Source organism: Fundulus heteroclitus, chromosome 16 (assembly GCF_011125445.2).
Source record: "Fundulus heteroclitus isolate FHET01 chromosome 16, MU-UCD_Fhet_4.1, whole genome shotgun sequence".
Lineage (NCBI taxonomy): Eukaryota > Metazoa > Chordata > Actinopteri > Cyprinodontiformes > Fundulidae > Fundulus > Fundulus heteroclitus.
In genome coordinates this window covers 2382912-2451500 of record NC_046376.1, presented here as the reverse complement: position 1 = coordinate 2451500, position 68589 = coordinate 2382912, and the positions used below count along the sequence as shown (strand labels likewise).

Genomic DNA, 68589 nt, shown 5'->3' with positions numbered 1-68589 from the left:
CTCAGGCCAGGTTGTGCTGCTGGGTGGTGGCGAGGATCAGAGGCACCTCCTTGTCTCCGGTGCCGAGCAGAGGAAACATCCTCTCTGTGAACTCTGCGTTGGTGTGGTAGCTGTAGATCTCAGTGCCCGACTTCACGTTGTAGAAGGAGACCTGACCCTCGTCCACGTCCAGGAAGACGCCCACCTGCCGCAGCTTGGGATGGTGTCCTTTCACCTGCAGGGCGGCGACAGAGAGCAGCAGGCGTGAGATTCTGCCTTTTATTGGTTTATTGTGTTTTAGCCGCAATGGTTAAAAATAAACACAACACACAACGTATTTATACGTTCCTGAGACAGAAACGTGCCTGAAAACTCATTATTTCAACATTTAAGTCTTTATTTTATCAGCTAAAATTGTCATTTTTGATTGGAGGTGGACCTTGGTCAGAGGGGGGGGCGTCAGCGCCCTCAGCTGGCTGCCGCTCCACCAGATGCCGTAGTATCCGCTGGTGGGACTCATGTCAAACAGGCCTTTCCTCTGGGCCGACTCGCTGACCACGCCCAGCTTCCAGTCCTTGCTCTCGCCAACTGAAACCTGCAAGACAGAACCCAGGGTTCAGGAGCCTGCGTCAGGGGAACGGTTACAGACCCCCATCCTCATCCCTTCATCCAGAGAGCTACAGATTCCTGTCCTCGTTAAGATCCTGAATCACAGCAAGATGGAAACAAACGAAAAGATTTTGAACCTTAAGAAAGTTTTGAGCCTGATTCCAAAACCTGTAACGAAAGTCAGATCTCTAACCAGAACCAGATTCTGACTTTTAAACGGATCTTGACTCACTTCTGGACGCTTGTCTTCAACAAACGAACAAAACTGTAACTTTCATCTTAAATCAGAGCGAATCTTAATCTCCTACAGGGTCAGATGTCTCTCATCCTGAGGGATCAAAACAATTAGAGCCGACGTTCATGTTGCTCTGACTGAATCCTAAAGAAGAGACGGACCACACATTAACGTTCACCTCCGTCCCCCGTAAACCCGTCCAGCCTGACCACGATCTCCTACTAGGTAAGATCCATACGCCATGAGATCCTCACCCTGACGCTCCGTTAGACCTCGGCCCTCGACGATAATCGTTTTTAACGAGTTCCAAACCATGACAAAATCTCAGGCTTCAACTAATAGAGCTGGACCCACAACACCCAGAGTGTAACGCTGCCTCGTCCTCCTAAGATAACGTCCAGATACCCAACATGCCCTAAGAGCCGGGTCTTCACCGCCATCCTACGCCATGCGGTCCTGATCAGGTCCTCAGCACCTTGTCCGTATCTGCAGGAAGAATTTAGCTCTCCACTAGATTTATGTTCTCCTCTGGGGCCTAATGCGTCCGTTTGTTCCTCCCTGTCATCTCTAGCAGCTCTTAGTTACATTGAGTGTTTGACAAGAACCCAAACCACTGCATCTCATCAGTTATTATAAATCCTCAGAGAGGTTCTGGTGCCGGAATAAAGTCAGACAAGATCCCACCTCACAGCAGGAGCTGATGTTCATCTTCAGACATTTCTCTACTCATGAAAAGATCCCAATACCAGACAAGCCGTGCAGACCACTGAGCTATATAATACACTGGATTGCTGATTTTGCCGAAAAACTGAAGTCACTGGCCGCCATCTTGCTACTCCCTACTCTCCCAGAATCCCACAGGATTTGGTTGCAACAACAAGCAGTTTTCTGGCTGTGTGAAAACGTTTCACAGGTAATTCTACAGTCAGTGGATGTACTAACACTATCAACTACTAGGAATATAGGTGCTAAAATATTTTACATGTTATTCATATTATATATATATATATATATATATATATATATAAGTATGTGTATATGTATATATGTATATATATGTATACACATATGTAAATATATGTTTTTGTATATTGTTATTTATATATTTATAAATGTTAAACATATATATTTAAATAAATAAAATGCAAAATATTTCAGCACATGACTTTCTCAGTACTTGATATTTTTAGAACATAACATAAAACTATATGGAATTTGACATTTTAAAAGTTTTAAGCTCCCCCTGAACATGAGAAAATCCTCGTTATTCGATGCTGTAGCGCACATATTCCCTAGTTACTGGGGGAAATAGGGAGTACCAATATGGCGGCTGGTGGCTTCAAAGCGACTCGTTCTAACAGACGGTGATTAGCACTCCAGTGGATAATATAGCTCAGTGGTGCAGACCTGGACCTTCACTGCAAAAACGGACCTAAAAATAAGTAAAATGTTCTTAAAATTAAATTTTTTGTCCTTGATTTGAGCAGGTAGATTATATTATCTGCCAATGGAATGAGTATTTTGTCCCCTAAAATAAGATAATTAGACATCCTGCACTTGAAATGAGACGATGGAGATGAATTGTTCCTGTTTTAAGTGCAAAAATCTTTTTCCATTGGCAGATCATCTTATTTACCTGCTAAAATCAAGGACAGGTGCACTCATTTTAAGAAAAGTTTACCTATTTTTAGTTCCGTTTTTGCAGTGTTCTTGGACCCTCTCCAACGTCCTGACTGTCGAACAGTTGGCACAACAAGACCACCAAGGTCCTGAGCTGCTTTAGGAGCCTCTCTCTGGAGGGTCCCCTCAGATCCTGACCCGCTACCTAAACCTTCCCCTGACTCTGACCCCATCGGTCTGATCCTCGTCTCCTGGTGGTGTCCAGCCAGACGCCGTGGAGGTCTGCTCCTCACCTCCCAGTAGTGTCGTCCCGAGTTGAAGCCTTCCTTGGCGAGGACACAAGACCAGACGTCGAACCTCTGATTGCTGTTCCTGAAGAACTGCAGCTTCTCGCCTCTCTTCACCTGCTTGCGGTCTTCTGACAGGATGAGGAAAGGGTACGCCGTCACTGGGTTCAGCGTCACGTCCTCTGAAGAAACCACAGGGCAACGTTTAGCTGCTGCCTGGTCTCTGATAACAGAGAGATTATACGGCAACAACATCCAGAGGTCCAGCTTACCCATGTAGAGCCGGGCTTTCTTCAGTCCTAAAACAGAACACGGAAAAACATTCAGATCAGAATCCAGAAGTTAACTTCCTTTAGTCGTCAGAGTGAGAACCTGCAGCTCATTTTAAATCTAGTTGTTCTGGCAACCACTGATCAGTTCAATTAAACTCTTAAAGGCTGCTGGGCTGCAGTGTGCAGCAGCTGCTTGGAGGACCTGCAGCTGATTAAATACTTTCCCATATTTAATCTTTCACAATATTCTAGATTTCCGTGACACTGAATTTTGGGTTTCCATCCTCTGAGTCCTTATTATCAGAATTACAAAAGATAAAGGCTTGAAATATTTAACTCAGGGTTTAATTCATCCATTTACGGCTTTCACTCTCTGACGTGAGCCACAAAAATATTGAATTTATTCACCGTTTTCTAATTTTTGCGACAAACCCGTTTCCCAAAACTGCATTTCCTCCCCTGCACTGCAAAAACGGAACTAAAAATAAGTAAAATGTTCTTAAAATTAGTGTATTTTTCCTTGATTTGAGCAGGTAAAACAGATGATCTGCCAATAGAATAAGATTTTTGCTCTTAAAATAGGAACAACTCATCTCCATCATCTTATTTCAAGTGCAGTAGATCTAATTATCTTATTTTAGGGGTCAAAATACTCATTCCATTGGCAGGTAATCTTATTTACCTGCTCAAATCTAGGACAAAAAACACTAATTTTAAGAACATTTTACTTATTTTTAGACCTGTTTTTGCAGTGTGGTGGCCTAAACTCCAGCTCAGACCAGATGAAATGAAGTTCTGGGAAAAACGACTCACGTTTCAGAAAGCTCCAGTTTTGAATTTGCAGTGGCGGTTCTAGACCAAATTTACCAGGGGGGCCAAGGTGGGGCCAGTGTTTTTTCACAGGGGCACAGAACAAAAAACTTTAAAAAACAATAAATATAATAATAATATAATATATTAATATAATGTAATAATATTAAGTGAGCCACGTGTGGCTCTGGAACTGCAGGTTTAAGACCCCTGATCTAGCAGTTAAAAATTTGCCTCCAGCTCATAAGCCAAACGTGAAACATCTTAAGTTTTAAATTCTTTTTAGAGTAAAACTGTATAGGTAAAAAATAATATTGGTCAAAGTGACCAATCAGTTATGTTTTCTTTGCCATTGCAAATAATTATCAGAAGTGTATTTATTATCATGTCTTTAGTACAGGGGCCATAACAGGGGCCAGAACCATTTCTACAAGGGCATGGGCCCCTGTCTAGAACCGCCCCTGTGAATTTATGTGTGCAGGGGTCTCCAGCTGTGGTATTTAAACTCTAATCTTCTCGGTGGGACAATGATGATCAACTTGAACGTTTTTCTGAGTCAAGCTCAACTTAAAGGATAAAACTGTTGAATCTACGTACCTGAAACATGTTTGGTCTTCTTCATGTCTGTGGGGAATGGAAAGCAGTCAGAAAGCTGCGGTACAACAAGAACTTCATGAGTCAAAGGAACCTCCTGGACCTGGCTCACCTTTCAGAGACCACTGGCTCATCCTCAGAGACCCTTTGCTTCCTCTCAGACTCATCATGCTCTCCGCTGCCACCAGGTCGCCCGGCGAAACTGAAACAGAGCCGTCAAAGAAACCGTTCAGACTCTGACCTCTGACCCGGAAGCGATCCGTCCGGAAACGTTGGACTCACAGGAGTCTTTGGAGGTGGTGGAACCTCGAGAACCTCTGGGAGCTCTGGGACGGACCTCCCCCATCCAGATTTCGTCTATCTTGATCTTGACGTCGGACAGACTGCTCTTCACGTCGTCCAGCTGGAAGTGAAGGGAAAAGTCGCCCTGTTCGTACTCGTCCTCGTCCTGGTCGTCCTCCTGAAGAGCCGTGGCCTCGTCAAAGCTCTGAGACCAGAAGAAGAAGAAGAAGAAGAAGAAGAAGAAGAAAAAGAAAAGATGCGTTTTACTTCTCCTCCTCGGTTGAACACCTGAAACATCTGACGAGCCGCTCCCACCTGCAGGAAGCTGATGTGGTCCTGGCTGATGGCCTGGCCCTCCAGCGTGGCCCTCCTGTCCGTCAGCTGTTTAAGCTCCGCCTCCAGACGGCCCAGTAGCCCCTCCCCCTTCGACATCACCGCCTCCAGCTGGGTCTGGATCCCGCCCACCACCTGAGTCCGGATCCGGTCCAGTGAGCCGGTCACCTCGTCCAGAAGGTGCTCGACGTCGCCTCGTTCTCTGTCCGCGTAGTTCTGAGAGCCAAACAAACGGAGAACCGGTTAATTCCACTGAGCTATATTATACACTGGAGTGCTGATTTTGCCGACAAACTGAAGTCACTGGCCGCCATCTTGCTACTCCCTACTCTCACAGAATCCTACAGGATTTGGTTGCAACAACAAGCAGTTTTCTGGCTGTGTGAAAACGTTTCACAGGTAATTCTACAGTCAGTGGATGTACTAAGACTATCAACTACTAGGAAATTAGGTGCTGAAATATTAGACATTATTCATATTAAATATATATATGTATATATAAGTATGTGTGTATATATATATATATATATATATATATATATATATATATATATATATATATATATATATATATATATATATACGTATATATATGTATACATATATGTAAATATATGTTTTTGTATATTGTTATTTATGTATTTATAAATGTTATATATATATATATAATTAAATAAATAAAATGCTAAATATTTCAGCACATGACTTTCTCAGTACTTGATAGTTTTAGAACATAACATAAAGTATATGGCATTTGACATTTTAAAAGTTTTAAGCCCCCCCTGAACATGAGAAAATCCTCGTTATTCGATGCTGTAGCTCACATATTCCCTAGTTACTGGGGGGAAATAGGGAGTACCAATATGGCGGCTGGTGGCTTCAAAGCGACTCGTTCAAACAGACGGTGATTAGCACTCCAGTGTATTATATAGCTCAGTGGTTCATTCACAGGTCAGAACCGTTCTGACCCAGTCCTGAACAAACGGTCCTCCTCCTAAAGAAAGTCTCAAGACCAGCATGAAATATTCCAGGAAAGTCTGAGTGTTTTACAGAACCAGGACTGGATCAGAACCACTGGATCTAAGAACCCTGTCGGACCTGAACGCCCTCCAGCTTCCTCCTCAGGTCGCCCAGACGGATCTCCTTCTCCTTGATGCGGTTCAGGATCTCCTGCTCGGTCTTCGCCACCTGTTTCTGGACACACAGACGGAGAGCGGCGTGAGAACGGCGAGGAGGAACCGGCGGAGCGAACCGGGCCGGTCCGGTCCTCTCTACCTGCTTGGCCAGCCTCTCGGTCTGGACCGAGACGGTTTTGTGGGTGCGGTGCTCCTCCAGGAAGCAGATGGCGCAGATGCAGTGCTGACACGTCCTGCAGAAGACCTGCAGACACAGAGACGGAGTCAGACGACGCCTCCAACCTCAGAGTCAGAGAACCAGAACCAGGCGTAACATTATGACCACCCGCAGCACGGACTACAGATGATTATTACTTCAGCAAATGAAACCGGCTATTTTGTTGCCTTGCAGCAACAAGGTCCTGGGTTCCAATCCCAGCCTGAGGTTTGACAACGAGAACCAAACTGTGGTGGAGAACCGGGTCCAAAGCCGAAGCTCTACGCTGGCCGGTCCAACTGACAAGGTTCTGCAGCTGAAACTGCTGCGAAGGTTCATGCTGGTTCTTCCTATCAGATAATGTTATGCCTCATCACTGCATTATCTCTGGACCTTCATTTTGTTTGGGCTGAAATTGTCAGTTTCTGCATTTCAGGCTGGAACACATTCTCAGGAAACATCTGAGCGGTTTCAGGACGTTTGAAACGAGTTCCTCACAGAGCGGCTGGAATGTTTCTTCTTCTGCTCAGCGTGAAAAACCAACATGCATGGAGCAGTTCCTCCAGATGTTTGGTGAGAAGCAGCAGGTCGGATCTTCTCCTCGTCTCTGATGGCGGCAGCGACGCAGGAAGGTCCAGCAGCAGATGTTGGAGCAACATCTGCTGCCTCCAGGTCCACATCTTCTCCAGGGACCTCCATCGTTTTTCACCATGATGATGGAGAACCTCGATCCAGAGGTCTGCCTGAAGTCCTGACTCGTTGGACAGGAGTCCTTCCCAGCAGGGCGGCGTGGGTCCGTCATGAAGGAACGTCTGACCTGAACCGTGTTCCTGGAAGGTGTTGGAGGCTGAAATGCAGAAACTAGCGGACCAGATGGCACCTCGCAGTCACTACGCTCTAATCAGGGGTGTCAAACTCATTTTGGTTTAGGGGCCGCATTCAGCTTTATCTGATCTCAAGAGGGCCACACGAGTAAACTCATTGCAAGATTAAATAGAACTAATAAAAGTGTATTTTTATATTAAATTAATTTCACTTTTACACAATATATTATGAATAACCTCAGCGTTTTTAAGAAAAGTATGTGCAATTTCAACCATACTTTTACTCAGTTAAACATTTACTTGTGCATTATGCATAAGAACTGATCACAGTGATTGTACAATGTTGAAAAACATTTATTCACATTTTTTAGAAGTTAAAAAAACTGTCCTACATGACAAAATACATCAAACAGATAAAAATTAAGAAATAATTTAAATTTTTCCACACCTGAAGCTTAATCTGCTGATTAAAACACAGCGCCCCTCGTGGACAATATAGGAACTGCATATTTTCAATTAAACGAAGTACATGTTTTTTTCAATAATTGTTTTATCATTCTCTTCCTTTTATCTCCTCTTTCTTTCACCTTTTGTTTTTTCTCTTCTTGTTCTTCCTTTCCTCTCCTACTTTCCCATTGTAGTGTCAATATCATTTGAGATATTCCCCGCATGAATTATAATAAAACTATTCACATTCATAAATCAAGCGGAGCACTATACTGCTCCACTTGTGAAAGTCAAATCTGATGAGCTCTTTTTGGCATTAAGACAACAATTCTTATTGCCACATTGCCAGACAGGACACTAAAAAAAAAACAAAAAAAAAAACATTTTATAATGATAATGCATTTAGCCACAGGGCCGGACTAAATTGTTCGGTGGGCCGGATGCGGCCCGCGGGCCGTATATTTGACACCCCTGCTCTAAGTGGTTCTGGTGTGGTGTGTGTGTGCGCTTGCCTCCATCAGGCGGCGGTGCATGGAGCAGGTGCGGCCCCTGAGGGCCTCCTGGGGGTCCATGAGCGGGTGCTTGGCGTAGAAGGGGGTGTTGTAGTGAGGCTGCAGGTGCTCGCTGCAGTAGGAGGCGGTGCAGGTGAGGCAGGAGCTGACGGCAGGTTGTTTGACACCTGAGCAGACGTCGCACCACACCACGTCCTCCGGAGCCACGGCGGGGGGCGGCGGCGACAGGAACGGGTTGGTGCTCCTGCCGTCGTCCATGGCGTCCAGCGAGCCGTTCTGGACGGGCGGCGAGAATCCCGTGGCGCCGTAACGAGTCTGTTTGTATTTGTCCGCGATCAGAGCGAACACCTTGTTGATGCTGAGCTGGGGACGCTCGTCAAACTGCCGCTTGCAGAGAGGACAGGTGCAGACCGAGCTGGACGCCCAGTACCCCCCGATGCACGCCTGCAGGGACGCAGAGGTCAAAGGTGAGTCCAGCAGAAGCTCGGCGGTGACCCACCACCGCCTCAGGAGGAGCTTACCTGGCAGAAGTTGTGTCCACAGGGGGTAGAAACGGGATCAGTGAACAGGTCCAGACAGATGGAGCAGGTGAGCTCCTGCTCTGAGAAGATCTCTGCCTCCGCCATCGTCAAAGATCTAATGATGACAATAATAATAATACATTTAGTTTGTAATGCAAACACATAAAAACAACAAACATGAAACATAAAAACAACTAGGCAGAGTATTTCTTTCTAAAAGGGAAGTTTTCAGACACTGGTTTGATTTCTCGTTTTAACATAAATATCCGTAACAGTTTGAGTCCTGGAGAACGTTAATCTGAACCGGTTTATTGTCAGGCTGACTGATTGTGTAGCTCAGGATGTCCCTGTCAGCACATTTCCTTAAATGATCCATTAAAGAAAACAACTGCACCAGGTCTTCTATCTATCGATCGATAGATAGATAAATCTTTTTTTTTTAAACATACATAATTCCTAATGTATTTCACAGTACAAAAGGCTGTTAAAATATTATCAGCATTAAGGAATCTAAAGGGGTCCTTTATTTTACCGCTGCTAAAGGGTCCCTGGCCACCAAAGGTTTCAGAACCCCTGATTTAGAGTTTCTGGTTTGAATGGCTTCTGTTTGTGATCCATTCTGCTGCAGGAAGTTTTAATCTCCTCCAGGCTGGAGCTGAGACGGGTCAGGCTGGCAGAGGGGGAACATCTGGAGGTAGAGCTGAGTGTCGTCAGCATAGCGGTGGATATTAATTCCCTGGGCAGCATGCTGATGGTGGCGGACAGAAACCAGGTGAGCGTGAAGCCAACCTTCAGTCCAGGTCCGTCATCGTTAACGTCTCCTCGCTCTGCTGCAAACATCTTTAGACCAATAAAACTGGTGGTTTAGCCAAAATAAAGCATCTCTGCTCCCTACAGAGAACAGACTAAACGAGGAACATGACAGTTCACCTTATTTCCTCTTATTTAGATCAGAATCCAGAACGCATCACTGAGACTTCATTCTGGTTTCATCCTCCGGTCAAATCTACGGTTTCATGATGAACTCAGCAGACTTCTTGTTTCAGCCGAGAGGAAAATCCTGTCTGGGAAGCTCCCTGGTGTCAGACAGGAAGAACTCTGATTGGCTCTTTGCTGAGTGATGTCACAACTCCCAGGTGACCCAAACTCCGTTCCTGATTGGCTACCCTCAGCAGGTGAGTCAGCCCGATGGGTTCTGATGTAAAGTTCTGGTTCACAGCAGATTTCATCCATGAAAGCCATTTTATTTGTTGTAGTTAATAAAATTATGGAGATAAATGGTCATAAATTGTTCAAATCTCTCAGTTGTATATTATTATCTGACAATTTTATGTTCTAGTCCTTTATTCTAGTTCTGGTTCTGGTTTGGACCGCCTAACGCATGTAATCCGACCCAGATGTGGTCCAGACATCCTGCAGGCGACGGCATCATCAGCTGCAAACGATTTAAAGTCCAAACTATGCAGACTGGAGTAAAACGGACTCCAGATAACTTTGAGGTCTTTGTTCTCAGGGAACAATGAACAGAATCATCACCTTCAGGGAGACTGGGTCAAGCTGGACCCTTTCGGTTCTTCTCTAAAACCCGTCGCTTTTAAAGCCCACACCAGGTTCTAGCAGAATCTTCAGCTGAAGCCCAAACCGACCGAACAACTGGTGCAGAACTGTGAAGCTTAAGATTGTCTTTGTCAGATTTCTACAAATAAAAATCTGAAAAGTGTGGCATGCATTTGCATTCAGCCCCTCTGAGTCAGAACTCAGTAGAACCTCCTCAGGCTGCAGGTCTTCTGGGTTCATCTCCACCAGCTCAGCTCAGCTCGTCCTTTTCAAGCGTCGCTGCAGCATGATGCTGCCACCGCCGTGTTTCAGCGTGGGGACGCCGTCCTCCAGGTGATTTACACCACAGCGTTTCACATGTAGGCCAGAAAATGGACAGAGAACGTTCCTCCACATGAGTCTTTAAACTTCTGCAGAAAGTTCTCCCTGCTGCGCTCCTCGGTCCTCCCTCGGTTCTCTAACAAACCTCTGAGACGTCACAGAACATCTGCATCTATACTGAGGTTCTTTCACACAGCAGGACTCTGGTTACTAATTAGGAGGCTTGTGAAGTTAATTAGTTAATTGGAGTTTATTTTGAGCAAATCGGATTAATGATTCAGATCATTATTGTGAAAATGTTAAAAATTATTAATTATTTTGCGCGTTTCTACATAAAATCAGCTGAGCGTTTTAGTTTTGTCTCGTCTTGTATCTTGCTGCATTCTTTCCTTTCCCTCTCTGAGGTTCTGCTGTGGATTCAGGTTTGGTTCTGGATGTTTTTATAACTGCATGTTTGATGGGGGATTTATTCAGTTGAGAGTTATATAAAAATATTCAACTAAAGCCCAGAAATGTGTCACGTGATGATGTCAGATGCAGGCTTATTAATTTACATTTTAATAAAGCAGAAAAACCCAAAACCAGCAGTTGGAGGTCTTTTCCAGATTCTGTCATTTTATGGTTTATATTTATATAAAGATAATTTTTCCATCAGCAAGCTGGCCGGTCACCTTGGAGAACCGCACATGTTCAGCACATTAATGATTCTGTGGTATTAGTTTGGCCCGTGGCTCATCAGGAAGAAAACCCAAATCTGCGGTTCTGACCTCTGATCCTCAGAAATTAGGAAATGTTTCTGAAGTATAAAAAGATTCTGACTGCATCAGCATTTATGAACCCAGTCCTGTTTGGACCTCCATAGCTCAGCCAGCCTTTCCACCAGAACCATCATTAAACGTTTAAGCGTGTCTCCCACTGCTGGAGGACTTCCTGTTTTCTGTCCAATCAGAGCCCAGAGTGCAGACAGACACGCCCACTCTCTCATTCCCCCCCAGGAGATTTCACCTCTGGACGGTTCTGGAGAATCTGGAGGTTCTGTTTATCCTGCCGGACCTCCTACAGGAAGCACTACAGAAACAGATGGACCTGAGAGCTCAGCAGAAGGTTCTGATGCTCACGGGTCAGGAATGGTTCCCATTTAGCCTGAATTATAATTAACTAAAGTTAAAAGCTTGTTTTGAAACTGGAACTCTTCAAATTAAGAGCTCAGAAAATCACCAAACTGTGAGTGAAGTTGGTTCCAGAACAGTCTCACCTGCAGGCAGGTGATAACTTCCTCATGTCTGCAGGTACCTGCGCACGTTTTTCACAAGCATTTGCATGACATGAGCAGAACTTCCTGTTTGGTTCAGGGTGAAAAACTCAAACGGCTTTTATGGGAAGTTTGATTTGTGCTTCTCTTCCATCAACAACACGCGGTTATTGTTCATTTCTGTTTTATTTAATTTTCCTTTCCCGTCAGATTCCTCTGCAGGTCCTGTCTCTAGATGTTCTGTGGACTTTGGCTGCTATTTTCACTCGGTTCTGATCCAGTTCTTATTGCTGCTCTTTGTCCCATTTAAATGTTCCAGCCCATCAAAAATAAACGTTAATATGAGACAAAGACAACCTGAGAAAATCCAAAAAGCTGTTTTCAGATGGTTTGCTGGTTCCACTGGGTGTGAAACCGAGAGTTTCAGAACCAGAACATCACACCTGCAGCCAAACACGGTGGTGGTAGTGTGATGATCTGGGCTGATCTGCTGCTTCTGGACCTGAAGGAGAACCGGATCGTCGGATCATTTGGGTTCTGTGATCCAAAGAACATCTGAAAGTCCACCAGTGATTGGCCTAGTCAAAGTCTGGACTTCAGTCTGATGGAGATGCTGCTGCCTGACCTGTTGGTTTGGGGGGGGGGGGGGACTTTTTAAGGTAAAATCCGGTTGGGTCGGAAAGAAATTACTTAAAAACTGCTTTTTGTTTTTACTCAGGTTGTCTTCTTCTCATATCAAAAGGAACCTGATGACCCAAAACATTTACGACTGACAAATGAGTAGAAAGAGAATAAATCCGTGAAGGTGGTAAATGCTTCCCGACCGCTCTGTAGAACCAGAACCTGAAGGAGAACATCTGAGATCAGGAGCGCTGATCATCTCCTGCCCAATGGACAGAACCTGGGGGGAACCCTCTAAGGTCCAACCAGCATCTCCTGCAGTCCGTCAGAAAACCAGAACCAGAGATTCAGAACACACGTCTGGGTCACGGTGAGGAAAATTAGAAAAACTCTGTTGGATCAGCAGATTTTAACATTTCTGATAACATATTTGCTGCTAAGGGACCTGAGCAGAACCCGGTCCAACTAGTCTCCTGTTCCTCAGCAGGTCTCCGAGGGTCCAGGTCCTGTTCTGGTCAGAACCAACCAGAACAGGCGCACTGTGGCTTCCTTCAGCCCAGAGGGCTTTATTTCCAAAGACACCGACAGTAATCCTCCACAGATCAGCAGCTGTTTCCTCCCAGCAACACACCTGGGCCACAGGTGAGCTCCAGCTGGAAGCTTCTGGAGCTCATTCCAACCCCCGAACCCTTCAGAAAGCTCGTCTGGTTCCAGAACCGGACCGTTCTCCCCGAGAAAACACCCGCTTCACATTTCCACACCAATTAAAGGCGAACTCACCAGAAATCAGCTGAAAGGCTGCAGACATTTCTTACCTTCTCCTCCGCCAGTCGCTCAGTTTCTGCCCAAACCCTGAAAGTCCGGTCTGTGACGTCATCGGCAGGCGGGGCCAGAAAGTGGCCAGGTGAGTCTGTGGGTGGAGACACCTGCTCCACCTGTTTGGTGTTGTTTTAATGACCTGAAGCTGGTCTGAAGTTTCCAGGCTTTCAGCAGAGCGGTTTTACCTCAAAGCTCGGATTAAACACAGGATTTAAAAATACAGGAATTAAAAAGTATTTAAAACACAGGATTTAAAAAGTATTTAAAATACAGGAATTAAAAATTATTTCAAAATCCAGGATTTAACTCTATATATAGCTCTAGATTCTGTATTTATATTTGTGTTGTCTGCACCATCAGCACCAAGTCAAATTCCTGTAAGTGCAAACCTACTTGGCAATAAACTTGATTCTGATTAAAAATTAATTCAAAATACAGAATTTAAAAATACAGGATTTAAAAATACTTTCTGGGGTTTTCTTCCTCCTGGTTTTTCCAACCTTTGCTGGAGAAACCATTCAGCAAAGAAACGCTCAAAACTATATTTAGGACTTCCAGTTACTAAAAATATTTGAAGAATGTGTAAACTGAAAAATAAATAAAACTAAGGAAATATATCCGATTAAAACAGCTTTTTGTAAGAACGGCGTGATTGTAAAAAAAAATCCTTGAAATGAAACATGGTGTCTGAGAAGTAAAAAGTTAAACAAAATGTCAAATGTACAAAAATGCAACAACAAGGTAATGTTACTAATCATTTTCTGGTGACCTTTGACCCTGGCTGCTGCCTTGCTCGAGGGCAGCAGCGCGACGCTGAGCTGCAGGTTTGGGAGTGACGCGTGTTTGTCAGCTCTCAGCTGCAGACTGATGGAGGACGGACCGGACCGCCGGCATTCCTGCAGCGCTGTGTGAGCATGCTCAGTGGGGGTCAGAGCCGGATGGGGCGGGTTTCTCTGTGGTCACGGTTTGCTGGTTTGATTTCTAGTTTTAACGCAAATATCCGTAACAGTTTGAGTCCTGGAGGACGTTAATCTGAACCGGCTTATTGTCAGGCTGACTGATCGTGTAGCTCAAGATGTCCCTGTCAGCACATTTCCTTAAATGATCCATTAAAGAAAACAACTGCAAATATCCAAACCCCATTAGTTATCTAAAATTCTTGAGAAAGTAGTTGCTAATCAACTTTGTGAACATTTACAAAGTAATGACCTACTTGAGGAGTTTCAGTCAGGCTTTAGAGCTCATCATAGCACTGAAGCAGCTCTGGTGAAGGTCACTAATGATATTCTCATGGCCTTAGATAATGGACTTGTGTCTATACTTGTCCTGTTAGATCTCAGTGCTGCGTTTGATACAGTTGATCACAATATTCTCCTACAAAGACTTGAACATACTGTAGGGATTAAGGGGAAAGCATTAGGCTGGTTTAAATCTTATCTGTCAGACAGATTCCAGTTTGTTCATGTTAATAATAAATCTTCTTCAAACTCTAGGGTCACTTGTGGAGTACCACAGGGTTCAGTCCTTGGACCAATTCTCTTTACTATATATATGCTTCCAATTGGCAAAATTATCAGACAGCATGGGATTAATTTCCACTGTTATGCTGATGACACTCAGCTATATTTATCCATAAATCCTGATGAATCCAATCAATTACTTCGACTGCAGTCATGTCTTGATGACATCAAAAGCTGGATGACTTTAAATTTCCTGCATTTAAATTCTGACAAGACAGAAGTTATAATCTTTGGGCCAGAGTCTTCAAAAAATAAAGTTCTTAATCAATCACTTAATCTGGATGGCATTAACTTGGCCTCTGGTAATAAAGTTAAAAATCTTGGTGTTATTTTTGACCAAGACATATAATTTAAATCTCATATTAAACAGGTTTCCAGAGTTTATTTTTTTCACCTCAGGAATATCTCCAAAATTAGAAACATTCTGTCCAGGAGTGATGCTGAAAAACTGGTCCATGCATTTGTTACTTCAAGGCTGGACTATTGTAATTCTTTACTATCAGGAAGTCCACAAAATGCAGTTCAAAGCCTTCAGCTGATCCAAAATGCTGCGGCAAGAGTTCTGATGAAAATCAATCAGAGGGATCATATTTCTCCTGTTTTAGCTTCCCTTCATTGGCTTCCTGTTAAATCAAGAATAGAATTTAAAATTCTTCTTCTAACGTATAAAGCCCTTAATAATCAAGCTCCATCATATATCAGAGCTCTGATTACCCCGTATGTTCCTAACAGAGCACTTCGCTCTCAGACTGCAGGTCTGCTGGTGGTTCCTAGAGTCTCTAAAAGTAGAATGGGAGGCAGATCCTTTAGCTATCAGGCTCCTCTCCTGTGGAACCAACTCCCAGTTTTGGTCCGTGAGGCAGACACCCCGTCTACTTTTAAGACTAACTCTGCTGAGTTCTCCTACTGCTCTCCTTTTAGGTATTTTGGGTTTTACTGGAGGGTTCCTCCATTTAAAGGTACCAGTTTCTTCCTACTGTCACTACATGCTTGCTCTGGACGAGGGACGGCTGCCAAATAAATGACTTGGTGCTATCAGCTGCGCCTCTAAACAGCTTTTTACTGCCATTTAATCAGTTTCATGTCGCTAACACACTTAAACTCAGAGAATCGTCCTGTTCTGTTTAATGACCCAACGGGCCTGAACTAGATCCTCCCTGGATGTCTTCTTCCTGTGAGGAACTTCTTCAGCTCAGTAAGAAATGCAGAGAAATAAAATTTCAGGAAAAAACCTGCTGCTGCAGTTCTGTTGAGTTTCTGGGTTTCAATCAGAACCAATCTGGTTCTTTCAAGGAAAACGAGATGTTTTCTGGTCACTGGACTAAAACTGTGAATCTGATTAAGTACTTTTAAACACAGAGAGACTAAAACTAATCAGGATTATATTTATGAACAGAATCGTTGGTTCTGGATTCAATAAAAAAACAACAACAAACAGGTCAACTTGGTTCTGTTATAAAGCCTTTTATAAATCCACATCATTCAAACATAAAAACTAACGGCAAACACAGAGTTCTGTCTCCTGTTGGTCCGACTGATCCAAAGTCAGAACGGCTTTCAGATCCTTCACCGAGTCCAGTTCTGCTGGTGCTGGTTCATCCAGAGGTTCTGCTGCTGGTTCATCCAGAGGTTCTGCTGCTGCATCCAGAGGTTCTGCAGGGGTTCTTGCGGTCTTCAGAAGTCCGGGTAATGCAGCAACCTGAACACAAACATGGCGTCAGTCACAGAGCAGGGCGCCATTTCCGGACGCCATGGCGGCCGTAATCCGTAGATAACGCTTCATTCAAAGAGAAACAGCGGATCCCGGCGTCTCTGGTTCTGAACAACAGAACCAGAGACATTTGGACCATCAGGCTGCAGGCGCCGTGAAAACGATACTATCTGGTTCCACAAACCAGAAAAAAATCCGAAGAAGACGGAGACGGGTCGCGTTTCCTGGCTCCGGGTCAGGAGGCGGCAAACACGCAGAACTCGGTACCGACCCACACTGCCAACGGTACCAAAGCTGCTCCAATGACCGTGATGGTACTGGGCTTGATTGGCCGTAGCAAACGGGCCTGACCAGAACCCCGTAGAGATGAGAGACACCAGAACCACCAGAACCACAGGCTGGTCCCCTTCAGGCTGCATTGATGCAGGAGCCCAGAACCGGTACTGAGAGCAGAGGAATGAGGAGTCACCAGAACCCTGATGGTTCTGTTAAAAATCTACTTTTTATTGATCTGATGTAATATTTGAATTATCTGAGGTTGAATTAGTTTGAGGTTTTATTCTCAGTATCCAGAACCATCAGAACTACAAGATAAATCTGAGTTCCTCGGGTCAGAAAGTTTCAGGAACTCAGATTCGGGTCAGAACAGAACCAACCATGTAGTCTGTAATTATGTGCGCCGGCCCTTTAAATCCATTCAGTATTTCAGCTCTAAGCAGACGCCGTCTCCTCACCTGGACTCTGACGGCCCGATCCCTCTGACCAGAACAGATCGGACCTTTGAACCGGGCCGTCTAGATACTGAAGTTATTTAGAGGGCGTTTCTGATTAATCAACCAGCCTTAAAGATGGAAGTCAAACCAGGAACTGTTTTAATTTTCACGGGTCGGTTTGCTTGAGTTGGGCCAAGGTTCTGCAGCAGGACCCGGTTCCCTGGTTCCGTCAGGGACCGGCTGAACACTGAGCCTCGGTGCGGTCCAGAAAGCCGTCACTCGATCTGGACCGGGCTTTATTTTAAACTTTTCTAAGAACGCCTGCGGAGGAAACCTTTAAAAAATTTAACGTTTCTTCTTCAGCAGCTTCCAGGCGGTGCCGCTGCAACCGGAGGAGCTGATTGGTGGGCTGACCTGAACAGAGGGGCGTTGCCTTTGTTGTTGGCCAATGAGAAGAAGCCGCTGTGTGGCGAGAAGTCGAGGCAGCTGGCTCGATAGACGATCTTCCTCTTGGCGACGGGGAAGTTGGAGAAGACGGTGAGGCTGGGCAGGTGGACCTGGGCAGAAACAGGTGGGGGAGGGGTTAGCGCGGGTCGGCGCCGTCGTCACGGTGACCGTCACGAGCAGCTCACCAGCCGCACGGCCTCGTCCTCCACCCGCGAGGCGATGGCGAGGATCTCGGAGGTGGGGTTGAAGCTCAGCGCCGTGGCCGAGGTCAGCAGGTTCATGACGGCTCTCAGAGGCTTCGGATTGGTCGAGTTAAGACACGCCTCCTGGGAGTAGATGTTGACCACGCCCGCCTGAGAGCTGAGGCAGAGACCAGGGTCAGCATGGAGGCGGGATCATGTGACCTCAGGAGGGCAGCACCCGACAGCCCTCCTCTGAGCCAATCAGAAAGCGGCGCCAGGTAAGGGGGCGGAGCTTACCCACAGGCCAGGTAGCGGCCGTTCAGCGAGGCGGCGATGGACGTCGCCTTCACGCAGCCGTCGTCCGTGAACCTGCTGACGCACCGACTGCTGCTCATGTCCCACACGTACACCTCGCCCTCCTCTGCAGACGCACACAGGTGAGTCACACAGGTGAGTCACATGTCACGGCCGGCAGCGATGACATCACAGCCGGCGGCGGTGACATCAGAGCGCGGAGAAGCCGCAGACCCACCTGAGTTTACGAAGACTCTGCTGCCGTCGTGGGAGAAGGCGACGCCGCTGACGTCACCGTTGATCTTCATGCTGCGGACGACCTCATTGGTCTGAGGAGAAATCCAAGTTAGCGTGAATAAGAAGCTAAATTAATAAAATTAAACTAAAAGCGACACTTTGATGAAATATCGGGTAAATTTTCTCTGATTGGTTTTGCTCTGAATCACAAGTTAAAGTTTATGATTAATAAGTTTGAAGGTGACGTCTGATTTATTTAATCGGCCATCTTCAGCCTCACAGCCAGGGGGCGGGGCTAAGACGCTACAGAGGAGATGATTGGTCGGCAGCTCAGCCAATCAGAAGACCGTTTCTAAAGCAGCTGCTTCATAAATATCCGCCGTTAGCGGTTTATGGCGTTCTCAGCGTCCCGTACGGCTCCAGCTGTGGGTCGGAACCGGCCGGACCGGACCGGGCCAGGAGTCAGAACCCCATCACACCTTCAGCGTGAGAAGATGAACATATCCGTTGGTGCCGGTCAGCAGCAGAGCGCCCCCGTCAGGACACACGGAGAACTCCTTCACTCTGGCTTCATTCAGACCTGGACACAAGACGGAGAGGCTTTTATTGTGAAGGGCCGCTGCAGGGCGGGCGTTCTGGGGGGCGCTGGCGGGAGACTGACCCCGGACGGACGGGACCGGAACCACGCGGCCCTCCATCATGTCGTACAGGTAGAACATCCTGTTCCTCAGACTGGTGGCGATCACCGTCTCTCCATCCAGGCTGAACCGGGCCTTGTGGACCGGGAACCGCTCCAGGTGGATGCTCTGGATCTTCGGGTTGGTCTTACCGTCGACCTGCGGGGGAACCGGGTTAAATCACGTGACCTCCTCCAACATGGCCGCCGCCGGATCGGGCCGGTACCTGGAAGAGGGAGACGGACTGGTCGATTCCTGCCGTCATGACGACCTGAGCGGAGGGGTGGAACTGGACCGTGGTCAACTTGTCCTCTGAGGGACGGGCGCTGTTGGCGTGAAGACACTTCTTCATCTGAAGGACACAGAACCAGAACCTTAAACGCGCCGTTCCTGCAGCAACAAGCAGTAGGGCTGAACGATTTTAAAAAATAATCTAATTGCGATTTTTTTCTTAATATTGCGATTTAATGCAATTTTTTTCCCCCAGTTTAATTTATCATGTCTTTTTAAATATATACAAACAACAAATCATTTTGTTTCCTCGCCGTGTGGATTAGTTGCTAAAAGACCCGCAGCATCTAAACTCAGAGCAGAAATTATTGCGTTCTGCCTACAATATTTTTCAACCAAAATTGCAATTTTAACTTTTCTCTGCATTAACCACAAGCAACAAAAATGGCCTCTAAATAAAGATGTTTGTAAACAAGGACTATTTTAAACATGAACTTTTAATGTTTCTATTGATCAGAATATTGTTTAAGAGAACAGCTTTTAGTTGATTTGGACATCAATCCTTGTTGAACATAAAGTGCAACCAACAAACAAGTCTATGTATTAAACTGATTGACCTGTACTTAATGCTATGTATGATTATATAAACTCTAAAACAAGTAATAAAATTAGATTATCTCACTGCTGCAACTGTCTTCCCTTCCATGTGGAGGCAAACCCACTTTAAACATTTTACCAACACCTAATGGACGCGTCTAATTCCCTGATTGTTACATAGCCAAAAATTGCAGACTCTGCGATTTGGAAATCGCGTTTTTTTTAAAATCGCGATTATATTGAAAATGCGATTAATTGTTCAGCCCTAACAAGCAGCAGAGGTCCGGTTCTGCCGGGGATCGACCCGTCACGGTTCGGACTCGCTGACCCTCAGGATGCCGCTGGGAAGGCTTTCTGAAGACGCCACGAAGTTTCCCGTCCTCCTCAGCAGGTCGTCCTCCTCCTCTTCATCATCATCATCATGAGCTGCAGGAACACAGACAGCCCGAGTCAGAACCAGAACCAGAACAGAACCAAACGCTACAGGATAGTAACCGTTCACCTTTCTTCTTCTTCTTCTTGTGGTCGCTGGTCTGAGCCCACGACGGAGTTCCTCCCATCGACTTCTGGAACCTGAGACCAAACAGTTTTCATTTATCGCTGAAAACTCTTCAAACGGATCAAATTAATTCGTCAGGTTGGCCAAAATAAAGAGAAACAAAGAAATGATCTGCTGAGGACCTCCAGCCCCCCCCCCAGCAACCTTCAGTTTGTTCCTTTACAGGATATTTACTTTAACATGTTTTGTTTAATGTCGCCACCAGCGGCTGATTTAGAGCTTTTTTAGAAACAGCGCTGCAGTTTGAATAACGTCTCCCTGTCTGGCTAAGCTAACGGGCGTTCAGGTGTGTCCAGCCAGGTGAGGCGGCAGGTAAACAGGTGTGCGGACTCACTGCTCCTTCATCCTCTGCTGCAGCTTCTGTGTGGACATGACGGCCTCTGCTGCTCCTTTCATCAGGCCGCTGCGGTGACGCTGCCTCATGTCCACCCTGACGGAGACGGGCAGATCAGTTAAACGCTTTATTGGTGAAAACGGGACGGAAAAGCTTCGGCGCTGCCACGTACTCTTCCTCCAGCTCGTCGTCTTCGTCCACCCAGGCAGCTTTCCTGGGCTGGAGCTGCTGACGGGCCTCTTCCTCCCCACCAGAGTCCTCCTCCTCCTCCTCTTCCTCCTCCTCCTCCTGCAGCAGCATCATCCCACTGGACCGCTCCTCTCCATCCTCCTGCAGCAGCAGAAGGAAGCAGGTAAAACTGAAACACGCTGGACACAAACCCTGGTTCTGCTCATAAACTCTGTGATTTAAATAAACATTTAGATATTAAATTACAGTTAAAAACCTTATAAAAAATAAGAATATTTGAACAGTGAGAGATATTTTCCCCCTCAGTAACATATATAAATTAAATATTTTTGCAGATTTTAAACGCTGCAGCTGAATCTGGATGATAAATCGCCAGATGATTGGACCGTAAATTCAGCCATTCTGGTCTGATTAAAGGAGTTTATCTGTAAACCTCTGTTTAAACCTGTGGCCAGTTAAAATGTGTGATTTCTCAGGGGAGTCTGGTGCCGGCATCACCTCCATCAGCCGCTCCAGCAGCTCATCCTCGGCTCCGAACACCAGCGACTCCAGCCGCTTCACAGAACCGTCCTCCTGGCCCAGAACCGCCAGCCTCTTCAGGTTCTGCTGTCGCAGCCGCTCCTCTCTCTCCGGGTCGAACCCCGAGGGTTTGCTTCTCTTCTTGGCCGACTTCTTGTCCTCGGTCCCCGGCAGCTTGATAACGTTGGCGCCGTCCATGTCTCCCCGCCAGGAGCACCAGAGTCCCCGCAGAAACCAAAGGATTTAAACCCCGCAGGAAAAACGGCGGATTTCCAGGGTTTTCTCTGTGTTCAGCAGGATTTTCCAACACATGTGGCGGACCTGTGTTTTTCCGCTTCGCCGTGGTCACGTGTTTCCGGGGATTCGGCCTCTGAAACCAGGAGGGAAATAAAACTCTGCCACCTGGCGGTCAGGCGGAGAACTACAACCTCCTGCCTTTTGCACAGAAAACCAGGACGTTGTCACAATGAAAACCTTGTTTTAATGCGGAAATACGTTGTTTAAATAACATATTTAATAAATAAATGCTTTTTAACAGACACACATACGGCATATTATGTATAAATATGTGATTTCATGCTGAAACACTTTGTTTTATGCTCTTAAACAAAAGAGACGTGTGGTATTACAAACCAATAAATGTATAAATTAATACATTTTATACTTTAATAAAGTGGTTTGTTCCTTTAAATTTATTTCACTATCTCACATGTAGGCCTACAATCATGAGCCTCAGTTTCTCTGCCTTTAGTAGATAAAGTAACTTGAAGTATACTTGTCTGTTTCATGCGTCTTGCATCCAAAGTAATGTGTAAGTGGGGGTCGCCTGAAGGGTACAAACGAGCTGGGTCCACCGAGGGTGTTTCACCGCAGACAGGATACGGTAGATCTTAACACTACACACCAACAATAATGCCTTTATATTTCTGCGTACTGTGCATGCACACAGTTTTTTAAATGCCTGGAAAATATTCTTTAACATTTATAGGTCATTCCAGTGTCTGACACCCTGCTTGCAACTAGGCTGGAGCTTAAGACCTTAAAAACAACTGTTCTGCTCAGCTTTCTGCATGTGAAGGTACTCTGTAACTCCAGGGTTCTTAATTAGGCAACATGGTCAGGCCTTAGTTTATGAAATACAGAGATAACAAATCAATTAACATAAAATTATCTTTTGGGTCTCTTCATTGTTCTGCCCAAGCCAATCTCAGCCAAAAATGCTGATCTACTTTAAATAGTTTTCACCCATTATTTGAAAATAAGGTAAAGTTGTTCCCTCTGTGTTTATTGCCGTTGGCTGCGGTGCCAGTCTAGAGCAGGAGAGACCCATCCAAGATGGCGGCGCCGCAGGATGCGCTCTTGCTGCACGTAATGAGGCGTGTACGTACATGTCTATGGGGAAAACGCTTATCATCATGACGAGCCTTAATTTACTCCTGCAGAAGTTTGCGCACCCCATGAAGCTCGTCGCATTTGAACCAAAAACGGAAAAAAGTTTTTATTGTCACAGACCAAAGTTTCTGTCACAGACCAACACAAAGCAGAATAGAATTAGGACGGGAACTGAACCAAGTTTGGAGTGCAGAACTTAGTCCAGCTGCAGGTCTGTCAGTGTTTCCTAGTGTCCACACACCTAACTTAAATGAAGAGACGATCTTCAGAAGCTTCTGCAGAGGAAGTCATGCAGCCCTGAATCTGCTGAGCTGGAGCATCTAAACACGCAGGACCTGAGAACCAGGGCTGGAACCACCGATCTGGGCTTCTTTCTGTTGAGTGGAGCTGAATTCTTCTAAAATCTTCACGCTCAGTCAGACTGGATGCAGAACATCTGGCAGCATCAGCTTCCCAAACAGCATCACCACAGCATGAAGCTGCCACCACCACGTTCCACTGAGGACGGCGTGTTCTACCATGATGCTCCCACCTGAGCTGTGGATCTCTGCAGCTCCTCCAGAGCCACTATGGTCCTCCTGCTTCTCCATTTTACAGCAGGGTCAGGTTCTACAGAACCTCCCAGAGTTCTGATCATCATGTGGACCTGGAGAGAGGATGGAGCACCTGCAGACCTACCAGGACATGGACGTCCACCTGGACTGACAGGCTGGACCAGGAGAGCATTGATCAGAGCAGAACTTTCTCTTCTGGCTTCCATTGTTTCCATGATGCTGGTTGTTCTGTGAAGAACCCAGATCCACATTTAACTTTAACCCGAGCAGAAACCCGTGGGCCTGGAACGGGTCACAGCGTGAAAACGTCTCATTTGATCTTAAATCAGGGAGGTTATAGTTTAGTGATATAACAAAATGTCACAAAATGCTAATATTAATAACATCCATTCTGATCTTTTATTATGAGACTAAAGCAGAATAAAAACAAACTCAGGAGGGAATAAAACAGACCATTTACTGATGAGGCGGAGCTTTATTGAATAAAAAAACTGTGTTTGTAATTATTGTTAAATTTAAATCACATGTGCAAAGTAAATAACAGTAAGGTTAATAAATCTGTGTGCAGAGAAATTAATCTGAAGACTTCAACTCTCAGGATTAATCAGAATATGAACGCTTTAGTCTGGAAGCTGAGAACGAGAAGGGAAGCAAGCAGCCGAGAGGTTCTGCAGGCAGAACCCAGACGGGTCGGTGAGCCGTTTATTCAGACCAGTTGACCCGGGACCGCCCGGCGCCACGGGCAGCGCGGCGGGCCTCCACAGCAGAGACCAGAGTCCAGCTCGGTTCCGGTCCGCCTGCTCACAAGACTAAAGCCGCAGCGGAACCGGACAGCAGAACGTCCTGCATGCAGAGAACAGCTGCAGAAATATATCAGGGAGAACATGTTGGAACAGGCCTGGAGTTCAGGATACAATCATTACACGTATATACAGAACCAGAACCAGAACCACTAATAGAAGGAAAACGCCACAGTGTTGATGCATAAATCAGAGAAAACCAAACGTCACGTTTTACTTTTATTCCTGCTGGAACCAGAAAGCTTTGAATATTCTAACATCTTTATTAGTAAAATAGAGAAAAGGTTCTTCTTGGCTCGGCTTACAGAGAACTGGACCGAGGTCCGAACCGTTCTGTGACACTTTCACATTTTACTCAGAACATTTCGTCTCATTTCTGTAACGACCGGATTTTAATGACTCAAATGTTTCTGACCATTTTAACCATTTCAGCACAAATTAAACTTCAGAACCTTTTCCTGCCGATCAGGAGAACTTCAGAACCTTTTGGTTTGACCCACTTTGTTCTTCATCATGAGAGAAAAAGTTGCAGCAGTGCAGAAGCAGAACCGATTTTTTCAGCTCAACTCTCCTCCAACCGGGTCAAAACACCAGAACAGGACAAAGTGGACCGGAACGTTTTATAAAATCTGCCAAATAAATCAGATTCTCCTGAGAAGAAGGAATTAAACCCAGTCCTGTTTGGACCTCCGTAGCTCAGCCTTCTTTTCCATCAGAACCGCCATCGGGTCACAGCAAGTTAGACGGAACCTGACCCAGTAATAGCTTAAAGGTGCATAGCCACGTTGACTTTTTTCTAATTTATACGTCAGCAGATCACTCTGGTTGCAGTTTTTATGAAAGATTATCACATCCTGCTGGTGTATTAGTTGTTATTTTGGTATTTTATGCTTTTATTTTGCTCGATTTGTCAGTAAATAAAGCCTTTAGTGTTTATAACAGCCGATGTACGTACTGAGCATGTGCAGCAGGGGATAAAACGGCTATTAGCATCTCCCAGCGATACAATGAAAAAAGGCCAAGATCCAGTGAAAAGAAACATAAATATGTGATTCCAGGAGGGAAAAGCCTGAAATGTCTCTGGGAATCCAGTCTGACGCTGGTGTGACCACAGAAGCTAAAACTCATGTGAGTAAAAGTCTGTATGGATGTGATAATAGTGACAGCAATGTAAAAACATCGTTATAAGTAGATTGATTGGTTTTTACCTTGATGCTGTTTCCCTGTTTCTGTTTATTAACGGGAATTTTCTTTCTCTGTGATGTTCTAGTATGAGGCCCAGATCGGTTTATTTATTAATAACGGTCTTCATCACGCTGAGCTGCTGCTTTACTGCGAGGCGTAGCAGAGGGTCAGGCTTAGTCTGACATTATTTAATACTGATTTATTAATTAAGCAAACGGGTATTATGGTAGTTCTGGGGTACTGCCTGTAGATGGCGCCACATCTGTTTATATCTGGTCATCGCGCCCAGTGCTGGTTCTGTTTAGGCTCAAAAAGGACCATCAGACTGTCAGGATGGAGGCCTGGTCTATATCCCCTCAGTCTATCGTGATCAAACAGTTTCTGGTCTTTTTAGTTCAGGCATATAATGCGACTATGTATCTTTAAGTTGGAGAATTTAGTTTTTCAGATTCCCCTCCAGAACTTTCAGCTTAGAGAAAGGAAGGTTCTGACCCGGTAAAATATTCAGAACCTTCTGGGTTTAAACAGTTTCTCCATCCGATCGTAGGCGTTTCTGTCTCCCACTGCTGGAGGACTTCCTGTTTTCTGACCAATCAGAGCCCAGAGAGCAGACAGACACGCCCACTCTCATTCCATCCCATGGGATTTCAGCTCTGGGTGGTTCTGGAGAACCTGGACCTGAGGGTTCGGTTCAACTAGTTGGATCTCTAACAGAAGACACTGTAGATCCCTAAAGACGGACCCGGGTCACGGTTCTGGACGGTTCTGATGCTCACGGGTCATAATTTACTCTGATATAACTTTTCACAGCGAAGCAACCAGCTTCATCTTCTCAGACCCAGATTAACGCCGTTAACGCTTCGGACCGCCTGGTTAACCCAATCAGAACCAAACGGCGCCCCTGACCAGCTGCTGTGAATCATGGGAAAATATTTACAGATATGAAACGGTCCGTCGGTGCTCCTTCATACTTCGACCACATGACCTCCGCTGAGGTTCTACGGGTCTCACCGGTCCATGTTGGCACATAAAGAGCTGACCGGCTCCAGAACCGGCCCATCTGGACCAGTGGGTCAGCTGATGATGATGATGATGCAGGTGAATATTTACAGGTTTTTAATCCAAGAAACTGATCTCAGTTCAGTTTGTGGACCCAGCAGATCCAGAACCCGGCCTGTTCTCAGGTCCGGGTCCTGTGGATTAGTGGTTCTGTCAGTGAGTGATTAAAGGATCAGAGTTCCAGAGTTAATCGTTTAGTTTCCTGTCATTAAAAACGTTAATTGATCAACAGAAAAGCTTCATTTCATCTTCGTCCTCCGTCTGAAGCCTCCAGAACCCACATGGATCGTGGCAGCGACCCGTTCTGGTTAACAGAACCACCAGGAAGGCCGCTGGCGCCGACTCCGTGCCGATAAAAACTAAAAGTGCCGGTGCAAACATAAACCCAGAACATGGAGGAAGACGCTGCGCTCCTTTGATCCAAACCTTCCACAAGGCCTCTCTGATTGGTCGTTCAGTCGGACATCTCAGCCAATCAGCTGCGGGTGGAGATGAGGTGGAGATGGACAAACAGGATGAAGAAGCAGGTGTGAGCGGGGAGGAGCTGGAGGTTCACCTGCCGACAGGAGGAAGAGGAGGAGCGCCCCTCATCACTGAAACAGAAAGAGAAACAGCCAATCAGGAGACGGAGAAGCTGGGCTGCTGAAGCTCCAGACATTATGCATCAGACATTAACCATGACTGGATGGAACCTTCTAGACCAGGGGTGTCAAACTCATTTTGGTTTAGGGGCCGCATTCAGCTTAATCTGATCTCAAGAGGGCCACACGAGTAAACTCATTGCAAGATTAAATAGAACTAATAAATGTGGACTTGTTATTTATTTTTATATTAAATTAATTTAACTTTTACACAATATATTATGAATAACCTCAGCGTTTTTAAGAAAAGTATGTGCAATTTCAACAATACTTTTACTCAGTTAAACATTTACTTGTGCATTATGCATAAGAACTGATCACAGTGATTATACAAGGTTGAAAAACATTTATTCACATTTTTTGGAACTTAAAAACACTGTCCTGCATGACAAAATACATCAAACAAATAAAAATTAAGAAATGATTTAAATTTTTCCACACCTGAAGCTTAATCAGCTGATTAAAACACAGCGCCCCTCGTGGACAATATAGGAACTGCAGATTTTCAATTAAACGAAGTACATGTTTTTTTCAATAATTGTTTTATCATTCTCTTCCTTTTATCTCCTCTTTCTTTCACCTTTTGTTTTTTTTCTTCTTGTTCTTCCTTTCCTCTCCTACTTTCTCATTGTAGTGTCCATATCATTTAAGATATTCCCCGCATGAATCATAATAAAACTATTCACATTCATAAATCAAGCAGAGCACTATGGCAAAAGCAATGAGCTCTTTTTGGCATTAAGACAACAATTCTTATTTATTATTTTTATAATGATAATGCATTTAGCCCCGGTGCCGAACTAAATTGTTCCGCGGGCCGGATCCGGCGTATGTTTGACACCCCTGTTCTAGTAGGAGGAGGAGGAGGAGGAGGAGGAGGAGGAGGAGGAGGAGGAGGAGGAGGAAGAGGAGGAGAAGGAGCGTCCTACCTCTGCTGGCTTTGCTCGGGTAGATCTTGGTGAAGTGTCGGTACTCGTCTGGAGGAGGGAAGTCGTCCAGGGGGTGGAAGGAGTACTTGGACTCAAAGTCGTCTGCGGAGGGAGAGACGGATGACGGTTAATCTGAGGCTCCAACGCTCTGAGCAGAAGGAGGGATGAAGGAGGAGAAGAGGAGTGGCGCCGCCGACAGCCCGACCCGGTTCATTACCGAGACTCACAGACTCACCAGCAAACGACCGCGGGATGGAGGAGGAGGAGGAGGAGTGTCCGTTACGGAGAGGAGGGGGAGGCGGAGGGGGAGCGGCCGGGGTGCGGGAGGGCGGGGGAGGAGGTTTCCCTCTGGAGGGGGGGTCCGAGGAGAGGGAGGGGCTACCGTGCGTCCTGTACGGAGGAGGAGGCGGAGCTTCTCTGGCGCCGGGCCTCGTTGATGCCGATAACGGAGCGGGAACCGGAGGAGCTGAGGAGAGAGAGCGCACCTGGTCAGTCACTTCCTGTTTGAGGAGAACCGTGATTGGCCGAGACCAGGAAGTGAAGGAGGACGATGTCACTCACCTGCTCCTCTGGTCTGTGGCTCTCTGACGGCGGGAGGCGGCCTGCCGGCTCCTTGCTGGGACGGCGTGGGAGACGCCGGGGGAGGCGGCGGGGCGGGGCCTCTGGTGGGGGTGTGGCCTCCAGGTGAGGGGGCGGGCCTCTTGTTGCTCAGCGAGTTGTGGCGCTGCGGCAGCTCGGGTGCCGTCTCGGCGCCCCCTGTTGGGCCGTTCATGCGGTACGGCGGAGGGGGCGGGGCCAGGGAGGAGCCGGAGGAGGCGGGGTTTCCCCCGGAGGTGGGGGGCCGTCGGCTGTTGCTGGGAGAGGGGGGAGGCTTTGAGGGGAGAGGCGGGGTGTTGTTGGGCGTTGGTGGGAGGGGCTTCTCCCTGTTATAGGAGGAGGAGGAGGGTGGGGAGGGGGCGGTACCACGGCGATAGAGGGGAGGGGGGGGAGGAGGGGCGGAGGAGGAGTGCTTCATGCCGGTGGAGGGGGAGGACGCTGCAGAGGAGGGGCAGGAGGGGGAGGGGGAGGAGGAGAGGTTGGGGAGCGAAGGCCGCTGAGATCGAGACGTCTCCACGGGCGACGGCTGAGGGGAGGGGCTCTCTGCGTCGTCGTGGCGATGGCTTGGCGGGCGGGGCGCTGCGTGTCGGGAGGAAGGAGAGCGTCCCGAGGAGGAGGAGGAGTCTGTTAGCACACAGTGACACAAAGACGGGTTAGCAGAGACTTCCTCATGTTTGCTCAAAGGCCGCGGCTCGTTGGGTTTTATCTCCCAGACGCAATTAGCTCCTCACCCTGGACACAGTGGAACCAGGTGGTGGCAGCATCATGCTGGGGGACCTGAGACTGGGTGGAGGTTCTCCTTCCAGCAAGAGAACCAGCCACAACACTAGACACCAGACCTCAAGGTTTAGATCAAAGCTGATTCATGGGTTAGAATGGTTCTGCTGGAGGTTCTCCTCCCTGTTAAAGGGGAGTTTTCCTCTCCACTGTCGCTTCATGCATGCTCAGTATGAGGGATTGCTGCAAAGCCATCAACAATGCAGACGACTGTCCACTGTGGCTCTACGCTCTTTCAGGAGGAGTGAATGCTGCTTGGAGAGACTTGATGCAACCTGCTGGGTTTCCTTAGAGAGGAAACTTTCTCACCAACCTGGAGGATCTGATGGAATTTGACTTGGTAAAGAGCCTTGAGATGACGTGTTTCATGAATTGCCGCTATATATAAACTTATTTGAAAATGTAATGGCCTAGTCAAAGTCCAGACGTGAATTCGTCTGAGCAGACATAAAACCTGACGTTCTCCATCCAGTCTGAGCTGGAGATGTTTTATAGAGAAGGAACCTTCAGCCTGCAGGAGATAAACCCTGAAGTCCTGCAGCCAGAGGTGCATTTAGTCTGCAGAGGTGAACAAAAATCCACGCCACGCCTTTCAGCCGCGTTGTGGAAAATATCGTTAGTTGTTTTATTAATCAGGCAATTGTATGGAGAATAACAAAAGGTACTCCTGGCCTCTAAACTGTGTCTCCCCTTTAAGGGCAAAGAAAACACACAGCTCACAGGATGTTTGAAAGCTATTTTATGGTTTTTGATAGCACATGTTGGGTACTAAATCAGCTTTACTGAATGAAGACCTTGAGAAAACAGCCTCAATGTTTTGAGAACAGATAGAACCTGGAGACACAGCAGGGGGTTAGTTAGTGTGATAAAAGGTCTTTGCGAACCTTTGATCAGACAAAGAAGCTGCAATGCCTTGAGAGAAGGACATCGTAACGTACTTAATTAAGCATTTAAGTTATCTTTGTCTCTGGAATTCCAAATGAAATAAATATGCATATTTTAAATGTTTGCCTGTGATAATTGTTTCTCCTTTGCTGCCAAATCTTAAACCGGGAGCAGACCCTTAATATCATCACCAATCAGGTTCCCCTCAGGTCGATCAGCTGTCAGTCTGGCACATAAAACCCAAATAAAACAGAGTTTTCAGCCTGAATACTTCAGCAGTAGACAAACACGACAGGTAGACGCTCCTGACCTCCGACTGGCTTCAGTTTGGGAACTCCGCCCGGGAACAGGCCTCCGATTGGAGGGGCAGAACTTGACGGACTTCCTGCTGCGCTGCCATTGGGTCTTGCGGCGGCTCCGCCTCCTTTGGGCTCTGGGGACCACAACCATTGGACAGGTGAGTGGGTGGCGGGGGGTGTGGTGTCAGCGCTGTGCTACGATGAGTTAGTGTGAGGTGGGATGGGCGTGAGGACAGGTGACTGGGTCAGACGCTCAGGTGGGATGAGGTGGGATGAAGTGGGCTGAGACGGTAAATTAAAGTGTTTACGCTCCCACGCAGCTCCGATGACATCATCGCCAGCACAACAAACAGTCAGAAACATGTTAATAATCAATGACATCACAGGTGATCAGGAGAGCAGGTAATCAATGAGTAATAATCACTTTATCTTTCATATGGAGGCACTTTTAGTGTTCTGACCTCAGGACAAAACACTTCTACCCCCCCCCTCCCACCAGGCCCCGCCCACCAGGCGTGGCTGAGGTCAGGGCTACAGATTAAACCAGTCTGAGTGCGTCGTGTGTTAAAACCAGATAAACGTGCAGAAATCCAGATTAACAGACATGGAGGTTTTTAGATTCCTAAGAAGGAAACAGAAAAATATGTTTTTCACAGGCAGTAAAAACCTGAAGAGGCTGCCGTCCACCAGGTGTCCTCCACAGCAGGTGAGGAAGGGCCTGATAACACAGTGATTCTCAAATGGTGGCAACAGCGCCCCCTGCTGTTTGGCCTCTACCTGCAGCCAGTAGTCTGATCAATACTGTTAATAAACTCCTAAAAAACTTAATGTAACTAAAGTTTATCTTTAATATTAATGCCTTGATGTTATTTTTGCCATACGAGGTTCATAGTTAAATGCTGACTGCAGGTAGGAGTCGGGCTAAAAGTCGTTTATATTGTTGTTAATATTATATTGTTTAAAAAGTATGACAATGTTGAAACATTCTAGTTAGAAACGAGATATCTATCTATGTATCTCTACCTCTAGATAGATAGATAGATAGATAGATAGATAGATAGATAGATAGATAGATAGATAGATAGATAGATAGATCTATATCTATATATTAGGGCTGAACAATTAATCGCATTTTCAATATAATCGTGATTTAAAAAACGCAATTTCCAAATCGCAGAGTCTGCAATTTTTGGCTATGTAACAATTAGGGAATTAGACACGTCCTTTAGGTGTTGGTAAAATGTTTAAAGTGGGTTTGCCTCCACATGGAAGGGAAGACAGTTGCAGCAGTGAGATAATCTAATTTTATTACTTGTTTTAGAGTTTATATAATCATACATAGCATTAAGTACAGGTCAATCAGTTTAATACATAGACTTGCTTGTTGGTTGCACTTTATGTTCAACAAGGATTGATGTCCAATTAAATTAAAAGCTGTTCTCTTGAATAATATTCTGATCAATAGAAACACTAAAAGTTCATATTTAAAATAGTCCTTGTTTACAAACTTCTTTATTTAGAGGCCATTTTTGTTGCTTTTGGTTAATGCGGATAAAAGTCAAAATTGGAATTTTGGTTGAAATATTTCGTAGGCAGAACGCAATAATTTCTGCTCTAAGTTTAGATGCTGCGGGTCTTTTAGCAACTAATCTGCACGGAGAGGAAACAAAATGATTTGTTGTTTGTATATATTTTAAAACACGTGATAAATTAAACCGGGGAAAAAAAAAAAATCGCATTTAGATTATTTTCCAAAATCGTTCAGCCCTACTATATAACATTTTAAAAGGGATTCTGGATAATCTTCAGATTGACATCTAAATAAAAGTTACATTTTGACCCATTTTGTTGGGATGGAAAGGGGGGGGGGGTCTGAAGCATTTTCCTTCTTCTAAGGGGGGGACGCGACAGAAAACATTTGAGAGCCACTGGATTAACCTGACCAACACGTGGAAGACGCTGCCAGGTTTTTCTGAGCCGTTGAGGAGCTGAAGTGACGCGACACTGAAGCAGACGTTCAAAACTAACAGCCGCTGCAGGAAGCTGCGCCGTCTTTTCAAGCAGCCGCTGCGTCACCTGTCCACCTGCTTGACACTCACGCACACACCTGTGTGAATGCTGAGCACGCTCAGACGAGACAGGGAGAGCAGGAAGAGACACAAAGAGGAATGGATCAGATGAGGAAACAGAAAGAACAGGAGGACATGGGACAGCCACATCCTGAGCTGAAGCTACCGCTGCCTGGACCCGCTGTGACCCCCCCCCCCCCCACAGGAACTGGGGGCCTCGTGTACAGGTGCTGCGTGCGCAGAGACATGCATGCTGGTCCTTTTCCACGGCCAGAACCTCAGCAGCTTTGGGTCCACTGAGCTACATTATACACTGGAGTGCTAATAGCCGTCTGTTAGAACGAGTCGCTGTGAAGCCACCAGCCGCCATATTGGTACTCCCTATTTCCCCCCAGTAACCAGGGAATATGTGCGCTACAGCATCGAATAACGAGGATTTTCTCATGTTCAGGGGGGGCTTAAAACTTTTAAAATGTTAAATGCCATATACTTTTATGTTATGTTCTAAAAATATCAAGTACTGAGAAAGTCATGTGCTGAAATATTTAGCATTTTATTTATTTAAAAATATATATATAAATAATATTTATAAATATTTAAATAACAATATACAAAAACATATATTTACATATACACATACTTATATATACATATATATATTTAATATGAATAACATGTAAAATATTTCAGCACCTAATTTCCTAGTAGTTGATAGTGTTAGTACATCCACTGACTGTAGAATTACCTGTGAAACGTTTTCACTCAGCCAGAAAACTGCTTGTTGTTGCAACCAAATCCTGTGGGATTCTGTGAGAGTAGGGAGTAGCAAGATGGCCGCCAGTTACTTCAGTTTTTAGGGAAAATCAGCACTCCAGTGAATAAATAGAGATCAGTGGCTCCGCTCAGTGGATATTAGGAGCATTACGGTACACTGTAATTATATAGCTCAGTGTTTGGGACTGGACCTGATTCTGCAGGCGCTAGCTCACCGGCGACACCTAGAGGCTGTTCTGGGGAAGTGTTACTGATGTGCAGCAGTTACTGAGCAGACGATGCGTTAATGACACCACAAAGCAAGCGAAACCGGGGAATAAAATGCTGCTAATAACATTTTATTTATCATCACTATTATTATTGCAGGTGTGGCAGTGTGACGCGGCTTTCTGGCTCATGATGGGGGCTTCAGGTTTCTGAGGGCGGTCCAGCTGGAGCATCTGGACCCAAACAGCTGCTGATTACCACGCCGCTGATGGTCAACCCGGCGCCCTTTCAGCTCTTTGGGAGGAATCTGTCTGTAAACGAGCCCAGAAGCCGACACTAAAGCTGCAGCGATCCTCTGATGCAACAGAATAGGTGATAAAAACGGCTAAAACCACCGTCACAGGGTGAAGATGTTCACAGGAAACTACACATGATCCCAGACTGACTGACCAAAGCTTGTGGTGAGGGATTGATCTGCAGTCCAGATGAAGGAACCTGACCCTCTGCATTATTACTGGTCAGTGCTTAAAGTCACTTCCTGTTTACGTTCTGGTTAAACGGGTTCCAGAACCTGTGGGCAGCAGGGAGTAAACACGTCCTGCGCCGCTCCCTGATGCCCTTCTGCCTTTCTTTAAAACCGCAGCGCTTGATTTGCAGCTGAAAGTGTGAATCTGTTCTTTAAATCTGGCCTTTTAGCGTCTAAGTGGCGCTCTGAGCGCGGCGGATGCGTTCGCTCAGCGCCTCGGACCCGTTTCAGCGGCAGCCCGGCGCCGGTACAGGAGGCCCCAGGTAACCAGTGGGTTTGACAGACCGGGTCGTGTTCTGGTTCTGATCACACGGTCGAGGCGTCGATGCGCTGCTACGGCCTCACGCTGCGCTTTGATTGGCTGCTGGAGGTTATTGGGGAGAAAAGTTTAGTTTGTGCTTCACTTTTTTGCTGCTTCTCCCCCCCGACATGAGGTCATGTGACCTTGGGTCATGTGACATGAGGTCAGCTGACCCCCCCAGCGGCTGATTGAACCCGCACACAGCCTCCTGCAGCCGGCCTAAACCATGTCAGAACACAGAGGTCTTACTGTGGAGGGACGGAGAGCCGCTGGGTTCTGCAGCCGTCTTCCTGGCCTCCTCAGACAGCGCCCCCTGCTGCCTGGGCTGGTTTAGGTACTGGTATAAGCGAATGTATGGGTGGTCTGTGGGAGGTGTTTGGCTCTTTGGTGTTTGAGTCTTACTGTCGAGCACAGGAGCGCTGCGGTCATTCACCACCGCCACCTTCTTCAGTTTGGTGCCTTTACAGATGTCCGACAGCAGGGCGCCACGACCTTTGACCTCCTCCCTGTTCAGCTTGGGAGGGGAGGTGTTGGCCTGAGGGAAGAGGAGACACAGGGGCCGTTTGGTGAACTTTAAACACTGCGTCTGGTTGTAAGACACCTGAACGCCTTAGGAGCCCGGACCCAGAGCCGTCAGCGTAGTGGAGACAGGAGAGCAAACAGGAAGAGCAGAAGAAGAAGATGACAAGCTCACCTGACTGAAGGTGGGAGGAGGCGGGGGGCCCCCTGGTGGAGGAGGAGGGGGAGGGAAGGGCATCCTGCTGCTGAGCACACCTGAACACCTGGAGCCTGAAACACCAGCAGACAAACCCAACCCACAATTTAACAAAAACAACTATAGCAAACAGGGATGCAAACAAACAATCCACTTATGATTTATTGTTTATTAATGGTTAATAGAAATTAAACTTTGTTCCATCCGATTAACTGATAACGACCACTTAGAGCAACGTGTCAAACTCAAGGCCCGTGGGCCGAATACGGCCCATCAAGGCAATTTATCCGGCCCTCAAGAGCCATAAAAAGGCATATCATGTCAAATTAGACATATATCCTTTACACTGTATTTTATTTTAAATTGTAAAATGTATTCGCGATTGGATGATCGGACTTTTCCTTGGCTTTAAACAAAATCTGAGATGTTGACTTTGTTTTACTGAATTTTTACTTTCTTTAAGTTTTAATTTTATATACCATTTTGCTTATTGTTTTATGATTGATCGTTTGTATTTTATGATTGTGTATAGCACTTTGGTCCTATGGATGTTTAAAGTGCTTTATAAATAAAATTGGTACGGTACAAAGTGTCTAAAACTGAGCCTCCTGTAGCGAATATTGATTTTTTTTTTGTAAAAAAAAAGTGTAGTAACAGCATCCTGCCACTAGATGTCAGTTTTCCCACAACGCATTAAAACAACCCAGAAATGTCCAGAAAGAGAAAAAGTAATGCAGAATGATGAGTTTAAAGTGTAACTCACCATAATATCAACTTTATTTGCAGAAAAACTGGGCCTAAGGTGCTACTTTTATGTTACTGTGCATTTTCAATATATTTTTTGCATTATAGGAAAATGGCAACATGATAGAAAAAAGACAAGAGGCTAAAAGCACAGATGATGCAGAGGAATTTTGTGGTGATTATTAGCGTTTCACAAAATTTCTTCTATTCAACTTCTTTGTGTTCAGTAACCTGTCCCTGGTTTTGTTATATATTATAAATATGTCCAATTTTAATAATGTGTGAGAAAACCAGTTTTTGTTTATTCAGTCAGTATTTAATGCAGGCAGCTCAATAACCTGTTAAAATATAATGATGTGCCTCTTTTAAAATTCAGTATATTGTAAACAAATTAGTCCATGTTATGAAAATCTTGATACTAGAGAAAACGAGTTTTTTTGTTGATTTCCAGCTTTTAGCCTTCAGCCTTCACAACTTTTGGGAAAAACTGTTTTTAAGTCCATTCGTTTTTTATTTAACGTTTCTGAATCATTGATGGAAGTGGGTCAAAGAGCGCGGTGCCGGGTGGGATCTGTGGCGATATGCCTGGCTCTTTATTTCCTTTTTGAGATTGTTGTATTTTATTTCCTATTAGGGATGCAAGTTATCGATTAATAAGTTGATCTAAAGTTGATTGATCTCATCCATTGAGTAATGGTTAATTGATAGGTTCAAGAATCAAGAAGCTTTATTGTCATTATGTGCTACCATAACATTTTTGGTGAGCACATAATTACACTTACCAAGCACACAAGACATAATCTTCCTTTTTTAAACAGAAAGTTTAAAATTGCCAGCAACAACACTCTGTGAGGGGTTAAGTGTGCTTTTAGTCCTTAGCAGCTAATGGACTGGTTTTCAAGTCAAAAGGTCAGACTACAGCACTGTGCATGGATTTAGTTGCATGGATTTCTAACCAGGTAATCCCTGAGGGACTAAACTGTGTGAATGCACAACAAATCGATTTAAAATTAAAAAAAGACCAGAATTTTGAGTTTTCCATTGTTCAAGATTCTGCTTTTCAGAAACCGATGGATGTTCGGATTCCTGCTTGGATCCACGATCGCATCCATTATTGTATTAAATGCTATTTTCTGACTTAAAACGGGGTTTCTGTTCTCTGCCCACAGCTCTGATGTTAGGGTCTCAGCAGAACTGGGCCATGTTCCACCTGCAGGATGAATCCTCGCTCCAGACAAGCAAGAAAAGCTGCTGATCTGATTTATGTCCAGGCAGAACTGGGCTCACAATGAACAGAGTCCAGAGTCCTGGTTCTTAACGGTTCAGTGGGTAAAAGAACCTGTTTCACGTCGTTTGGGTCCAGCCAACACATCTCCAAGCAGGACCTGATACAGAACCAGAGTCCTATAAATCAGCGCTCTGCGAAATCCACTCAGTGTTAATGAAGTCCGTTTTATGAATGAAGATTATAAACCCAGGGAAATAAAAACTCTTTCAACACCAGAACCATGTAGGCCTGGATACGGGCCGGTCCTACCAGTCAGACCCAGAACCATCTTTCTCTGGTTCCGCTGTCTGATGAAGCTGAGATCAGCTGCTTTCATGTCCAGTTAGCCGCGTTAGCCTAGCTAGCATGGGCCTGGATCTCAGCAGGAAGCTAGGCTAGCAGCTAAACCTCAACGACGACTTCGCCTTAAACTCCACAATAACCACAAAACGCATTCTGCCCGGACCCAAACCCAACAGAACCGCCCGCAACTCGCTTCAGAACCCGCGGTCATCACTGTGGGCAGCCAGCTCCGCGGTTAGACGCGCATGCTAACCGCTAACCCGCAGCATCACCATCACACACCTGCACAGGTGAGGCTAACCAGATCTACCTGAGAGCCTGAACGCCTCTCCACAGATTAGCTCATCCTCCCAGCGGTGGGTGCGTAGGTAAACTGATCAGGTCGGTCCGGTCCGGTCCGGAAGCTACTCAGAACACCGTAAGCTCCGCTCAACCGTTAGCTTCAGAGGCAGCGCGAGGTCACGTGATCTGCACCCGCACCGCTGCAGCTGCTTCCGGTGAGGTTTATTATTATTATTATTATTATTATTATTATTATTATTATTATTATTATTATTATTATTATTATTATTATTATTACTTCATTTAAAACTTCTTTTCTTGAAATAGCATTTATTTTAATTAGCTACGTTTTTCAATTCTTGCAGTTTTTCAAATATTTATTTTTCTGCAGTCATTTGTTCCAGATAATTTTTAATTAATATTTTTGTTGGATCAGATTTTTTTTTACTTTATTAATTCAAATCTTCTCCGCTGCAGCTGCTCTTGTTGATTCTTGATTTGATTAGATATATCATTTCCACTGCAGCTGAGTCATAGTGATCATTAATTAAACATTTAAATGCTTTTTTTCCAGCCAAAGATGTATTTAAGTTCAATTTAACTATTTTTAGGGGTAAATGCCTACTTCATTTTTGAATATTTATTTATTTTCTGCTCCCATTATTTTAGTTTTTTTTTAAGTTTAGATTTTAAATTTATATATTTTGTTTTTCTGATTTATTAGGTTTCTAACTTTATTTCTTTTATCATTTTTCATTTCACCAAAAATGTAATTATGGCTGCGCAATGACAATAAAGATTCTCGATTCTCGAAGGATTGAGGCTTGCTGCATAGTAATGGCGCTGACTTGCACAACCATACAGCCCAAAATCTGTTAGTAGCTAACATCTGGATTAATTTGAGAAGACATAATATGAACTATCCAGAGAACTTTTACCCAAATAGAATAAAGAGAAAACAGCGTTTTAAGTTTACTTTCAAAGGAAGACTTCAGAGAACAGACCATAATAACTTTAATAACAACTGATCTAGACTGGATCCTGGTTGCTTGAAGACCTTAAAGATCTGTTGAAATATTTTAAAATTAATTGATGGTTTAACTGGAGGCCAGTGGAGACATTTTAAGGTGTGAAAAGCTTGGCTGGAGTGTTTTTTTATCAGCTGAAGTGAATTCAGTGACAATTTTTCCAATAAAGATTGCGTTACAGGAATCTAGTCTATAAGAACAAAATGTGTGAATCAGTCTATCTAAATCAGGTTGAATCTGGAAGGATCTGATGCAGTCCATAATCTTTCATGTTTTTTTCTAAAGACCACGCAGGTCTTTTTTTTTCACTTCTGCCAGGAATTAACAAATAGTGGATTGAAAAAATTACAAATGCGTTTTTTCAGGTTATCAGGTTCTACTGGAAGAATCAAAGTTTTGTCGTCTTTCTGCTTTAGAAAATATCTAAACAACCAGCATCAGCCACAGTGAAGCAATCAGGGAAATAATTTACAAGTTTTTGTTGTACATAAATCTGTTTATCATCAGGGTAAGAACGGTTGGACATGTTATGGTGTCTTATGTTGGAGCCAAGATTAAGTATTTATAAATTAAACAGAAAAGGAGTGAGAACCAATACTTGTGGAACATCATGAGCGACACAGACTTTGTAATATTCAAAGAAACCAATAGTAACAGAGGAAGTTCTACCGGTGTTGGACAAATGCTGTTAAGATTTTTTATATTTCGTAATTATAAGCGTTAAAGCTATATCACTCTATATATTAAGCATTACAATTATATTAACTATATTACTCTGTAGCGGAGCTTGGTATTACATTTAACATGCATCTCGTAAAACCCTGTAACATTTGGGACCAGCATGTGTTTATTTGCATATATAAATATATGTGTGTGTGTAGAGAGGATGCTGCAGGTCAGACTTCCTCAGAGAAAGTAAAAAGTGCTGCATCGAATCTGTCGTTTCTCGTTTCTCGTTTCTCGTTTTGGTCAACCAGCGAGATAAGAAGAGAACCAAGTGAGAACAGTTGCCTTTAAAATCCTTCTGTTAGTCTATAAATCCCTGAATTAGCACCTAAATCCATCACAGACTTGTTATCAGGGCATCAATCCTCCAGACCACTCAGGTCTTCTGGCTCCAGCCTGCTCTGCAGAACCAGAACCAGAACCAGAACCAGAACCAGACATGGAGAAGCAGCATTTAGTTCCTATGCTCCACTGATCTGGAACAAACTCCCAGAAAACTGGAAAAGTGCTAAAAGCCTGCATTCCTGTGAGTTTAGATTAAAAACACATTTGTTTAGGATTTTAACTGTTCTTGTTAAACTTTATTAATAAATAAAAGCCTATAGAAATAATGAATTATATTCATCCCTTAAAGCAAACGAAATAGTTCTGTTCTGTATTTGTTATACTGTTCTGTATAACAAATACAGAACAGTGACTGAAATTTTAAGTTTAAATTCAATTAAATTACATTTTTCAGCTGATATACGACCACTCCTGCTAGGAGGAGGGGGCTGATGATTTTCACCTGGAAACAGAAGACATCCTGTCAGCGGGACAAGATGCTGTCCAGTATTCAGTGCTGGGTTAAAGCCGCAGGTGTAAAGCAGCATCTGACTTCTATCTAGACCAGGGTTCTGCAACCTTTACAGTCTAAAGAGCCATTTTTCCTACAGTCCACCTGAATTAAACTGGTTCAGAGCCGTAAATGTTGTCTGGCCTTTTGAAAAAAGACGAGTTCTAATTTGTGATAAAGATCTGCTATAGGAAATATGTTGTCATCGTTAAAGAAACGTCCTTTTATGTTATTTTGAGGTTTAAAAAAAGACGGGATGTTGATATTTGTGGATAATGACGTAAAAAAAATCACAGTTTCCAACATAATGAAAAAATATTAATTTAAAAATAAATATTACTTACACTTTTAGCATCATTCTGTTGTGAAAATTATTGTAAATTATTCAAAAAAAAACTGCTAAAATTTACATTTATTATCATTGTTACCTTTAAATACCATATTAAATATATAATTTGTAGCCAAAGTTATTAAGAGCCACAGTGGAAGGTCCACAGAGCCACAGGCTGCAGAGTCCTGTCCTAGACGTAGGTAGATTTAAAGGAGAATTCTCTCTCATTACACACAAATGGCCAACAAGTGTGAAACCTTTCATTTGGTTGGTTGACCTCGCAGAGAACCTTTAAACTGACAGATGGTTCACAGGATCCAGAAACAGGACAAACTGGGGCGGTTTTCCTGATTCTACAACAAAATGTAGCAGGAGCAACCAGAACGGCTGATCATCGAGCAGAACATACGACACAACTGGTGTTAAAGCGTTTCAGAAATACTAAATAACAACAGCTTCTGAAGACTTCTAATAACACAATACAGCACAGCTTTATTTATAAAGCACTTTAAAAACAACACCGCTGACCAAAGTGTTGTACAACAATAAAAACAAATAAAATACAGAAATATTAAACCAATAAAAATATATAAAAAATAATAAACTAAAAAATATATAATAAAAACTAAAAACCAAATCAAAAGCCAAGGAGAAATAATGTGTTTTGAACCAGCTGCAGTTGGTTAATTAAAGACCTAACATACATGCTATTAGGGTAATCTAAACGGGTCGTAATAAAAGCAAGGATTAAAATTTCAAAATAATGTTGTGAAACAAAAGATTTAACATTAACCTCAAATGATAAAAAGTGGACTTGATTACAAGTTTTAAATTGTTATGAGCTGCTGTACCCTGTTGGCGGTGAAACACCCTCGGTGGACCCAGTTCGTTTGTACCCTTCAGGCGACCCCCACTTAAATATTACGCATGAAAACAGAAAAGTATACTTCAAGTTATATTTTATCTACTAAAGACAGAGAAACATTTACAGACACATCAGCGCTGATGGGCTCTTGATCGGCAAGAAGCCCCGATTGCTCATCACACGAACATTATAAATGAGTTTAGCTTCACACCCATAGAAGGCCGTACACATCCAAACTGTGTCATCAGTAGAGAAACTGTGTCACCTCCGGGACGCTATCTGGTAGATTTGAGTCATCTCCTTGTGTCCGCTGCTATCTAAGTGTGGCAGGCAGTTCTGGGTTAAGCAGTTCATTCTACTTGACCCAGTTGATATCTTAACAGACCCCCTGATGATCAACCAGACCTGGACCAGTGGAAAAACAGCTCCCAGGCTGTCCCTCTCCAAGAACAGTCAGCTTCCTGCTTCCAGAGTCCGTCCATCTATGGTCTCCATGGCAACCGATAGTGCAGCCCAGTCTCTGGGCAGGGTTCAGGTCCACTCGCTGGGTTCGAGTCCCACCCCCTGTTGGTGTGCCCCAAAGGCACATCACAATGAAAACAGTTCCGAGAAATGGGCCGGACAAACATCAATGGAAACATTTTAGCATCAATCAGCATGAATAATTCATAACTCAGCATTTATCACTCAAGACCACATTTTACAATACAATACAAATACAATTTAAAAAGGAAAATGTGACTTGTTTTCAAGAAGAGACAGTTAAACATGTTTTATTAATATTATTATTATTATTAGATATAGTATTTTACAGTTTTCAGTTGAGTGAAAGCCTTTTAGACACACTTTCTAGTTCTGAATCCTTTTTATTTTCTGTTGAAGTATTTTAAGAATACAGAACTATTGGAGAGAATACAGTGTTTTTTGTTTGTTTGTTTGTTTGTTTTTTGGCTTAGTTTGCTAAGTAGAATTAACGTATTACAGTTTTTCTTGGTTGCTTTGACACAGCAGTCAACTCAAAACCCACATTTTTCAAAACAGTTAACGCAGAGGTCTAAACAGTGGCACCAATGGTCAAAACTAAACATTTTGTTTGCAAAAGGCTCCAACTCTGCCAAAACATTTAACATATGATCCAAAAGCACATTTTGCCCTCAAACAACACAACCTGCACACAAATGTTTAAGCCCTTCCAATCATTCGTTACACAAGGGGCAACAAAATGCAAAACACCACACTCAATGTGAATCAGTGCAGCATTGCTGGTCATTGTAGCCAAAGACTGTACACAGCTTACATGTCAGTGTCAGTTGTAGTAAAATTTGCCTTTTTGCAAAAAATGGATCCAGATGCAAATATGTTGTGATGCAAATTTTATTGATTCTTCATTCTTTTTTTCCAGATAAACAAATGAAATATTCCAAAAAATGAAAGATTCCAACAGAAAATACTAGGGCTGTTTGTTTCTTCTAGTCCATTCTGTCCTGATGAATAGGTCACATGGCCTCATCTACGTCACATTCAATATTTTCCCTTCTACCTAGGGAAAAATCTTCTTGCATGCCTGATCCATCCTTGACATGCCTCTGCATCTATATCATGTGCAGCAGCAGTCATTGCATTGAGCAAGGACATCTGCTCATAGGGGCAGTGATCATATACTTTCCATCTCCATGCACTGAAGAATTCCTCTATAGGAATAGATAGGGCATCTGGTCAGGATGCCTCCTGGACGCCTCCCTGGAGAGGTGTTCCGGGCACGTCCCACCGGGAGGAGGCCCAGGGGAAGACCCAGGACACGCTGGAGGGACTATGTCTCCCGGCTGGCCTGGGAACGCCTTGGGATTCCTCCTGAGGAGCTGGCCCAAGTGGCTGGGGAGAGGGACGTCTGGGCCTCCCTACTGAAGCTGCTGCCCCCGCGACCCGACCCCGGATAAGCGGAAGAAGACAACGGACGGACGGACGGACGGACGGACGGACGAATAGATAGAGATGTATATACTGTATAGCAGCAATACCTGCTATCCCGTCGAGAAACTCTTACCATGGATGCAACCGTGTTTCTATTGAGAACAGGTTGGACTCTTTGTCCCGCCCCTCTAAGTGAAAGGCCATGATTTACCACATGATCAATCATAGTTGCCCAAATTTCATCTGTAACTTCAGCCCTTCCAGCTACACCGCCACCTCACACATGGACTCCTCTTCCTCATAATCTTCTTCCTCTGACCCATCTACCTCTTACTGTGACTCTCATCTGCCCTAGACCATCCATGCTTGCAAAGAACAACACACAACATGGCACCTTTTACGTAAAGCCTGAAAACTGACTGCAAATTGAAAAATTGTGTAAAGAAGTGTCAATCAGATGCTTCAGTGATTTCATTCTGATCAAGAAGTTTCTAAGAGCTTGAAACATATAGTTTCTGTTTTGCTACCACAGCTAAAGCAATGGAGTTTGGACTGCATGAAGGACATCTGCGTTAACTGTTTTGCAAAAGGGTGGGGAAAATGAGTCAAACCAATGAAAATGGGTTAACTCATTTGCAAGAGGTGTCTTTAGCTCTGCAGAGATGGTGATGATGAAAACTGAGAGGTTGCCAGTTTCTTCAAACAGGTCAAAGCAACCAATAAAAACTGTAACGTAATGTAGAAGTAGCGTCCCGATTCACACTCCGTGCCGGTAGGTGGCGGTAATGCGCACTAAAGCGCTACTTATCACCTGCCATTAAAAAGAAGAAGACGAAGAAGAAGCGCGGAGATTTGAAAACAAAAATGGCGGAGTTCCGAAGGTAAGTTTCCTCACAAAGATTTAAAACTATTTGATTTTTTTGTTTAAATGTTTAATTTTCCACGGTTTTGACTTTAAGGCATAAAAATGTAATTTATAAAATGAGCTGAAGCCATAAAAGCATCACATTTATTAACCACAGTTTGGTTTCGTCTGAAACTTGAATCTATGTTTGTCGGCCAGGGTTCTGCAGCGCTGTGACCCGGTTCTGGTGGAGCCCTGCGGGGAGTCCGGACCTGACTGCGCAGAAGCAGCTGCGCGGGTTCTGTTCCTCACGGTCTGTAGCTTTCTGGTTCCGTCATTCATACAACAGTTGAGGGCAGCGAGTGGACTCGAACCCCGCTCCTCCGGACCCGAACCCCGCTACCCTGGACCCGCTGTCCGGCATGTTTTCGGTGTCTCCTCACTTCTGCACACCTGGCTTACATGGAGGGATGTTTCAGGGGGTTCTGCTGGGGAGGAGGAGCAGGGACTCATCTAAACAGGCAGAACCGGGACCTTCAGAACCGGAGGCCCAAAACAATCAGATGGATCAGTAAAAAACTCCTTTCTAACAGCCATTCCAGTTGTGTGTTGCAGCGTCTTTCTATCCTAAACACAGAAAGAGTTAAATATCTGATTTAAGAGTAACATTGACCCGGCTTTGATGCTGATGACATCATCATCTGAGATTGGACTTATGGGGCCCTCTGGCTGGCCCTAAACCTCGGCCCCTGTCTTCAGGGTTAGCTGTTAGATCTGTGGTGTGACTTAGTTAGCTTTAGGAAAATACTGCTGATGCTTTGGGTTAAAGTACAGATGCTAAAATGAATGTGTGTAAATATAAAAAACAATCCTAATGTGTCTGGACATACAAATGTTTGTGTGTAGGAGAGTCGACGTGTGCAGAAGGTTCTGTGGCGTCAGCTGTTTGTTCTGGACTCCATTACCTCCTTAGTGGAAGGCCTGGAATCTGCCCGGCAACTCTTGACGCGGCCCTGCCCCCCTCAGCCAGGTAAACACGCTGACCTGTCTGAGCCTGTTCTGATGGACCTCCTCAGGTGTTAGCAGGAAAATGGAGCCTTGGAGGAGCGACAAAGTCTGGCTGCAAGCATTTATTTTTACTTTGACAGGGAGTTTTTATCCTGAGACTGGAACAGTGAATCTTTAAATAAACCCAAGTTTTTCATCACACTGTCACACAGGGTTATGTCAGACATCAGTACGCTGTTTAAGAAATGCTGTAATAGGACACCAGTCTTTAAAAGTTTTGAACTTTAATTTTTACCGTATATTTCAGACCATAAGGAGCACTAAATATTCTCCCCAAGTGTGTAACATCCTTCCTCTACGTCCACAGCTCTGTCTCAGGAGGACAGAGTAGCTGGACTACACTGCCCCGTTTCTAACATAAGGCCAAAATAAACTTTAATATTGAATTAACTTACTAGGTTTATTGTTGGTAGCAGGTACTCCAGGCTGCCTTAGACATTACAGTCAGGCAGTCTGGTAGACAGCTTAGGGGTCCTCAGGTAGTGACACAGTGTACCGTAATGCTCCTAATAACCATTTTAACAGATTTCTGAGCGCATTGAGCGACATAAAATCAATCAGTAAGCGGTGATCATAGATAAGGAGCACCGTCAATTTTAGAGAAGATTTAAGGATTTTAAGTGCGCCTTATAGTCTGAAAAATACGGTATTTGAGCCGTTAATCTTTCTGTTACGTAGACGTGTCTTTTGTAGCCAGCAACCTGTATGTGTTGGATCAGGCTTCATCCAGTTGACTGTGATCATCTTCCTGGCTAGCAGCAGCAGAACATGTAGCAGTAGTCAGGAAATGCGTCACAGGACCCAAAGGCACGTTAATCTTTAACGTTTTTCCTAAAACTTTGGGCTGGGCGATATGGATTAAAAAATAAATCTCAGATTTTATCATACCAAATCCGATTAATTGTTTTTTTCCTCCTTTTTGTTTCATAAAAAGAAATTAAAGAAATTATTTTTAAAACCTTGCTTTTATGTCAAGTATTTCCTCAGGGAGTTGACCTGAATTCAAACTGCAACTAAAAACAAGCTGTGAAACAAGATGGCAGCCGTGTCATTATAAACATTTGCTGCTAGTGGTATTACACATTGAGCTAAGAACAGGCTTCACTGCACTTGTGAACTTCAAACTAAGTTAAAAAAAAAAGTAAATAAGTAAATGAAGTACCTCGTATTATGGTAAAAAAAAGTTTCCACTTAACAATATTTTGACAATAATTTTGCCTAAACATATATTCAGCATCACATGCTGTTCTCTTCATGGAAACCCAATGAGTGGATTGGCAAAATAAAATCCAGATTTTCCAAAAATGAAATCTTAAAGAATTGTAAATTTGAATTAATCTATTAAATCGATTTATCGCCCAGCCCTAACCTGAGGTCAGGCCCAGAACCCGTGGTTCTGACCCAGAACTCGTGGTTCTGACCCAGTCGACTGCCCTGACCGGCTGTCAGCAGTGGGCTGAGGCGGAGCTCGTCTCAGCAGAGATGAGGTGTTAACAGGTGAGCAGAGAGCAGGTGTGCTTACTCGTCTCGCTGTGTGTCAGACGGCGGCGCTCGCAGCCGGTGGAAGGCTCTGAAGACGGAGAACATCTCAGGAACGGAGGAGACGGAGAACCTGCTGAGGTCCCTGCAGGACCGGCTGCAGCAGGTCCACAGCAGGAGACACAGACTCACTCAGCTGCTGCAGCAGCTGCAGACCAAGGTGACCTCAGTGTCTCCTCTTTCCTCTCCTGATCTCCTGCTTCTTCGTTTCCTCACCTCACCACTCTCCTCTCCTCCCCTCCTTCCCTCCTCCCTCCTCCCTCCTCCAGCGGCGGCAGCAGGAGCAGCTCGCCGAGTCGCTGCTGAAGGTCCAGAATGCTTTGCGGTCATGCGATCGCCAGCTGAAGCAGTTGCGGGCGGAGTCAGAGGCGGCGCTCGGTCAGCGGAGAGCGTGGCAGCGGCGTCGAGACACGTGAGTGCAGACGGGTCACATGACCGCTACGGTCAGGCGCTCTGATTGGCCGGTGACTCTGCCTTGTGTCCTGTCAGGCTCCAGGAACACATTGTGGCCCTGCAGACGGTGGTGCTGGTCAGACTTATCTCGTTGGACCAATCAGAGCTGTCTGTAGAGATCAGGCCGCGCTGCTCCTCTGGTCCCTCGTCCAATCAGCTCGAGCCGCTGAGGCTGAGGGTCACATGGTGCTCTGACGACAAGTTCACCCTGCAGGTAACGGGTTCTGCAGCAGGTCAGGGAGGATTTCTTCACGTTTAAACGGCGTGGGGGTGATGTCACTTCCTGTTGGTGTGATCAGGTGACAGTTTACCTGAGAGGAGGCCTCTGTGTTCTCCACAGGTGGCGAAGGAGACGCTGAGCCTGATGGAGGACTGCAGTTCTGGCAGGTGGAGCCAGCTGAACGCTGCCCTGCTGGACGTCATCCAGAGCTACGTGGGTCAGGCTGAGCTGCTGTGTGAGATCCAGTTCCTCAGATCCAGGTGAGGCCGCGTCACACACCTGGTGCTTCTGATCCGTCTGATCCAGAACGGTTCTCTTCACGCCTCCTGTCCTGCAGCTTCGCCATCGACTGGTGCCCTGCGCAGCGCCGGCTGGTCTACCTGAAGTCTGCGTCGCTGGTGTGTCACCTGGAGGTGGAGGAGGGCTACCCGCGCGGCGGCAGAGCTCTGCTGCGCTCGGTGCAGCGGGACGGCCGACCCGTGGACACGTCGGGACTAAAGGTAAGAGTCTATGTCCTCAGCTTCTGATTGGCTCCTCGCTGAGCCAATGGGAGCTTCCACGTGGGGTCCAACCAGAACCTACTCCTCCTTTAGCAAACGCTGAGGAGAACCTTTGGGTTTTGCACCATCAGCTCCGATCATCGGCTGCTAGAAAATGTTTTTAAATCTCTGACGGTTCGAGATCAGAGCTGGACGATATAGAAAAAAAGCATATAGATAAAACAGAAATCATATCTATTGATATCGATAATTATCAAAAAATAAAATCATATATTAAGTGCAGCTCTGGCTGTTTTCTGCTGTTGCTTAATGACCTATTTTTAAATAAAGAACACTGAATTCACACACAACCCTTTATTTAACCAACTTTAAGTCTTAAAAAAGAAAAACACATGTTCTGAACTCTGATTGGTTCGGAAGATGTAATTATGTAATAAGCTACATGATTGGCTAGAATGTAAAAGGAAAACTGCTCTATTGAACTTTTTGACCTTTTTTTCTATTGATCAACACGTTTATCGATCGATATATTATTTAATTATCCAGCCCTAATCAGGATAATTATGGGTTTTCAGCTGATTTCTAACATTCCTCCCCTGATTAATGGTAGAAACTGACCCGTTTTCCTGTTTCTCTTTCAGCCTCATCAAGCTGAGCTCTCTCTGACCAACTGGCTGGTTTTCCTCTGCAACAGTCCTCTCATCTGAAGGCGCTTCCTGCTGTCCTCTTCCTCCTGTCCTCCTCTTCCTCCTTCACCTGAGCAGCAGTCCATCCGTCACCTGCTGGCGTCTCACCATTTGTTCTACTTCTGTGTGTTTCTCATCTCTTTAGTGTGATTCTATGTGATATTGTACAATAAATAGACTATAAACAAACACTGACCACTTATTCTTTCCTAGGTATATATATATATATATATATATATATATATTATTATATTTGGAAGACGGTGGGGAAAAAGAGGTGCATGTATGCGTTTAAATCCCAGAGTGGAGTCTGTTACAGTTGATATAGACTTAACAGGAACCCAGCAGAGCAGCCGGTGCTGATCAGCTGGGTTCCGTGTTCAGACATTAACGCCTTCGCTGAGACTCGCCATGTTCCAGCCTGCCTCACCGACTCCACCATCAGTCGTTTGGGGGGGGGCAGTGTTTTTTCACAGGGGCACAGAACAAAAGATTGGGGGGAAAAACCTAAACAGGTCAACATTTCATTGTTTAATATATTAAGTAAGCCAAAGAGCCAATTGTGGCTCTGGAACTGCAGGTTGCAGAGCCCTGATATTTTCTCAATACAGCGGGAGCTTAATGTGGAACAGCTTCATTTTTTATAGTTATTTTTTTTTTCCTTTTTTAATTATTTTGTGATTTTATTATTGGATAAAACCATAAACATAAAAAATACAACTGATCCAAATGACCAGTCAGTCACAGTATCTTTGTCAGCATTTATCATCCTAAGAAATTTTATGTTTTTAGTACAGGGGCACAGGCCCCTGTTGGCCCCTGTCTGTAACCGCCCCTGCTATCAGCGCAACGTCTCGCTTCTCAGGATCTCTAGGTGTCACTCCTATTTAAAGGAGCTTTTTGTCTGGTTAAGAAAAATGCTTTTTATGCAGCTTATTATGTGTTAAGACAATTTGAAAACAACTGCACGAACGAGTAAATCCAGGCTTATTTTTATAAGAAATCGGCAGCAAACTGGAGAACCTGTCATCCGTTTATATAATATAAAACATTCTATTTTGCTTTAAGAACCTAATTTTTAATTATTAATTCACATTTTGTCGTTTTGTCATTATTTGGCAAAGTTTCGGAATGCAATTTTTTACAAATTCAACTGACTTTTCTATTGAACATATTTTTATTGATTACAAAAACCATGAATTAAACTTGTTTTTTTTTTCATATTATTCAGTATTTACACGTTAAGAGCTGCTCGTGTTTTTAACTGGTCGGTTTTAAGGAAGTTAAGCAGTTAAACAGGAAATGAGCCACAGGTCAGCATCTTCAGTGAGAATTTATATAATTACATAAATTGTCCTTAAAACAGATTAAAATGCAGACATAAGAAGATTTTGTTGCTGAACACGTTGTGCGCCTCTCGTTTAGCATCGGACATTTTCACACAGTATTTTCATATGAACACAGACGAGTAACAAATGCCAACACTTCAAGTATAGCTGGATGTATTTACAGGCTTTAGGCTGAGGAGCTGCAGCTCGGCTCCACAGCGCCGCGCCGTCAGGAAGAGCTGGACGTTTGGGTCCGGTCAGTCTGGACCTGCAGAGCTCAGAAACAGCCAGAGGGACAGGCCTGATGGCAGATCTGGGCGTTTGGCTCCAGCAATAGATCCGTTTACACAGACGGCGTGTTTGAGTCTGCAGCAGAGGTCCTGCCAACAAACAAGACGGTTCTGGAAAGGTCCGGGTTGAGCTGCCACGCCGTTCTCAGGGTCTTTGCATCCGGCGGCTCTCCTCTGGGGGGGGGGGGGTTGTTCTGGAGAACCAGCCGGGACGGCGCTGATCCCAACAGGAAGTGGGAATGTAAGAGAGTTCAGATCTCACAGTTGTTTTTCCCCTGAGGAGCAGCGGTGTAAGCGGGCTCTTATTTTGGCGGGGCGTGAGGTCATCAGGGGTCGATGCGGAAGGACAGCAGCTTCTCAGAGTGCATGTTGTTGAGCGTGCGCAGGTCGGGCAGCCGCAGCAGCAGCTTGGTGAAGCGCGGCGAGTCCATGAAGGCGAGGCCGCCGTCGGGCGACTTGTTGACCAAACAGCGAAGCGCCCGGATCAGGTTCTCCTGAAGGTGCTCCACGGATGACAGGTTCTCGATCCCGGAGCGATCTGTGAGGGGACGACAGAGACAGGTTGGAGTTTAAACACCTCAGGTCTGAATATTTTACATGTTTCAGTCCCAGGAGACTCAAACTGTCGCCTTCATGGCCTCAAGGTCAAATGACAGGAATTCAGTTTAAACAAAATCAGAAGATGTTTGGAGGCGTTTCACACACAACACGGTTCTGTCAGGCATGGAGGGGGCAGCATCATACTGTGGGCCGGTTCACTGCAGCTGATACCGGCGCATTATACGGCGTAGGGCTGGACGATAATTAGGGCTGAACAATTAATCGCATTTTCAATATAATCGTGATTTAAAAAGCGCAATTTCCAAATCGCAGAGTCAGCAATTTTTGGCTATGTAACAATTAGTGAATTAGACACGTCCATTAGGTGTTGGTAAAATGTTTAAAGTGGGTTTGCCTCCACATGGAAGGCAAGACAGTTGCAGCAGTGAGATAATCTAATTTTATTACTTGTTTTAGAGTTTATATAATCATACATAGCATTAAGTACAGGTCAAACAGTTTAATACATAGACTTGCTTGTTGGTTGCACTTTATGTTCAACAAGGATTGATGTCCAAATCAACTAAAAGCTGTTCTCTTGAATAATATTCTGATTAATAGAAATATTAAAAGTTCATATATAAAATAGTCCTTGTTTACAAACATCTTTATTTAGAGGCCATTTTTGTTGCTTGTGGTTAATGCAGAGAAAAGTCAAAATTGCAATTTTGATTGAAATATATTGTCGGCAGAACGCAATCATTTCTGCTCTGAGTTTAGATGCTGTGGGTCTTTTAGCAACTAATCCACATGGTGAGGAAACAGATTGATTTGTTGTTTGTATATGTTTTGAAACACAGGATAAATTAAACTGGGGAAAAAAAAAACGCATTAAATCACAATATTAAGAAAGAAAATCGCAATTAGATTATTTTACAAAATCGTTCAGCCCTAATGATAATTCAGTAGCAATAAATATCGATCTATAGATGTATCCTGATGAAGAGGTTCAATAAAAAGTTTAAAAGAATAACAGTTTTCATTCTTTATGCATTCCACCCATGTAGGTTAATATTACCTCATTACATCCTCCCAACCAATCACAACACAGACACAGGAACCAAGCTCCGCCCCCTTCAGTGAGTCTAGCAGGGGTCTGCAACCTGCGGCTCTTTGGACCTTTTACTGTGGCTCTTAATAACTCTGGCTATAAATTATATTTTTATTATGGTATTTAAATGTGATACTGATAATAAATGCAGGTTTTAGCAGTTTTGTCTTGGAGTAATTGCTTTTAATTTTCACAACAGAATGATGCTAAAAGTGCCAGTAATATTTAATTTTTAATTAATATTCTTTCATTATGTTGGAAACAGAATTTTATTTTACATCATTATCCACAAATATCAACATCCTGTCCATCCTCTTTTTTTTATTTTAACCCCAAAATAGACACTAAAGGACGTTTCTTTAACGATGACAACATATTTCCTACAGTAGATCTTTATCAAAAATTATAACTTGTGTTTTTTGAAAAGGCCAGGCAACATTTGCGGCTCTGAACGAGTTTAATTCAAGTGGACTGAAGATAAAATGGCTCTTTAGGCTGTAAAGGTTGCAGACCCCTGGTCTAGAGAGTTCAGAGAACACCCTTTTTTTTATTTTTTAAAAACTTGTAGTTTAGGTAAAAAGTTGGTTGAATAAAAAGTTAAGTTTGAATTCAATGTTTGTGAGTTCTGTATCTACAAATAGGTTGCTAAGCAACAGGATAAAACGGGCAGGGCTGCACTTAGAATAAATGTTTTGAATTTGTTCATAATTATCGATATCAATAAGTATGATTCTAGTTTATCGATATGTTTTCTATATCGTCCGGCCGTACTGCGGGGCGTACAGAGGAAAATTCTCTGGCTTCTCATCAAACCAACATCGACATCAGGTGTGTCGGCGCTCACCTGCAGACACCAGAACCACGGCGGTGAACAGGCCCAGCTCCTCGGTGTTCAGCGCCAGGGACGCCAGTTTCTGGCTGAAGTCAAACATGGCCGCCAGCAGCTCGTTCATCCCCATCGCGTGAAGCTCCTCCAAGGTGTAGGTGGCGCCGGAGACGAACGTCACCGTCTGCTCCGCCATGTTGAAGAGCGACGAGAAGCGCACCATGAGCACCTGGAGCGAGAGTGGAAGCCCGGTCAGTAAACGCTGCCATTAAGAACAGAGTTATAGTGCTAGATACCTTTCTATAGAACATTTCTTATTTCTACACAATATTACTGCAAAATACAACAGAAGAGCCCAATTTATAACACTTCATCACCTCATCTTCCAGTTAGTGGTTAAATATGTATAGTTAAGGGGTGACCTGCATCACTTTTGTTTTAGATAACTTAAAACGTTTGAATAATGTCAATAGGGCCTCGTCTGGGCTGCGGGTTTGACCTCTGACCTGTGAAGGTGTGATGAGAAGCGAGGGAGCAATTCTTAAGCTTCATTACAACCATTAGCCTCTGGAAAAATCCCACGTAATCAGCATTAACAAAGACCAGTTCGGTCCCAGAAGTCATTCACATTTCATAATTATTAGTTTTTATCAACATGGATCAATTTACTAAAGGACAGGCGGAAAGTTTTTACTAAAAGGATTAACGGCATATTAATACACAGACATCATATACGTAGACGCGTCATAGGGCGCAGGTTTGGAAATCAGCGTCACCGCCATATTGTATGTGGCAGAAAAAAAGTTGAGTTCTGTTATTGTGAACGTGGATCAGAGAAGATGCCTCATTCCTGTGCTGCATGGAAATGTATTCTGGCTGATTTCACTACTTGTATCTATATATATATATATCTATATATATCTATATATCTATATATCTATCTATATATATATATATATATATATATATATATATATATATATATATATATATATATATATATATATATATATATATATATATATATATATATATATATATATATATATATATATGTGTGTTATGAATATAAGGATCAATTTGTTAAATCTAAACATTGTGGTCTTCATTATTTCATAAAACCGTGTCACATGTGAACCTTTAGGAACAGACTTTTTGGGGGAGTATTAAAGAGGTAAAATTAATAATATGATAAATAAAAGTCCTAGGTCAAAAAAGTAAAAAAAAATAAAACACAAAAGTGATAATGTTATGAGAAAAACGTCATATTATGAGAATTAAGGGGTACCATTTCCAGAATAATCACAGTTTGCAGAATTATTTCACTCCTGGAGTAATAGGGCCAGGTTAGATTATTTTAAATATTTTTATTCTTTAGGAGAATAAATGCAGGAGAATGAAGCTAAAGGGATACGAAAATAAACTTGTAATATTACAAAAACAAAAATACTACGAATACAAAGTATATTCAGAGATTAAAGTCCCTCTGATACTGTTTAAGTGACTGAGTAACTGCAGATTTGCCACATTCAAGATGGCGGACGCTCTGACGCATCGCAGCATAGGCAGAACCCGCCCAATGACGCGTCTACTTTTATATTATGTCTATGTATTAATATAACACGACCAGGGTGTGCCTCCTGGTATGTTTAGCAAGGCCAGTTCAGGTTCTGTAGAAATTAGCTTAACTTCATCTTCTACTTCGAATTTCTACACAAACAACCAAATGTCTTAAGATGTAATGTTTGTTCAGGCTAATTTTTTAGCATTAAGCTAAGTTGGCTCTGCTAGTTTAACGCATTAAGCAGCATTTTAGGTTCACTTTTTCGGTTAACCTGAGGAGCAGAAGGTAAAGCAAGAAAACAAGAAGTAGAAAAACATTATCCAGGATTTACCATCCATGGCTCCATGGGAGAGAAATTAAGGCCAGAAATCAGGCGGTGTGAGTCACATGCTAACAGAATTTAAACGGATGACATGAGGACGCGGCCGTACCTCGAAGGTTCCCGCTTTCAGCAGGGTGACCTGGTCGTTCTGGGACAGAGCGCTGAATCCTGGGATGTGTTTGGCAAACTCCACCACCTCTTTGACCGCGGGGGTGAACGACAGCGAGAAGTCCTCCCAGATCTCCTGCGGCGTTTTTAGCGGGTCTGCGTGAGGCTGCATGTTCATGGGACAGGCCTGCACCGGGGACACAAACACGGGGTTAACGTTAAGCCGGGGCAGCCGGTACCGGTACCGCCCATCAGCAGCCTGGACCTCACCAGAACGATCCCAGAGCGGTTCTGATACGGACAGGTCGGCCTGCCAGTCACATGGTTCTCTCCTCCGTTCATGTTGCTAGGATGCAGGCTCCACCCACTGTTGCTATGGCGATTATCGGTGGCGTTGTGATCCTGCAGCAGGTAGCCGTCCGTGCCGGAGTCGTGATTATTGTTGCTGTTTGTGCTACTAAAGCCGTTAAGGCAGCGGTTAGACCAAAGCTCCGCCTCCCCGCGGCGGTGGGCGTGGCTAATCTGCTGCTGCGGGGGAACATGGCCGCCGGTCAGCTTGTCGTGTGCGTACAGGAAGGTTTCACGGTGAGCGCGGGAGATGGCGGTGATGGTGGAGTCAGTCCCAGGGCTGGGGGGTGGTGATGAGGAGGAGGAGCTCCGGCAAGAGGCGGGAGGAGGAAGAGGAGGGGGAGATGGAGGGGAGGAAGAGGCTGGTGCCGCAGGAGGCGAGGGAGGAGACGGAGTGACTGGGAGGGCCGAGGGCTGCGGAGGGAGGGCCACGCCTGGAGAGGACGAGGAGGAAGAGGAGGACGAGGAGGAAGAGGACAGAGTGGCGAGCTGGAAGTCGTTCTGCAGCTGGTTGTTGACCATGTTGTTCATGGCGCTCTGCATCTCCGCCAGCATCCTCTGCTTCTCCCGCTTCGGGATGCGACCGAAACGAACAGCTGTGCACAGGAGAGACAGAAGGAGGATGGATCAGGCAGGAAGAGGAGATAACCTGGATGTACAGAACCTGAACAGCGCCCCCCGGTGGCCTGGAGGTCAGCTACTGTAAACCGCACTAATGATGGCGCAGGAGTAGAGAGCAATGAGCTAAATAATACCGGAGTGCTGATTTTGCCGTAAAACTGAAGTCACAGGCCGCCATCTTGCTACTCCCTACTCTCACAGAATCTCATAGGATTTGGTTGCAACAACAAGCAGTTTTCTGGCTGAGTGAAAACGTTTCACAGGTAATTCTACAGTCAGTGGATGTACTAACACTATCAACTACTAGGAAATTAGGTGCTGAAATATGTTACATGTTATTCATATTAAAAATAAAATAAAAATAATTTTGACATTTTAAAAGTTTTAAGTCCCCCCTGAACATGAGAAAATCCTCGTTATTCGATGCTGTAGCGCACATATTCCCTAGTTACTGGAGGAAAATAGGGAGTACCAATATGGCGGCTGGTGGCTTCAAAGCGACTCGTTCTAACAGCGGCTATTAGCACTCCAGTGTATTATATAGCTCAGTGGTAGAGAGCACCACCCAGGAAGTCCTCAGCTAACCCGGGTTTGACTCCGCCCTGAACCCCCCCCCTCTCCTGTCAGCCTACTTAAAAAAAACACAGAAAACCCAGAAAAATAAAAATAATATATATATATATATATATATATATATATATATATATATATATATATATATATATATATATATATATAAAAAAACACCAAAAAAACTGTATAATAAAAACTCAGACAGCATCAATAATGTTAGTCCAGGTCCTGTTGGTCCATATCTGACTGATGTACAGGAAGGTCACTCAGACACCGAGAGGAGTCTGGTTCCCCAATCTGGACCCCGTTTAGTACTGAGAAAAAGTAAAAGTTTTATTGAAACTAAATCTCCAGAGCGTCCTCCATCCTAACTCTGCCTCAGCGTGAGAAAAACTTCCTGCTGGTTCTGATCGTGTATCTGGACTGAGCTACAACACGGGCAGCCGTCACGTGGTTCTGATCAATCAGAACTCCACGTTTCAGACACTTTGATTTATTTCCACGTCCTTCAGACATAAAACTATCCCCCCCTGGCTGCTACTGTTTCCTCCACCTTCAGTTTGTACAGGAGATCATTTCAGAGAAACCGTCTCAGGCGCCGCGGCCACATCAACGTCTGACATTCTCAGTTCCTGAAGGCTAATCATGAGGGAAAGCAGCTCCTCGCTCACCGTCTCGGCTCATGCCCACAGAGAGGCACTTCTTGAAGCGGCACTGCTGGCAGCGGTTCCTGTTGGTCCTCACGATGCTGCAGCTCTCGCTCTTCACACACTTCTTGTACTGGATGTTCTGCTGGATGCTGCGGCGGAAGAAACCCTGCAGGGGGCGGCAGCGAGAGTCGGCTCAGAGTCAGAAGACCACGTCTACCAGCGTCCCCGACGGCGGGGCCACTCACCTTGCATCCTTCGCAGGCGTGCACGCCGTAGTGGAACCCGGACGCCACGTCGCCGCAGACCTTGCAGAGCAGCACCAGGCCGCTGAGCCCTGAAACGCCACACGGCCCAGAGGAACGCTCAGAACACGCGTCACAGGAGGGAAACCTTTACGTCTGCACACTTACGGCTCAGGCTGGCCACCGATTTGCTGGGCAACGCTCGCTGAGAGTTGCTGGTTCCATCGCTGCCGTCGTCCCGGCCGCGAGGAGAGCCTCCAGCAGACGAGGAGGTGGAGGAGGAGCCGTCGTCTCCGGCGGAGCCAGAACTGGAGCTGCTGCTGAGGAACGACGGTAGCGAGGAGGAGGAGGAGGAGGAGGAGGCGAAGCAGGGGTTGGAGTTCTCGCTGTACATGGAGTCCGGACTGGCTCTGGATGGAGAACCTCCACAGGAACCCACGTAGGAGATCACGCCTCCTGCAGGAGGAGAGAGGAGCTCATTAAAGGTGTCTGTGCAGCAACTTCCTAAAGGATTCACACCTCAGGATGACATTTTGCTGGACAATAAGTTTTCCTAACAACTGGCGCCATAAACCATTTTATTGTCGTTACAGAGGAAATGACCCAGAACCTTTGTTATGCATACACAAATGATCGAGCTCATTTTAATTAATCATGTAATTCACAGGTGTCAAACTCAAGGCCCGCGGGCCAAATCTGGCCCTTCAAGGTAAATTATCCGGCCCCCGAGAGCCAAAAAAAGGCATATATCTTTTTATAGTGTATAAAGTGGCTAAAATTGTGCCTCCTGTAAGTGTAACTCACCCAATATCAACTTTTTTTGCAGGTAAACTGTATAAAATGGGCCTAAGAGTGCTACTTTTATGTTACTGTGCATTTTTTCTTCTACTGTGTGAACTGGAATGAAATTATGAAATGAAAAGTATCGTCTCTACACATGCAAGCGGCCCTTTTAATGACTTCATGATGCCAAAGTGGCCCCATATAGAAATTAGTTTGACACCTCTGATGTAATTCATACCTATAGTGTTAATATTTTATGTCTTATCATGACAGCCCTAACTGGGATGCATATCTGTCTTATTCTGAGTAAAACCCAGCGCTACCGCCTGCCTGCAGAGTCCTTTCAGCTGCTCCCTTATCCCGACAGGGCCGGTCCTAGACGGGGGCCAACGGGGGCCTGTGCCCCCGTACTAAAGAGATATTATTATATTTGTTACGATGAAATATGCTGACGAAAATAGCGTAACTTATTGGTCACTTGGACCAATTGTATTTTTTACCTTTACAGTTTTATTCTAACAATAATTTATAAAAGAAGCTGTTTCACGTTTAGCTCCAGCCGTATAAAGTCAGGATCAGAGGTCAGCAACCCAAAATTGGCCCTTTGGCTCGCTTAATACAATAAACAATGAAATATTAAGCTCTTAAACCCCCCCCCCCTCCCTCCAATCTTTTGTTCTGTGCCCCATGAATAAAACCAGTGGGGGGGGGAAACCCTAATATGGTCACTCTGAGCTCCACGTGACTAAATGGAATCAAAACAAACGCAGATTTGAGCTCGTTTAGCTCTGGAAGAGATAAAATGATCACTACTGAGAGGAAGACATGAAGCAGTCAGATGTGGAGGTTTCTCAGAGGTCCAGAGAGAAAGGGCTGCTGACCTCTGACCTCTGCACGAGGAGGCGGAGCCGTCTGTCACCGAGGGGCGGGGCTACTGTGGCGCCTCCAGAAATGCTTCATGGGGGTTTCAGGATTTTATTCTACTGCTGTAGTAAAGCTGCCAGTAGAAAACTTTCTTAAAGACTAAAGTAAACACCTACTAATGTCTTTTGGTTTATTGTTTGATTTTTAATGTTCCTAATGATCTAATGGCGCGTAGACCAATAACAGAACATTTAACATTTAGAGAGTTGAACAACAATTCCTTGTTATTGTGTAATTATATTAGGAATAAGGAACATTTATTCCTAGAAGAGCGTCTGGCTGTGCATGATGGGAGGAAATGCTAAACTGAAGCTTTTTTACACTTTTTTACACTGAGCAGCGGCACATGGAACAGGGAGCTGTGGCCACACAGACAGACTTTCTAGGAGCGGAGGGGGGAGCTGACAGCAGAATAACAGCAGAATAACGGTTCAGTTTATCCCACTTTCAGCCTTCAACGCTGGACGGATCCACAGAGAGCTGCAGGGTGAGCGGAACATTTCCCGCTCCTCCTGTGAGGAAACCAGCTGGAGAGGAGCAGGAAGGGAGGCGTCGCTGCCGCCCAGAGCCGCGTGTTCACGTGTCGGAGCTGCATGTGTCTGAACGACGGCTTTTCTCACGTCCTCTCCCCCCGCATGGAGCCGTTCTCACGCTTTCCCTCCACATGCGTGTTGCAGACGCCTGGAGCATGACCGGAGCGTGTCTCAGGGCGTCTGCTTGGCTTCAGAGACGCACGCTGGTCACGTTTTGCTCTGAACACGTTTAGATTCCAGCCCACGCATCAGTAAACTCATTCAGATTTTCTCCCTGCGGTAGTTTTCTGCTCCTTTATGGAGGTTTTTAACCGTGCAGTGAGACTCTGGCCTCTCTGTGCCGTAGTTATGCCTCCTAACAGGAGCTTTTTTACCTCTGTGGGTGGTAATCTACCAGCATCCACAGCAGTTACCCCCTAACTGCAGCTCAGCCCCCCCCCCCCATTGACCATTCGGGTCACCGACACAAAGACCTGCTGCCTGCTGGGAGGCCGTCTAAAGCGGAACAATCAGAGGAAATGTTTGAGATGAAGCAGAAAGCAGCGTGGATGCTTTGTAAAGATGCTCAGCAGATCCACTGAGGTGAGACATGAGTTGGGGGGGGGGGCACAACTCCTCTTCCTCCTCCTCCTCCTCCTCCTCCTCGTGCTCCCTCCGCGTCACGCCTCCAGGCCACGTGCCTCCTCCACACACACGGCCTCACAACGAGACTGGCTGAGGCAGGACCCTCCCACGGTCACGCCTCCCGTCCCCACGCTCCCTCCTCTAAGACGCCCACACACAGCCGTCCATGTGACAGGAAGTCCCGCCTCCCCTCGCCTCAGCCGGGCGGGGCGGCTGCTACGTGCCCGGCGCCCATCCAAGGAAGTCACAAGCACACGAAGCGCTGCTCCTCAGGACTTTCCCTCCAAGCACGATGCCAAGACCTTAAATTCTGATTCTTTCCTCCATAGCCTGCCATCTCCATGGAAACGTCCCTCTGCCGTCTCCATGGAGACGTCTGACCCGGACACCGTGGATGGTCTCCAGGTTATAAACAGACGTGTAAACGAGGCCCAAATGTCATTAAAATGTTACCTTCTGCTGTCTCTCCACGCACGTTTTGTCTGTTTTATTTGTTACGGTTTATTTCTAAAAAAAAAAGACATTTAGTGTCTTTGTGGACGTGATGTTCTTTCTCTGAGATCACGCTGCGTCTGCAGACTAAAACACGCACAGATGAATCACCTGAGCGTGTTTCACGCCGCGCTGCGTCACGTACGAGGCGTGACACACCTGGGTGTGACATCACAGCTCGTTTACTCGGTTCAGGTAACACGTGTGACTTCTGATCAGGCTGCTTATCAGCTCACAACAGGTCAGGGGTCACTGAATGAAAAGAACCACAACTCCCACAATGCTTCACCAGCAATCAGCCAATCAGAGCGGAACAGGGCGTCGTTATTTCCTGAAGAAAGCTGAAGAACCCGTGTTTGGATCAGTTTAAGATACAGACAGTAACCGTGGATTAACCAAGCTGCAGCAGAGACTTATGGGTAATGTAGTCAGTGAAATTTGAATTTAAACAATCTGTCAGAGCCCCGTGTCTGTTTGGACTCAGTCCCAGTGTTATTCACCTTATCTCTAAAGACAACATAAACAAATTAGGACTCAGCAGAACCAAAACCAAGATGGCCGAAACGGGACGAGCAAAAACAAGAAGACACCAAATAAATTAAAGGAGACAGGATGTGAGACGCGGCCTGAATGAGGCACTTAATGAAGGAGAAACGTGACGGGGAAGAACAAATGAGAGAAATCAAATGAAACGAGACAAACTTTTTTAAAAGTCACGTTAAAGAGACACAAACTGAAACTATCTCCAGCAGTGAGTCATCTGAGCTACACAACCTCAATCACTGATCAGATAACGGCTCAGACGCCATGAAGCTTCTCCACATTTTCACCCTGCCCCGATCCTCCACGCTGGCCTGGAGCGCTGCTCACCTGGACCCGTCTTCACAGGTAACGCCTTAAAGGGGCCGTTCACCTGCTGAGCTCAGAGCAGCGTGACTCATGTGTGTCTGCGTGTGTTTGTGTCAGATAAAGGCGTCAGATCACAGACTCACGCTTCCTGCTGCAGGTGAACCAGAACAGTGACTCTGTTCCCTGGGAGAGCGTCACGTCTGCGGGGGTGGACAGGTGGAGGAGTCTCACCTGGATGAAACCCCTCCACCTGTCCCGCTTCATGACATTTACCTGCACGCTACACCTGACTGAGTTGGGACCGGAACACACGTCCCCGGACCCTCTGCGGAGCGGCGGGAGGAGCCGGAGCAGGGGGGGGGGGGGGGAGGAGGATTGCGTAATGAGCGCCGTCCCCGCGGCAGCCAATCAGAGGCCGCGCAGCGCCGTGAAAACAAAGCGCACATGGCTCGCCGCGCCGCTCCATGTGAACGCACCGAAACACCTGCCGTCATCCGAGCCCACTTCCCGTAAACACGCGCCGATTCACGGTGACGCTCCTCGTGACAGACTGGCCGACATGTGCGCGAGCGGCACCGGGGCCAGCCGGTGGACCCGAACAGACCGGAACGCGGCACCGTTACCGGAGCTCCCCGCAGCAGGACCGGACTCCCCCTGAATTCTGGCCGTTTCTAACGAACCTGTACCACAGCGCGGCACCGGAGACCGGCTCGGTTCCGGTCGGAGCTCCGAACCGACAATCGCGCACGCGACAACAAATCGGCTCGTCAACACGTCACATTAGACCCCGTGCGCGCGCACCGTCCCGGGCTTTTAACTCCGGTTGAGAAGGATCTGGGGAGTTATTTACCTGAGTTGTTGTTTGTGTCCATGGCGGTGGTCGGTAACGAGCTGCGGTACGGTCACGCACACGCGGGCTCCGTCGTCCCGCACAGCTGCCGCCGCCTGAGCATTCCGGGGAGACGTTGGAGAGAAGAAACCCGCAGGAGGAGTCCGGTTCTGCCGCTGCTCTCCGTCCGTCTGCCGCAGCTGCTGCTCTGCTTCAAACTGCGCGCAGACTCGTCATCGTGTTCCGGGACGCCACGGCCGCACGCGGCAGAAAACGGGACCACGTGACCATGGGAGAGCCTCGTGCCCCAGTGACACACTTTTTCGCCCCGCCCCCTTGCACATGGAGCCCAGAAAGAACTGCCTCTGTGCGGACCGAGGGGACTTGTGGGAGATGTAGTCTGTTACGTCAGTGTCCATAATAATAGTAATAATAAAAATAATAATAAGCAGATTTCCACAAATTCAATCGAGTTTTCCTATTTAGTAAAAACAAACATTTTTACAAAATACTGGTTATGTTTATTTCCCTTTGTAAATAAATTTAAACACTTAAATTAAGGCATTTAATTTTATTAAGGCGTTTAATTTTATATACAAAGGGCCCTCCATTAATAATGGAGAGCCCTTTGTATATAAATTTAAACGCCTTAATGGAGAGCAGAGAGAAATCAAAGTCAAACTACTATTAGTGTAAATGAAGGTAATAGACCCGATCCAGATTCTAAATACTACATTTCACTATACTTATGGTTCCAAATTTAAGTCAGTTTATTTATATAGAGCCAATTCACAACGCATGCCATCTCAAGACATTTACAATAAAGTAAATTCATACTAATTATACACACAGACTCAATGTCAGTCACATCCTTCCCGACTTGGCAAACAACGCAGTCAGGTTCAGTTTATCCAGGTTGGTGAGAAAGTTTCCTCTCTAAGGAAACCCAGCAGGTTGCATCAAGTCTCTCCAAGCAGCATTCACTCCTCCTGAAAGAGCGTAGAGCCACAGTGGACAGTCGTCTGCATTGTTGATGGCTTTGCAGCAATCCCTCATACTGAGCATGCATGAAGCGACAGTGGAGAGGAAAACTCCCCTTTAACAGGCAGGAGAACCTCCAGCAGAACCAGAACCAGGCTCAGTGTGAACGCTCATCTGCCTCCACCCACTGGGGCTTAGAGAAGACAGAGCAGAGACACAGAAAGCTCAGAAGCTCACATTGACCCAGGAGTACTTTCTATGTTAGAGAAGACAGAGCAGAGACACAGAAAGCTCAGAAGCTCACATTGACCCAGGAGTACTTTCTATGTTAGAGAGTTATGACAGACTAGCTCCAGGTGGCTGCGACTAGGAGAGAAACTCAGTTAGCAGATAAACTCTGATCCAGTTTTCAGGACTAGAGGATGAAAGAGAGCTCAGACAGTTAATGGTAGTAAAAACTCAGCCATCAGCTACACTGAGAGTTATTTGATTTAACAGGAAGCCAATGAAGGGAAGCTAAAACAGGAGAAATATGATCCCTCTTGTTGATTTTCATCAGAAATCTTGCTGCAGCATTTTGGATCAGCTGAAGACTTTGAACTGCATTTTGTGGACTTCCTGGTAGTAAAGAATTACAATAGTCCAGCCTTGAAGTAACAAATGCATGGACTAGTTTTTCAGCATCACTCCTGGACAAAATATTAATAAATATTATGAACAATTCATGTTTATTCTGATACTCTCTGTTAATTCCCTCTGCTGACGTGTTTATGCCGTCTGGCTGCTTACAGAGAAGCAGGGGTGGGGGTCCACCTGTGGTCTGTGCAGGCATTTTTCAATGTTTAAAGTCCTGACAGTTGTACAACAAATTCACTCTTTTGACACGATTTCTACTTTTAATTGGAGAAGATCCAAAGATTAGTTTTCTGACCAAAATAATTTGGAGACCTAACAAACAGACACCATCCCTAGGATTTAAAGGTTTTCTGTGGTGAGCTCTGTATCCCTGTAATTCAATACCATGAAGAAAGACCTCTTGTGATAAAAAAAATAAACAAAAAAATCAGAACACTAAAATGAATGCAGCATTCAGATAGAAGTAATTTCTGCTCCTCTTCTGACCATCATTGTTACTCAGAAATGCATCAAGATGTTCTTCCCAACTACAGAGTCCCTAGAACACTTTATATTAGCAAGGCATGCACGGATTATTTAGGTCTCACTTTTCTCCATGAACATTTAATCGGATTGTGCTTATTTTAAATCTATCATCTTTCAGGCTAAAATAGGAGGGACCTAGTGGATGAAGGAGGCCGTCTGACTTGTGAGACGTTGATTAAACACAGCTTGGAGTCCAGCTGCACTAAACTCTGAAAACAAACAAAACGGATCTTAAACTTTATAGACTCAAAGTAATGAAACCATTTCTGGTCTTGGTGTCTTAACCATTGATTTATGGCAGCGGAGGCCTCTCAGAACCTTTGCTTTTTAATTAACATAACCAATCTTACAGCCATGTGGACAGTTGAACACAGTTTGAGAAGTTATTTACAATACAGAATAAGAATGAACATTAACATAGAACATAAAACTGAGAGCACACGAGTTAGAACATAAAGTAGTACAATAAACGAAAACCCAAGTATCAGCTGAAACGTTTTCAAAACGATTATGAAGCCATTGTGGTTTCTTTGAGTTGCATATTTTTAAAGACTCTCTTAACAAGACCAAGTTGTTAAGAAATGCCATAAATATGGGTTTAATTTAAGCAAATTTACAAATATGAACAAAAATTGGACCTCATAATTAGACCAAATTTAAGTACCTTATGATCTGAAAAGGCTACATTTAAATTGTTTATGCGTCCCCATATGAAAAAGTGATCTCAAATCTAGGATAAATGTTGTTTATTATTTTGACACAAAGCGCCTTCGCTTGGGGTGGAATATGAAATTTAAGTTAATTACATTTAATCCTTTTTATATTTGTAAAACTGAAATCTTTCATTCAATTTGTTTTTTTAGGAGTGACGGAAAACATTCTTTTGACAGATGTGAAAAATTAGTTGTTACATTTCTTTTCCATAAAGAGACAGTGTTGAATGCACACTGTGGAGGAATTATCACAGTAATGATCCTTTAATAGAGCAGATGAGCGCTGGTGGCAATAATCACCTCGTAGTATTTCTGACAGCTACAAATAAGATTATATTTATGACAAAAATCAGCAAAATCCTGCAAGTTTCCTCTGCTATCTGTTAGATGTAATGTGGCGCTGCCATGTAGTTCCTAACTCTGGCCAGCAGGCGGCGGAAGCGTTCACCGGCGCCAACATCCGACTCAGACACCGCCATTATCCCTGCAGCGGAAGAAGGAAGGAGAAAACGATACGACCCAAAGTCCTGGAAAAGAACCACATTTTTGGATAAAGTGTGCCATGGAGGTCTCTGGGGCCGACAGCGACTGGAGGAGCCCCCAGTTCCGACAGAAAGTCGTGGCTCAGATGTGAGAAAGTTGCTTCTTTTCGCGGTTTAACTCTGTTTCTCTTAGCTAGGCTAGCCCTAGCTTAGCTAGCCGCTAACGGTCTCTAAAAACTGTTAAATTAGAAAAAAACGGGATTAAAAATCAGTTTGTTGCCCGAACTGCATTTTGGGTGGCCTGAAGAACACGAAGGCGATCTTTATTGTGACGTTGGTATAATTACTAAAATAAAAAATGTCTGCTTCTGAACAGTTTTAGTAGTTAGCGTGATTAGCTGCTGAGAGTAATCTGCGTTTTAAACAATAGCTCCTAACTTCACCACATAATCACTTTATATAATTACCACAGAGACAGTCATGTCAGAGTTCAGCAACCCTGAATTAAACCGAAGAAAATCTGTCGAATCAGCGCGATTCAGCCGGAACCTCATATTTAATACGTACATTTTTTTTCAGCTTCTTTTTATTTAGCTACGTATTCGTATGCGTGGATGTCGATATTTAATTTAAACATGTCGAAATGCTTAATTAGATTACGATTATTTTCTGATCGGTTTATTGTTTTCTTATACTTCACCTGGATCCTGTCATAGAAATATCACAATGTTATTCATTGCTTATATGAATGTCATCAATAACTTTCTGATGCCCAACAATTACTCTTTTTTTTATACTTTGATCCTTTTGAGTTTAAAAATTTTTTGTTCCTTTTTGACGGTTATCTTCAGCAAAACAATAAAACCCAGGGTTGTTCTGCAGGATTTAACGGCAGGCAAAATAACATTAAAGTTTTAATGGTAAGTAGTTTTGCTTTAAACAAATTGTGAATGAGTCGGTAGTATTTAGTTTAATATGTGAAAAGTTTAAACTTACCACAAATATGCAACCTGGCAAAATAAAGCTTTATAAAGTCAATCTGTCTCATAAAAACAAATGTAAAAGGGAATAATGTGAAGCATCCAAACAAGTCGTCCAAGATGTGATGATGTCCTGGTAAACAGAACAGGCCTCCTCTGTCCATTGTGTTTTTTTTCTATTATGATTTTTGTTTTTAGTATAGTAGTAAAAGTGTGTTGTTGAGAGGAACATGCTTTGGTTACGTGTGGTTTGTGATTTCGGTCCTCAGTGAAGATGCCATGAGAAAGGCAGGATCTGGGAACACCACCCACAAGTCTGGTACCGACATGGAGAACCACGTCTTCATCAAAGCCAAGACCAGAGTGAGTTCCTGCCACAATCATCTCCGGCGGCCATTGATGTGACATGAAAAGCGTTGCTGCCTCTGTTGACGTGGTTTCATATGATTAAAGTTCTGGGTGTGTATCCAAACCCGTTTGAGGGAACCTGCAGAAAGAGAGCTGAGAACATGTGCTTTCTTTCAGGAGGAGTATCTGTCTCTGGTGGCGAGGCTCATCATCCACTTCAGAGACATCCGTGAGTGTAACTCGGTCAAACCTCCGTGTCCAGACCCGCGTTGTGTCTGAGGCGCTGAGAAACTGTAGAAACTAACCAGACTGCTGACTCTGTGTTCCAGATAAGAAGGCCATGGGAGGTCCTGGTAAGTGGGACGTTTGCTCTCTCTCGGGGTTTCTGGGCTGCGTTTCGTCCCGGGCTGGACCTGTCGCTACCAGACCCGTCATGATTTCTGCTGTGCATGTTGGAGCTGCGTAATGTTGTCTGTTATTTACCCTCTGCTAGATCCCATGAATCCCCTGACTAACCTGACAGGGGTTGGAGGGGGCCCAGGCACCATTGGCATGGGGCCTCGGCCCCCCGGCGCCACAGTGGGGGGCATGGGGGCCATGGGGCAGATGCAGATAGGCCAGCATGCCATGGCCGGCGTGTCTGGAAACCCACAAGCCAGTGAGTGTGTTTCCTGCTGTCGATGCTCATCTTCAGAGTGCTTTGTGGATGCAGGCTGCGTGGGAACGAGCTGCTTGCAGTTTCAGTTTCTGCTCTAGGCATGTTGTGTCTGAGCTCCAGAGTGGCTCTGGGTCACGAACCGAGTCATTCCTTCACCTCCTCCGGTCTGTGCAGTGGGAGGTCCCGGCCAGATGTCGGTGCAGCAGATGGTGCAGCAGCACTCCATGCAGTTCCAGCAGTTCCAGCAGCAGCAGCAGCAGCAGCAGCAGCAGCAGAACGCTGCCCTCCAGCAGCAGCAGTTCCAGCAGCAGCAGCAGCAGCTGCGGGTCCTGCAGCAGCACCACCAGAACCAGCAGCTCCAGCAGCAGACCCAGAACCAGCAGCTCCAGCAGCAGGCCCAGAACCAGCAGCTCCAGCAGCAGGCCCAGAACCAGCAGCAGCAGCAGCAGAACCAGGTACTCTTCCAGACCCACCCAGCCAATCACAAACCCAGAATGTTTTTTACTGTCCTCAAAGATCCACACAAAGAAAATCCTGCTGTCAGAACCAGGGTTCGTGTTCACACAGACCCTCAGAGTCTCTCAGAGCTGCTAGCTTAGCCTAAAATGACGATAAATATCCATCCAGGCTGAATTCTGACCTTCTTGAATTCAGTCAAGAGAATCAGGGCGTCGTCTGCATACGACGTGACTTTGTGGCTTAAGCTGTTTGTGAGCCGCTTATTGGGGGCAGGGCCGGCCTGTGGCTTAGGCAGGATTGGCAATGCTAAGGCAAGGCAAATTTATTTATATAGCACATTTCAGTACAAAGACAATGCAAAGTGCTAAGGGCGCAAACCACCAGGGGGCGCCCTGTCTATACCTATACCTTAATAAAAAAGATTAAAAAAAGCCCGACTTCTTTTACCTGCCCCTTGGTTTTCATTCTTTGTTGCATCTAAAATCTCACCAAAGCGTCCAA

General features: G+C 45.0%; 7 protein-coding genes across 15 annotated transcripts in view; 3 read left to right on the top strand and 4 right to left on the bottom strand.

The window, feature by feature from the left end:
- Nucleotides 1–13360, bottom strand: part of LOC105920929 (E3 ubiquitin/ISG15 ligase TRIM25) — a 13785-nt gene extending 425 nt beyond the window's left edge. Inside the window, exons 1-13 of one of the 2 annotated variants that reach the window (XM_036148659.1) lie at nt 13224–13360; nt 8658–8772; nt 8137–8580; nt 6297–6401; nt 6120–6215; nt 5004–5237; nt 4689–4893; nt 4519–4608; nt 4410–4436; nt 3003–3029; nt 2737–2912; nt 419–574; nt 1–214 (exon numbers count right to left, since the gene is read on the bottom strand). The exon at nt 1–214 is cut by the window's left edge and continues 425 nt beyond it. In XM_036148659.1, the coding sequence (XP_036004552.1) occupies nt 2–214; nt 419–574; nt 2737–2912; nt 3003–3029; nt 4410–4436; nt 4519–4608; nt 4689–4893; nt 5004–5237; nt 6120–6215; nt 6297–6401; nt 8137–8580; nt 8658–8772; nt 13224–13285 (1950 nt within the window). In that variant the 5' untranslated portion in view covers nt 13286–13360 and the 3' untranslated portion in view covers nt 1. Of the gene's footprint in view, nt 215–418; nt 575–2736; nt 2913–3002; nt 3030–4409; nt 4437–4518; nt 4609–4688; nt 4894–5003; nt 5238–6119; nt 6216–6296; nt 6402–8136; nt 8581–8657; nt 8773–13188 lie in introns of both variants that reach the window. The other variant, XM_036148660.1, reaches the window with a different exon arrangement.
- A 2831-nt stretch (nt 13361–16191) lies between these two features.
- utp18 (UTP18 small subunit processome component) lies at nt 16192–21803 on the bottom strand. 2 transcript variants are annotated; one of them, XM_036148662.1, is made up of 14 exons: nt 21417–21803; nt 20902–21059; nt 20730–20825; nt 20339–20409; nt 20165–20262; nt 19235–19360; nt 18993–19167; nt 18811–18911; nt 18333–18423; nt 18098–18221; nt 17804–17978; nt 17586–17728; nt 16405–16446; nt 16192–16359 (listed from the first exon to the last, which is right to left on the bottom strand). In XM_036148662.1, exons 1-13 carry the CDS (start codon nt 21633–21635, stop codon nt 16422–16424), a joined length of 1602 nt encoding a protein of 533 aa, XP_036004555.1. In that variant the 5' UTR covers nt 21636–21803; the 3' UTR covers nt 16192–16359; nt 16405–16421. The 2 variants fall into 2 exon arrangements, with proteins under 2 accessions (XP_036004555.1, XP_012712041.2); XM_012856587.3 differs by having other exon boundaries at nt 16192–16446.
- A 2035-nt stretch (nt 21804–23838) lies between these two features.
- Nucleotides 23839–37937, bottom strand: wipf2b (WAS/WASL interacting protein family, member 2b). 6 transcript variants are annotated; one of them, XR_004933033.1, is made up of 10 exons: nt 37772–37937; nt 35127–35221; nt 34682–34967; nt 30864–30893; nt 30567–30689; nt 28559–29218; nt 28233–28463; nt 27998–28099; nt 24667–27020; nt 23839–24635 (listed from the first exon to the last, which is right to left on the bottom strand). XR_004933033.1 is itself a non-coding variant. In XM_036148664.1 (9 exons), the coding sequence occupies exons 2-9, from the start codon at nt 35187–35189 to the stop codon at nt 26980–26982; spliced, it is 1536 nt and encodes a 511-aa protein (XP_036004557.1). In that variant the 5' UTR covers nt 35190–35221; nt 37744–37937; the 3' UTR covers nt 23839–26979. The 6 variants fall into 6 exon arrangements, 5 of the variants coding, with proteins under 5 accessions (XP_036004557.1, XP_036004556.1, XP_036004559.1 ...); XM_036148664.1 differs by having other exon boundaries at nt 23839–27020; nt 37744–37937; XM_036148663.1 differs by having other exon boundaries at nt 23839–27020.
- A 6339-nt stretch (nt 37938–44276) lies between these two features.
- On the top strand, nt 44277–48938 carry si:dkey-225f5.4. The gene is made up of 9 exons (XM_012856605.3): nt 44277–44320; nt 44503–44596; nt 45190–45313; nt 46893–47050; nt 47160–47302; nt 47380–47557; nt 47684–47823; nt 47901–48063; nt 48705–48938. The coding sequence occupies exons 1-9, from the start codon at nt 44304–44306 to the stop codon at nt 48768–48770; spliced, it is 1083 nt and encodes a 360-aa protein (XP_012712059.2). The 5' UTR covers nt 44277–44303; the 3' UTR covers nt 48771–48938.
- Nucleotides 48939–50021: 1083 nt separating this feature from the next.
- nr1d1 (nuclear receptor subfamily 1, group d, member 1) lies at nt 50022–62593 on the bottom strand. 2 transcript variants are annotated; one of them, XM_021312961.2, is made up of 8 exons: nt 62328–62593; nt 57441–57728; nt 57276–57364; nt 57052–57196; nt 55109–55782; nt 54840–55025; nt 52863–53073; nt 50022–50905 (listed from the first exon to the last, which is right to left on the bottom strand). In XM_021312961.2, exons 1-8 carry the CDS (start codon nt 62347–62349, stop codon nt 50694–50696), a joined length of 1827 nt encoding a protein of 608 aa, XP_021168636.2. In that variant the 5' UTR covers nt 62350–62593; the 3' UTR covers nt 50022–50693. The 2 variants fall into 2 exon arrangements, with proteins under 2 accessions (XP_021168636.2, XP_021168637.2); XM_021312962.2 differs by lacking the exon at nt 62328–62593 and adding an exon at nt 61499–61618.
- Nucleotides 62594–65615: 3022 nt separating this feature from the next.
- Nucleotides 65616–68589, top strand: part of med15 (mediator complex subunit 15) — a 16767-nt gene continuing 13793 nt past the window's right edge. Inside the window, exons 1-7 of the mRNA XM_021312957.2 lie at nt 65616–65791; nt 66893–66986; nt 67149–67200; nt 67301–67324; nt 67465–67629; nt 67804–67943; nt 68043–68084. Of these exons, the coding sequence (XP_021168632.2) occupies nt 65724–65791; nt 66893–66986; nt 67149–67200; nt 67301–67324; nt 67465–67629; nt 67804–67943; nt 68043–68084 (585 nt within the window). The 5' untranslated portion in view covers nt 65616–65723. The remainder of the gene's footprint in view (nt 65792–66892; nt 66987–67148; nt 67201–67300; nt 67325–67464; nt 67630–67803; nt 67944–68042; nt 68085–68589) is intronic.
- Nucleotides 68110–68589, top strand: part of LOC110367350 (zinc finger MYM-type protein 1) — a 3846-nt gene continuing 3366 nt past the window's right edge. The window contains exon 1 of the mRNA XM_036148658.1: nt 68110–68589. This exon is cut by the window's right edge and continues 66 nt beyond it. The gene's annotated coding sequence lies outside the window, so the exon portion shown is untranslated.

Bases quoted from the DNA above. Each gene is read 5' to 3' on its own strand.
- si:dkey-225f5.4 (XM_012856605.3), top strand. The intron at 47,303-47,379 runs GTGAGTGCAGAC...GTGTCCTGTCAG, and splicing joins TGGCAGCGGCGTCGAGACAC to GCTCCAGGAACACATTGTGG. The intron at 47,824-47,900 runs GTGAGGCCGCGT...CCTGTCCTGCAG, and splicing joins ATCCAGTTCCTCAGATCCAG to CTTCGCCATCGACTGGTGCC.
- utp18 (XM_012856587.3), bottom strand. From the start codon at position 21,635: ATGGACGGCGCCAACGTTATCAAGCTGCCGGGGACCGAGGACAAGAAG. The intron at 18,424-18,810 runs GTGTGATGGGGT...ATTTCTCCTCAG, and splicing joins TTCATCTTCTCACGCTGAAG to ACCAATGAGGTCGTCCGCAG. The intron at 17,729-17,803 runs GTGAGCTGCTCG...GTTTCTGCCCAG, and splicing joins AGGACGAGGCCGTGCGGCTG to GTCCACCTGCCCAGCCTCAC.
- nr1d1 (XM_021312961.2), bottom strand. From the start codon at position 62,349: ATGGACACAAACAACAACTCAG. The intron at 55,783-57,051 runs GTGAGCGAGGAG...TCCTGTGCACAG, and splicing joins TGTGGGCATGAGCCGAGACG to CTGTTCGTTTCGGTCGCATC. The intron at 55,026-55,108 runs GTGAGGTCCAGG...TCCCCGGTGCAG, and splicing joins ACCGCTCTGGGATCGTTCTG to GCCTGTCCCATGAACATGCA.
- wipf2b (XM_036148664.1), bottom strand. From the start codon at position 35,189: ATGCCCTTCCCTCCCCCTCCTCCTCCACCAGGGGGCCCCCCGCCTCCT. The intron at 30,894-34,681 runs GTAAGACCTCTG...TTTGTTGTGCTG, and splicing joins CGGCTCTCCGTCCCTCCACA to GCGATGATGTCATCGGAGCT. The intron at 28,464-28,558 runs GTGAGTGACATC...CTCTCTCCTCAG, and splicing joins GCCACAGACCAGAGGAGCAG to CTCCTCCGGTTCCCGCTCCG.